At 51.2% G+C, this 71,288-nt stretch overlaps 2 protein-coding genes across 2 annotated transcripts; both read right to left on the bottom strand.

Moving 5' to 3' along the window:
• Positions 1–13,654: 13,654 nt before the first annotated feature.
• LOC311201686 (hydrocephalus-inducing protein homolog) lies at positions 13,655–34,465 on the bottom strand (the record flags this gene model as incomplete). The annotated part of the gene is made up of 20 exons (XM_084276115.1): positions 13,655–13,827; positions 13,916–13,977; positions 14,852–14,926; positions 15,360–15,587; positions 15,704–15,831; positions 16,644–16,780; positions 17,176–17,309; positions 17,984–18,114; positions 18,588–18,765; positions 20,041–20,178; positions 21,529–21,738; positions 21,981–22,173; positions 23,964–24,277; positions 25,003–25,140; positions 25,637–25,780; positions 28,015–28,267; positions 29,162–29,400; positions 30,545–30,697; positions 34,229–34,358; positions 34,443–34,465. 20 exons carry the CDS (start codon positions 34,463–34,465, stop codon positions 13,692–13,694), a joined length of 3,144 nt encoding a protein of 1,047 aa, XP_084132241.1. The 3' UTR covers positions 13,655–13,691.
• Positions 34,466–37,382: 2,917 nt separating this feature from the next.
• LOC311201685 (hydrocephalus-inducing protein homolog) lies at positions 37,383–53,750 on the bottom strand (the record flags this gene model as incomplete). The annotated part of the gene is made up of 12 exons (XM_084276114.1): positions 37,383–37,469; positions 38,392–38,545; positions 40,632–40,855; positions 41,142–41,260; positions 42,302–42,401; positions 43,263–43,338; positions 43,881–44,147; positions 45,542–45,743; positions 47,126–47,250; positions 50,141–50,219; positions 50,280–50,340; positions 53,661–53,750. The coding sequence occupies 12 exons, from the start codon at positions 53,748–53,750 to the stop codon at positions 37,383–37,385; spliced, it is 1,584 nt and encodes a 527-aa protein (XP_084132240.1).
• Positions 53,751–71,288: the final 17,538 nt, after the last annotated feature.

Genomic DNA, 71,288 nt, shown 5'->3' with positions numbered 1-71,288 from the left:
GCACTGACACTAGGAGTAGAGGCAACTTGCTGAAGTTTATAGATTCTGAAGATTGTTAGGCCACTGGTACTGCATAAGTCTGTATTTGTGTATATGAGCAACAAGGACAGTCCTAAATCCTGGGAATAATCTTCCTTTCCTAGGATCCTGAGTGCTCTTGGGTCCCCACATTCAAAAGGTCTCTATCATGTGAAAATGAGCTGAATTGTATATTGGTATTTATTTAGTATGAATAGGATTATAAAACATGCTGCTGTTATTTCCACTTCCCCCAGATGAGATCACTGCTGGCTGCTCAAACATCTCTGCTTCAACATAAAATCAGGCAGGTGAGCAGACGTGGAGCCCTCACATAACTGCACAGCAGGCTCGGCTAGTATGTGGCCACCAAAAGCACAGCCATGCAACTGAGACTGTGCCTCCCTGCCCAAAAATCTTCTCTGGAACAAAACAAAAACATCTTGGCTGGAGCCATTCTCACCTGGGAGGTAGGAGCTACCAGCTGAGAGGCAGATCCAGAGCCTGCTGCCTTACTCTGAGACATGTGCCTACGTGTATCCTAATCTGGAAACAACAGTAGTAGGTTGCTTGAGGTTACACATGCGGAGTGATCACAGAGATATATTGTGGTGCTATGGAAATAGTCCAAAGGAAAGAAAAGAGAACAGTAGATGAAACATACGCAAATTTTGGTTTCATATACAAAAAACAGCATAGAAAAGTTTTTCAGCCAGGGCCATTATCATGTGAATTACAAGCTGCATGAAAATTATGCATGTGACAATTAATTTATGTCATTTTTTTCAGATATGGAGAAATATCGTAGAATATTGGTGTGTTTTAGGTTCAGCCTTCTATCTAACCTCTACATTAATAATTTGGAAGAGACGGTAAATTCATTGAGAGGATTAATGACAAGGACAGAAGAGTAATAAAAGGCATCCCAGAGAGATTAGGGTAGAAAACAGCAAAATCAGTTACATGCTGAGCTGGTGTGAATTAACAAAAGCAGAATAATCTGAAATACCAACACCATACAGAGGACAGAAACCAAAAGGATGTTATGTGGGTCGAAGACGGGCATTAAATGTGATATCAAACCATGATACGATGCGATAGCCAAAAAATGCCATTCATTTTGGAAAGAACCACCTCACTACAGAGTATGAAGAGTGTACTCCTTTTGGCTAGGAGTCTGGTGTGATCCCAACCACAGTACTGCATTCCTTCCTGGGTATCTCATTACCAGAATTACAGTTTGGGAAAAGCCAAAGTAATTAGGAAACAAGAAATTGTTGACACAGGGTGGCGGGGGTGGCAATTAGTAAGCTAAATTTGGAGACTTAGGTAGCAATGTTTAAAGGAAGAACATAACACATTAAAAATGTCCTGGAACTGCCAGAGTTGGAAAAGAATTGGCTGATACAAATCCTGGCGCAACTGAGCTAAGGCTGAGAGAGGGGGAGAAAAAACAAAAGATAAATGCAGGCGAAACAACCGGTTATATTTCCTGCCAATTGTCTCTATTAGGCTATCTTCCAAGGGAAGCTTTTTTCTCTTGGGATGTTAAAATGTGGATTGGACAGAATTCTGTGAGATGTATTGTTTTATATAGCTTAATAAGTGGTTTCTGTCACTAATATGGGCCAAATATATCAAGACAGCATACAGTTCCTGCTGTTATTAGGAGCAGGTATTCAAGCACAGAATGTGTCTCTCTCATTCTTCTATGATGTTCTACAGTGAGGTGCCCTTGCATTTACCATTTCCTAGAGATCTTTGATCTTTTGAATGGCATGTAACTGGCTGTAGGGATCAGCAAACGCAACATTTCCAACTGACTTGTATTTAACGTGAGATTTCTAGCTGAGAGAGTGGGACCATGTTTGAGTATGTGCTGTTTCCAATTCACTGAACTTATTAGCAGTTTATACCCTGTGTTTGGTTAAGAATGTTCTCAGATACGATTCTAAAATGTTATTAATCCTTTTCATTATTGTTTTTAATCATTGTGGGTACATACTATGTGCCAAGAATAGGCTGTGAGGTTTAGTTTTCTTGCCTGATAGTTTAATAATTCTCTCTTGAATAGAACTTGCTTTCAGAAAGATTTATCAGGTTAAAAAAAGGTTTTGATTTAATATTTGAAGATGGAGTTAGTCTCCTGCTGTGCTTTAAGCATTTGAAAACCTGCTGCAAAGTGGCATTTCAAAGACAGCTTAATATTAAATTCAGTTTGCAATATTCATATCTAATTGTTGTAAGACCCGTTGTTCTGTTAATAAGTGGCAGAATAACAATGTTATTATGTTTGGCTTTCACATGCATTTTTAGACCTTTGTTAAAGGACATTGTTCTTGCAAAGGCTTTCCTCAAAGCAAAGAAAAACATTTACATATACAGTAGATAAACTCCTACAGCTTCAGAGCAGTCTGGGTGTTTATCATCTTCTGCAGGACTGATTTGAGTGTTATTCTGCTCAGCTATTCTCAGAGTACACATTGTATTCTCATTTAAGCATTGGCTAGTTGTGTTATCCAAATCACTGCATTATGAAAATAAAATATCCAAGAATATGAAATGATATGAATAGGAAAATATGCCATTTTTTACAAACAGCATGCAATCTAGTCCTCTGTGTTTTCTTCTACAGCAGAGGCAATATAATAAAGAATTTTATATGACTTCAGCACTGATGTTATTGAGTGATTTAAAGCCATTTTCCCATTGTAACTCAGCTGTTCTGCGTTTTTAGAGATTGTTTTTACCAATATTACTGAAAATATCAAGAGAGCAGTTGCAGAAGTGACACTGGCTACTCGCTTCTGTTGGACGGCTTTTATCTGGCATAAAACTATTAAGCATACAGTCATTATGAATCATTAATAGCCTGACAGCAAAGTTGACTGCAGTGGGAAAATCAAGTCAGTTTTAGTATTCATTAAGACATTCCTGAAGGAGCTAACTTTTCACAGAAAGAATAGACAATAGAATTATAATATTTCATACTTAGGAATGTGGTCATGTGTTAAACTACTTTGCTTTCTTATAATCAGATTTTTTCAGTTACTTATGCTAATCATTTTGGTAACATTTTTATTGCATGCATTCCACTTAATTCAAAACCTGTCTTCTAAGATATCGAAGTAATGTCTGAATTTCTTTGTAATAGTTACCTTGTACACACCTTCCTGTATTAAATTTTAGTTTCTCAAAGGATTTTTATAAGCTAAAATTAGGCCAACTATGAATTTAAACCTCGTCTGAAGACAGCGCCTCACATTCCTCTTCACACAGGTTTTGCTGTTTTCCAAACAGAAAAAAACCCCACAGGTTTTGAAAAGATGTGTAGAGTTGTGATGCAGAATGAGGTCAGGGAAAGGAACATACACTGGTGGCTTGATGCACACATTCCAGTAATAACAAGAGCACTGAGACATTTGACCTCTTGGGTTATTTCTTTCATTTTGTCCTCTTTTGATGTGGGATAACAGCTCTCAAGTTAGAGCCAGAGAATTAACCTTGGGGTAGGGTGCTGTAGAGAGATACTAGATTCCAGCTGTTCTTAGAATAAAATTTGCAAACGTTTCCCTGAGATTTGTGAACTCAGCCTAACTTTTAGAGATACATTGGGTATGGGTCCATGAACACTGTCTGTGGGGTTGGCTCAAAATGTATTTGCCTATATGAGAGAGTGAACCCCTCCCAGACTTGTGTCTACTTAAGACATGCACTTATTCGGCATGCCAATCTCTTAATTTTTCTGTCTTCAGAATGAGAATCCCAATACCTCACAAGAAATACTAGAAGTCTAATGTATAAAGTGTTTTGATATTTCTGGTCATAGATATAAAAGTGGATGTTCCATGCTCACAACATTGTAGATTCCCCCATATCCATGCACATGGAACAGTGTTTTACTCCCAGCTTTTCATTTGGTCCAGTATCTGAACTTGGCTGGGAAGATGATCTTATATGACTGTGTAGAAAAATTTATTTTAAAAGAATAAGCAAATTCAGAGGTGCTCTGTTTTAGGTACTGGGCAGCTTGGGGACATTCAGCGTTATCATCAAACTCCTTAGCTTGTTCAAGACTGGCATTTTAGGATGAGACTTCTATGAAAACAGCATGATTCAAAACATCATCTGGTATCAGATGCATTCAGATCCATCAGGACTAATGTATCTAGAGTCATAAGTGCAGAATATCTGCTTGCAAACCGCTGTAAAACTATTAATGAATCTAGGTAATCTGGTCCACATCATGCTTCCTTCAGAGGCATAAAGATAGTGCTATTTATAGGCCAAAAAGAAAGCACCAAAATTAGAGAAGTGTTACTAAAAGAGCACTATAGAAAAGCTAGCACATTCTGAGAACAATCTGTCTTCAAGTAGGTTCTGGCTTCTACCATATATTCTGCTACCTCAGCTCTTAAAATCTGATGTAGAAAACGAAATCTTGCAGATGACACCCTTTATTGCTAAAGGGTGTTTGGTATGTGGGGAACCTCTAAAGGCAACATCTTCTATTTATCCACCTTAAGCCAGGATGCCCACATACACAATTCGATTCCTTCCCTCATCTCAGATTTCTTTTAATCTCTATCTCCAGAGTGCCTCTGACCACTGACAGCTCCTCCTGCAGATTTTCCCCTTCCTGCTTTCGTTTTCCTGCTTTGGTGTTACGCCGGTGAGCTCAATGTTGTTATACCGTGGTACTGTATGATACTCTGTTTTACCATATGGATATTATAATTATAGTAACATGCTGATTAAGAACTTCAGACACAGATGGGCACTGCCAAGTACTAAACACTATGTATAAAAATGGAAGAAAAATCCTAGACCCATCAAATAATCTTTACAAGATACAGATGGATCAGACAGATACTAACGGATCGGGGAATGCAAAGAAACAGCAAACCTACCATATTTGTAAGTATGATAAGCTATTCTCTTGAAAACATAACACAATGCAAGCTAACACCTTTGGTCAATCTCTAAGAATTAAATGAAACAGAAGATTGCGCAGGTTTTTGGAGATTAAAAGAAATTAAAAGAAACTTTCATTGGAGATGGATGAGGGAACACTGAGGAAATCCAAGAGCCAGACAAAATGATAAACTGGGTAAATGCCGCACTTTTTGAAGGGGTACAAACAGGCCAAGGAAGCATTTGTCAAGATCAAAGTAAAGGACTTTATGAGATTTCAGACAATGAGCACCACCAAAAAATATCTGGCTACGTGAGAGAATGGAAAAGGTGTATGTTAAAGGTATTACCCAACAGGAAACTGCTAGACTTGTTGAAGACATTGCTAGAAGGTTAATCATACCTTAGTCATCAGTAGCATTGGGATTATGGGCCTGAATAAGAGGTAGGATGCTCGTAATCACAGTGATTAGAAAGCAGATAAAAAGGGAGAGATTGCACTGGAAGAGTATCAGTGCTACTTTAAGCACGGTCTGTCATTGGTCCCTACATTTAAGTGAAGGCGTCTCTCACTGTTTCACAATGTACCTCTGACAGCTCATCCAGGTCTTTCCATTTAATCGTTGGCTTTATTCTTTTCATCTGCATTTTTAAGCAGTGGCCTGTACCTATCACTCTTTCCCCACATCCCCCTCAGAAAGCTGTTTGGGTTCCTGACCTCTCAGTTTCTCCATCGGCACTTCAGGTCCATTTGCTCTTCTCTCACTGTCTCCTCTCATAAGATCGTAAAAAACATTTTTTCTCAGTTTAGACTCATGGTTGCACAGCTCTGGGCATGAGCAGAGCCCTTGGGAGACCCATTGTTCCTGTCCTCTTCCAGCTTGCAGGCTCCCTGTTTGACTCCCCATCGAGGTTTGAAAGTCTGTGGTGGTTTAGGCCTGGCTGGAGGCCAGATGCCCACCAAAGTTGGTCTATGACCCCCCTTTGTAGTTGGACAGGGGAGAAAATGTCTATTGAGAGGTTTAGGAATCAGTGTAAGGACAGAGAGATCATCCTGTCAACAACAACATGGGCAAATCACACTCAGCACAGAGTGAAGGACAGAAAACTCTCTAATTTATTACGCTACAGAAACAGCGAAACTGGAGTGGGGAGCGACCAGATCTTAAAGCAACGAGAGCAGATCTTAAAACACTTTCCCCCCCACCACTCCCTTCTTAGCAGACTTTAGTCAGGATTATGCTCCCTTCTTCCCTCCCGTTGTGGCACAGGGAGAGCAGGGACTGGGGAAGATGGGGTTCTCGGTAGCACCTTCCCCCTCCCCGCCATTCTAAGCAGACTTCCCTTTAGCCATGATTTTGCTCCCTTCTTCGCCCCAGTGGGGGTACAGGGGTGCAGGGACTGGGAAAATGGGGTTCTCGGTCACTTCTTCATGAGCTGTTTTCCTTTTCCAGATCTTATAACACCTCTACCTCCCCTCCCACCCTTCCCTTCTTAGCAGACTTCACCCTAGTCATGATTTCACTCCCTTCTTCCCCCCCACATCGTAGCAGGGGGAGGGGCAGGGACTGGGAGACGGGGGCTTTGGTCAGTTCCTTGCAAGTTGGTTTCCTTCTCGGCCGGGGGCGGGGGGGGGGGGGGTACGACATTCATTCCACACCCTCCCCCTGCTGCACTGTAGGGTCTCACCCACAGCAGACAGTCCTCCATGAACTACTCCAATGTGAGTCCTTCCCCACAGGGCTTTCTCTGTTCATCAGCTGCCCCGCCGTGGGTCACTGCTGTGGCGGGCAGTCATAAATCCCAATGTCTCTCCAGTCCTCTGTGGGGTCACCAGCCTCCCCCCCCCAAATCTCTCTCTCGCTCATCTCTGTGTTTCTGCTTCTCTTCATGGGCTGCAAGTGCTGGCAGGGGCTTGATCCAACACTGGTCATAGGATCTTCTCTATGTCTCCACCTGCTCCATCCAGCATGGAGCCTCTCCACTGGCCACGGTCATGGGCTTCCTTCTTCTCTCACAGGACCTGAAGACAATGATGAGATGCCACATAAATGGCTAAAGACTGAAACAGAGCAAGACTATGAAGAGTGGAAAAAGAAGATCCTGGAAAATGCTGCTAAGGCACAAGAGACAAGTAGGAGTCTCTGCAGTGCCACCTAGTAGTACAACTGCTGCTTGCTCATCATTTTAACTCTCCCTCTGCTCTAAGAAGAGTTCCTGTAGCATAGGAAGGACAGCTACCTGGTAGCCAGCTGGTTTTATTTATTAGCTGTTTAAGGATTTCAGAAGTTACTTGAAGTAAATTACACCGTAATTGAGGTGATTTTACAAAAGCTTGTCTGACCGTTCCCCAGGCCGGTACCTGAGCAGCTGGGGCATGACACAGAATAGCTTCATTCTCTTGCTGCAAGAAGAATGATGTGTTAAGAGTAGAGAAACTGTAATCTTTATGCTCTTGGGCCCCTGGCTAGGAGTAGTCTGTGAAAAAAAGAGGGGGGGGACTAACGGTCCCTCATTGAACTGCAAAACCAGCAGAGGAATTAAGACTGATTTTTTTAATATTTTTTTTTTTTTTTTTTAGCAGTACAACACTGCTGTACAGTTACACTGTAGTGTAACTACATGTCTCTTATGTCTTCTGCTCTGGATGTGCAAAAGAAGTTAACTTTTATGACCCCTCACTTCAAAACAACCCAGAAGGCCCCAAGTGTCCCTATGAACCAAAAGTAAGGTATCTGACATCTGAGCATTTCGATTGGAAACGCTGTCCCTGGCTGAGCTTCTCAGCAGTACATTAAGGGCTTGCCAAATGCCTCACTGCTGTGCATGCTCCCTGCTTACCAGGGTGACACCAATGGCACCAGGATCACAGTAGTCGACACCATTACCTGCTTTAGATGCCAGCGTGTGGCGCTGGGTCTTTCTGTCACACTTACTGACTTGCAGGTCACCCGAGGTTTGGCCTTTCAGCACTTTGCAGAGCTGAAAACAAACTTCACAGGACACAGTGAAACACCCTGTAAGGCTGCAGAGGTCAGCTTCACTGGACCCCAGAGCTGCGTGATGGCTGCCAAAGGGGAAGGGACTCTATTAGGAGCAAAAGAGCAATCCTGCTGGCCAGATGCACCTTCTCCTTGGAGAAGATGGAGAGGAAACATGTCCAAGACACCAGTGAGCATCCATGTGTCAGCCTCTTACAAAACCAGAAGAGGGAATAGCACCCGTTAGCTGGAAAATTAAACCTTCTGGCCATTTTCCTGTCACTTCTCCTCCCAAAACATAAAAAAGGAAATCATTTGAAGCCAACTTAATTAGCAGGAGCTAATCTCATTGCAGATGCAAGTTCTGAAACGGAGCTGTAACTGTTAGGGAGTGGACTTGAACACTAACGCTTGATGCGCAGAGAAAGTGCTGGATAATTAACCCATGCAGAGTAAGAGCTGCAACAAGTGCCTGCCCTTTAAAGCCCAGTCTAATACATAGCAGAGGGCTCTCAGGGTGGGAGAGGACCCAGCCTCGTACATTAGCATTATGTTGTTAAGACCTACTCAGAGATGCTTTGAGGTGGGTTGGTGCAGGGATTTAAACCAGAGCTGAGAAATAGGCTTATTGCATTTTAATGGACTCTATTAGTATTCATTCAGAAATAGGCAGACCCATTAATAAAATACCATTTAGCAGGCAGAACCACTGTGGAAGGAAAACATGAACAAAAGTGGGCCTTCACAGGAGGTGAGACGTTGTCAAGGTTATTACGTTTGATTTTAATTCTTCTTCTCCCTTTCGATCCTGGAAATGCTGTGGAAGTCCAGAATTCAGGACTATGGAAAGGGAGAAGCGTAACTGGAAAAGATGACTAGACTAGTGTAAGCCAGGCTTACAATCTCTTTATTAGCAGCCAACACTTTTGCTAAATCAAGGGATGTGAAAGTCCATAAAGTCAAAGACAGCTTCGCCGTGGTTTGATGCCTTTGCTGCCAGGCTAGTTAGAGTAGTGCTGGATTCTGTGTTTCCTAAGAGTCTATCCAGCTCATGCTGAGTTTTGCAGAATCTAGAAGAGGAAGAAAGGAAACCACAGCTTTAATAAATAATGTTCTGCTTTTAGCTGAGAGATTGTAAGTGGCTCCAAACTCTTTATACATCAGGGAAAAGTTTTAAATACAAAATAAGCTAGTAGCATGAAGAAAATGTAGAATGTTAAAGAGCAAAGTGAGGGGGCAAAAAGGGCTTCCACCTCCTAACTGGGTTAAAGGCAGTCTGGCAACACACCGTCTCCCTGCTACTGAACAGCATCAACACCTATTTTGCATGTCACACCATATCAACTTCTCAGCCTTCAGGAAAGTTGTCAGGAGGAATAAAAAAGCCCTCAACCTATAACTTACAAAATTAAGGGCTGCAGTCTCACAGACCGTGAGAAGAACTTCCAAGTTTTAAAAAAAGTAAGGAAACTTAGTGTTTCCTTTAGGAAAACAGTGTCATTTTACTGCAGTTCAGCTCCAGGTAGGAAGTAACAAGTACAAAGAATAGAAAGGTGGCTGAATAGGGATTGGAACACAGCTGCCAGGGGCAGGGGGAAGTGGAGGGAAGACTGCAGGCATTTCTCGCCAAAGAGGGGTTTGGGGGTGGGTTTCCCACTGCCGCCCAAAGGACACTGCTTAGTACCACAGAGGCTGAGAAGTTTCTGGTTTGAGAAGCAAAAGCCCAGAATCCTGTTCGCTGTTCTGAGCAAACGACCAAATAGACACTGAAAAAAGTGTAACGAATCTCTGGAGTTCCCCACTCATTGCGGCTGCCCAACTAAATAAGTCTATTTCCTTATGACCTAAGGCCATGTTAATGAGAAGTAACTCTTTTAATTAGAGACTCCATGGTGGTCCAAACCACCATCGCTAACCAGCAGAGAGTATGAGCTACTGACCTTCAGATCCAAGTGGAGAATGTAATGCTGGTTCAAGTAGTGGACCTCGTGGTGCCCAGTGAGTGGAGGAGACTTGGCCGGGGCTTGTGCAAGCTGTGGCTGGTGGTGGACTACTTGGTGTGCACCTGCCTCTGTCTTCAACATCGTTCTTATCAGCTTCAACCAGCTCATCTCTGTCACCAAAGCGGTAAGGGCTGGGCGAGTGAGGGGGCTGCAGGGGCTCCACAGCTGCCCTTTCAGGGAGGATGGGCTGCTTGTGGCACCTGGCTCTCGCACATCAATCAAACACCACAGGAGACAGGGGGACTGAGGCAGCTCCCCTGTGCCCTGGAAATATTGCAGGGGTGATTGGCTTTGGCAGACAAGACAATTGATTCTCACTTGAATATGGGAAGAGGTACTCTGGTTTAGAAACAGGTACAGTTAGCACATGCTCCTGTTGCAGCTAGAAGGGAACAAGGTGTGCTTATTTCCTCACCAGCTACACTTGGATAAGCTTAAGTAGTATTACCCAGCTGAAGCAGATCATGTCCCTCAGAACATAGCAGCACACCTGCTGGAAGCTGATAACCCAAGCCAGCCTAGCTGCATCCTAGCACAAAGGGATTTCCTTGCAATGGGTATCAACCCCTCAGGGAAAGTTAGATGTACACAGCGGTGATGGTTCCAGAGAGGCATTGCTGAAATCAAAAGAGCTTCATTTTCACCTGGACCATCCCACCTCCGAGTATTTTGGATGGAGAAGAAAAAAAAAATAAACCTGGTAATAGGTTTTACTCTTCTACACACATTTTTTGCTTGTTCTTCAGCCTCCTGTTCCACCCCCATTTCCTTAAAACATGAATTCACCTTCATGGCTCAATTCCACTTGGAGGAAATGATAACGTTTTTGGCAAAGCCATTTTAGTGGCACCGTCCCAAATCTGACCCCAACTTCATCCCAGATTTCTGCATGAGAAATATTGTGACTGTTTGTGGAAGGATCACTTTTAAAAGTCCAAAGAAAAATTTGCTGTAACTCTCCACTATCCCTTTTCTTCCCATGTTCCTTCACAATCCTGTTGATTACATTCATCCCCACAGTTCTCAGCCGCTCACCTTCCTCCTGCGAGAGGCACTGGGGCGCCGGTAGCGCTTCCTGTCAGCGTTCTGCCCTGAGTTCAGCTGAGCCGCGGCACCGGATCGCAGCGAGTCGTGTCAGTGCCCCGCACTGGGCGCCATTGGTGGCGTATTGAAAGGCCCGGACTGCGATCGCGGTGGATCGAAGACACCTTTAATAACAACTGAGCAAGCTTTTATCCCCTCTCATGGCTGAGGCAGCAGCCTCCAGTCAGGTTTCTGGACTTTTCATTAATACAAGAACCACAACATTCCTATACAAAAGGTTGTCCCAGGGGCGTCCTTCTGTCTGCACCTTCCTTACCGTGACGCACAAATCACATCTCTACACGACCCTCTTTTCTACTTTTTCTCTTGCTTTTGCAGCTTCTCTCCAACGATGGGCATGGGTGCTGCCCTGACTGTGGTCCAGCAGGACCCTCATGTCCATTACCATGGTCAGGGCCTGGCATGGAGCAGTCTGGCCCCAAGAGCATTGCAAGAGAGGATGCCACTCCCAATTAGGTGCTCGCCAATTAACGCCTGCCAGGGATTTATTGCACCCAGCGTGTGCCCGCGGGCAGGCTGGGCTCTGCAAGGGGCTCCCGGCACCATTGCTGGCCCAGGGCAGCCCCGGCTTCGGAGAGGCGCTCCGGTCACCGGTGGGACAGGGACATGGGTGGCACCCGGGGGCCCCTCATGCCCAGGCACTGTGCCCCTCCCCGGCCTGACAAGGTCACCCTGGGCAATGCCTGCACCAGGGCCGTGCCGGTGCCCTGACAATGGCCCCTTGTCATGCTGCGCCCGCACCACGCCAGGCGTCAGTGGCGCGGAGGTCGCTGCTGTCACCACCACACCCCAGCGCCTAATGAAAAGAACTTTAATGAACCCCGGGTCATTAGCGCGCCGCTCCCCCGGTGTCACAGTTTTGTGTAGCTGGGTGCTGGGAGAGACATGGGGCTGTAGAAAATGGTTGTTGTGAGGAGCTGCTGGAATTCTCTATGGCCCCAAAGTGTAAATATTGGGCCAAAGCGCCTCTGTGAATCACATATAGGAGAAAAAAACCCCTGCTGGCAGCTGCATTTTGCCACCAGAGAAGGGAGTGAGGAGATGTAACGAGCTGCGTAGACACGCAGGCTGGGGAGGGTTGGGGAGGAGGCACCCCGGGTGTTGGAGAAAGATGCCCCTGCACCCTGTGGAGAAACCCACTGTGGAGAGGGTGTTTCCCCTCCCCCCCTCCCCACAGAGTCCATGGAAAAGGCCAAGACCCCACCTGTGGCCAGTGGAGAGGCTCCACGCTGGATGGAACAGGTGGAGACGCATAGAAGAAGATGCTGTGACCCTACGTTGGAGCAAGCCTCTGCCAGTACTTGCAGCCCACAGAGATGAGCGAGAGAGAGATTTGCTGGGGGGGAGGCTGGTGACCCCATGGAGGACTGGAGAGACATTGGGATTTATTACTGCCCGCCATAGCTGTGATCCACGGCGGGGCAGCTGATGAACAGGTAAAGCCCTGTGGGAAAGGACTCACATTGGAGAACTTTGTGGAGGACTGTCTGCTGTGGTTGGGACCCCACGGCATTTATTCCACACCCTCCCACTGCTGCACTGTGGGGTCCCACCCACGGCTATTGATGTGCAGCAGGGGCTGGGGCCCTGGCATGCTGGCTCCCAGGAACCAGGATGGTTCCTGGCATCAGGTGGAACTGGGTATCCCATGGATTTAAATGGACTGACAGGGGTTTCAGCTCGCCCTGGGGGAGTGCAGGGCCCCATGGGTGGGCTCAGGGGCTGCTTCTCCTCCTCCTTCAGGGTTACACTGCCCAGACAGTCCTGGCACTGCCACCTCGGGCAAACATCCGCTCTGTATCGCTCCATCAGAGGGGTGAGGAGCTCCCGACCGCTCGCAATCAGGGGTGTCATCTCCACTCCGCCTTTGGCCAGCAACAGCAACACCCCGGGACTGGGAGCCAGAGCTCTCGTGTCCACAAGCCACCGGTTTCCAAGTCCCAGTGGCCACGTTCAAACCACCTTTGGGAACGCTCCACCATTGAAGCGGATTCCCAGTTTGCCCGGAACGTGCCGGCACCACAGGGACCACGGGCGGTGAACCACGATGGCCGACAGCCCCGCTGAGCCCGGGAAGGGGCCTGGGCTGGGGCTGCTTGCTGGTACCAGTGATTCAGTGACATGCAGTAATGCTGAGGGGATGGATATAGATAGAGTTTAACAGACAATTAATTAATAGAATGTCAACTGTTTGTCGTAAAACTTGCTGTCTGGCGTAAATCTTGGTGTTTGCTGTGGTGTGCATGAGTGAGTGATTGTGAAATCAAGTTACTGTAAACTAAGTAAAGGGCCCCAATTTGTAGTCCCGAATCCCTGTGAAGAGATTGGTTGGAACTTGTGGTAGATATTAGATGAAGGTTGAGATCAAAAACTTAATACAGATCTCGAAGAGCAATAAAACTAAGAGAAAGGAATATGTGGGAAATGAAATATTTCCACCGTGTCTAATCTAATTGATCCAAGATGTGGTGAATCGCATGCAAAGTTACTGTGAACCATATCCCTTCTTTGTCTACTGTAAAGTTATGAGTCACATGGTGTAGCAACTTTCTCCCCCTGATGTCCAATAGAGATATAGATAGAAACTCTTGATTAACTAAACAAAACTAATCTTTTTCAGTGCACAGAACTGTATAACTGAACAAAAACAAAACTTTATTACTATGCACAACTATAACAACAATAAAAAAGACACAATAAGAAAAATAATAAAAATAATAATAAGTGCTGACAATACAAAACATTCCATTTTAAAGCGTCGCTCCCACATATCCGCATCAGCTGGAGCAGAAGCCTGGGTCCTCTGCCTAGAATTAAAACAACAGAAAAGGAAAATTTAGATTTTTTCTAAATTATCTGAGCTTGAAGAGACCTTTTAGTCTCAGTAACACCCACCTGTCTGGTTGTTCCGGTGGGTAAAGCCGCACTCGTTTGGAAGGCGATGACAACCTGAAAGTCTAAGGGCAAGGGAACAATATACCACTACAGCCATAGCAAGGACATTGTCCCTACTGCCTGGCTGTAGTGCTGTAGAAAGGAACATTTACCACTCGTGGAGTTATAGGCGCATCCTGTGATTCAGGCAAGGGAATTGGGGTCTCACCCTCACCAGTGCCGGCCACTTTGTACTGCTCTGCTGCTTGACTGCGTGTTCACCTAACTGTGTTTTTGGAAACGCGCAGGCGCAGTTTTCCCCCTACGTCCCCACAGAAAGTACTAGAAAGGGAAGGTTCAAACTGTAACCGTCGCAGTCTAATCCTAAAATGATGGGTAACAATCAAAGTGGAGCCTCTAAGAAGAATCCCCTAGGGTGTGTGCTAGCCCATTGGAAGGAATTGGTGGGATCAGGAGGCACTGAAAATAAGAAAACACTTATGAAATATTGTAATCAGTAGTGGCCTTGGGATAAATTAGAAGATGGGGCTAAATGGCCACTAAACGGAACATTAGATTATAACACCTTATTACAATTGATGTTATTTCTAAGAAGAGAAGGAAAATGGGATGAAGTTACATATCTGGATATGTTTTATACCCTCCAACACCATCCAGAGTGGCAAAGGGAGTGTGGATTAGTCCCACCACAAGATCCTATGGTACTAGCACTCGAGAGGGAGAATAAAAAACACAAAGGTAAACTGAGGGGGTGTTGCTCGACGTGCAGTATAGGGCAGAGGTGTACCAGACCCGATAAAATTTACCAGGTACCAGAACAGGATCTGAACGATAGTTTTAAGCCTCCCCCTCGGCTGCAGGAACAGGATGAGGACTCGGATGCAGCTTATACTTCTCAGCAAGTTAGAGAGTCTATTTTCCGCACGTCAATCTCACCTCTTTCCTGGGTGTAAACCTGAACCGCACGTTGTAGCGCTGTCCCGGAGTCAGGGTCCCGGCCGAGGGCAGCACCTGGAAGACACAGCGCTTGTTCTTCCACTGCCGAAGCAGCTTTTGTTTAATGTACAGTGGCAAATACTTGTCCACCTGGGCACAGGAAGGAACCTTGTGAGGTCTCTTTGGTCTGTGAGGACAGACCCTCAAGTTCCCACAGTGCTCTGAGACACCGTCACGGCGCCAAGAGCACCCACATCCAGACCAGATGTGGCCACTACAGCCTAGAACTGGAGGGAAAACCTGTGGGCAGGGCAGGCACATGGGCAGGCACCGTCCCTGGAGGAGGACGAATGGGTGAAGGTGGCAGAGAAGTGAAGCATCAGCTGCTCAACAAGTCCAGGTGAACCAGCCGTGCTCCATACCCTCCAATCTCCCTCCCACGAGCCATCCCCACGCGGTGAGGCACCCACAGTGGCAGAAAAGGCACGAGAGGCACAGAAAACCCAACCGAGAAGTTACGTGTCCCGCGTCGTCTCTTCCTCCCCTTCACAACAGGCTCATTCATGGTGATGGACCCTTTACAGGGGACCTGGAGTTGTTTGTGGAGCTGGATGGTTGCTTCCTGACTCTGTCCACACTGGACAGCAGCAAACTCCAGTCTGTCCCTGGACACGCAGACGGATGGCTCAGCCACACTGGCACGCAGACGGATGGGAAATGTGGGGCCTTCTTCTGCCTAGTGAGGGGCAGAGCATCCAGCTGAAGGTCCAGGCAACATCTGCTGCTGCCCCCAACCTGACAGCTGCCTCAAAAGGCTGTGCTGGCACAGGGAGGTGAGGAAGGATACAGTACCTTGATGGGCAGGACAACATTCACTTCTCCCACCGGCAGGTTGGCACTCTGCGGGTCAAAGCGCACTTCAAAGGTCTCGGTCTCACAGAAGGGCAGGTTCTTCACGCAGCCCAGATCCACACTAAAACCTTGAATGGGTGAAAATAAAGCAGCTGAGATACACCAGCATCGTGAAATTGGTCACAAGTATCTTCAGACCGTATGGGTGTCCACAGGACTGTCAGGCAGAAGGACCCTTTGTGTCTCCAGAGAAGACTGCCACTCCTTCTCTCTTGTCACCGCTCAAAGAGAAAGGAATTTCACAGCCTGAATTCAAGACCCGCAGGGTAAAACGGAAACCCATCAGCTGAGGAGCACCAGCAATTCCTTCACCAGGCCCCCAGGAAGGATGCGCAGATCTCTCCAAAGAACTTCCAGGGAAGATTCCCCTGTGCTGTGGTGCTGCTTGGAAGACAATTTAGAGGAGACACCTGACCACCCTTCAGACGCAGCAAGTCACCATCTGATGGTCCTCAAGGACCTGTTTTGAAAGCCTGTTTTGACCTCACAGGCTGTTGTCTCAAGAGAGGCTAAAGCAGCACTGTGCCATTACGAACTCTAAACAAAGCACTTCCAAAGCACCAAGGGTCCCATCTGCTCCCAACACAAGCTCATGGAGCGCACAAAGACACTCAGGAGATGCTCCTGGTAGCCAAGAGCAGAAGATGCTGAGAGGTGACCAAGGTGATCAGCCCATGGAGCCCCCGCAATGAAGCGTCAGGGCAGCCCAGGTGGCTGGACACTGCAGGCCAGGAGAGTTCCGGCTGCAGAGCACCGAGCAGGGGGAGGAAGGAAGAGAAAACGATGCAAAAGAGCACTCAAAACCCTTCCCCGTGGCCCCAGCTCATCTGTCAGAGACAGGTCCTTCAAGCCCGCGGGAAGTCTCTCCAGCATGGGTTACCGGTGCCACACAGAGCCCGTCCGTCGGCGCAGAAGGACGCGGGGAGCTGCCCGGGGTTGGTGATCTTCACGACGTGCCTGTGGATGTCACCAAGAACGACGTGGCCAAAGTCCAGGATGTACTCGGGCAGCTCCACTCTGGAAGGAGAAGCAAGGAGAGTCCTTAAGGTGGAGGAGGATGCAAACAAAGCAGGTGCTTCTGTAGTCACTGCTGCAGAAACTCCAGCCCATGAAGCCCAAGGTCTGATCTTCTGCTAAGAAGACTTTGGTACGTCACAGGGCACCCAGGTCCAAGCTTTTATCAGCTACTAACAGGTTCTTAGAATAAAATGAGTTTAAACAGACACTGGGCACAACTCCTCTGCTGTGAAAAGCCACTGGAAAAAAGTCCTCAGGCTGCTCACTGGTAGCACGTCCAAACTGTCAGGACCAACCCCCTTCTCAAGTCCCCAGCTATTCCCAGAGACAAGGAGCTCCCAGGAGCAGGGGCACACCACTGTGCGCTACCATCAGAGCACAGGGGCCCTACTAACTTGAGAAGCCTCCGACGAGCACACTGGTCAAAGGCAGCGTCCTCTGGGGAACCGGAGGAGAGAGCTTTCTGCTGCTCCAGGGCGTGCTGCTCTATCAGCATGTTCTCCATCTCCATCTGCAGCCCAACGTCCAGCTGAGGAAAACAAAGACAGTGGCTGGTTAGCAAAGGCAAGTTAATCCCACCCTGCTCTTGGTAAGAAGCAGGAAGAAGTCCTTCACTCTGAAGGTGGTGAGACCCCTGCACAGCTTGCCCAAGGAGGTGGTGGAGGCTTCATGCCTGAAGACGTTCAAGGATGAAGCTTTGAGCAACCTGATTTACTTAAAGGTGTCCCTACTCCCTGCAGGGGGTAGATGGCCTCTGGATGTCCCTGCCAATACAGTCTATGATGGGGTCCTTCTGTCCAGCTGCTCCGAATCTGCCAGGACCATATCTGAAGGGAGATGAACTCCAGCACCTTCGCCTGCTCAGCCACCCTTATGCAAGCTGATCTGACCAAACAAGTCAAGGACCTGCCAGAGCTCCAAGTAGCTGCCTGTCCCCAGCTGCTGCCAGGGCAGCTCAGACAAAAGCTCTCTCCATGAGGGAACCACATCAGCGCTGACAGCTCTTGGAGACACATCTCAGTTGCTTGAGCACAGTCTTCAGGACCTCCCACTCGGGCACTCAGGAAGCTCAGGCACCCACGGGAAGGACTACTACCAGAGGAGCCCCATGTTTGTGGCCAGCCCAGGGGAGCCAGCTGCAAGGGGGACAAGTGACACAGGGAGAGGGTGGCCCCTGCCAAACAGGGCAGCAGCCAGTCTCACCACAGTGCCAGAGTCGTCCATGGGTGGCTCGCTGGCCGTGGCCTCCCCGACAACCACCGCGTCGTCTCTCTGGCTGCCTCCTCCAAGCTTTTCTTTTGCCTCTTTGAGGATGTGCTCATAGTTCTCATTTCCTGAAGGAAGAAAACAGCCACAAATAGAAGTGTGGGCGCAGCGGCGTCCCCGTTAAAGCTGGGAAGCTCCACACCCCCAGCGTTGGCCCTTCCCACAAACACATTCCTCCAGCAACGCATGGAAAGAGGATGCTGCTTTTCTTCTATGTTCTCTCCCACCCATCTTCCTCCACACAAGGGAGCATCTCATCCCCCCCACCCCTGCCCAAATCCCTGCCAGCCCACATTACAGCTTTCCCCAACACTGCTTTCTAGCTGTCCCCTTTATCCAGGCCACCAACAGATGACACTGGCCAGGATGGCTCTCTGGAGCAAAGCCCATGTGCTTCTAGAAAGCAACCAGAAGAACAACAGCCCTGAAACCTCCAGGCTTGGTGGAGGTGGGTGTGAGCTGCCCTATGAGCATGACGACACAGGGGGACAGAAAAAGACCCCCAGGGGACCTCCCCGAGGAGCAGTCAGACAGTGCTCACCTTTGATTCTCCTCGGAAGGTCCAAATAAATCCTGGGAAAATTCCCCTCTCCTTTCAGCCTGATCTCTTCTGGCTCCAGGTGACCCACTTGGATCTGGAAGGTCCGGCAGAAGACTCCAGGCACTCCCGGCAGGTGATAGACAGTGAGCACTTGCTCTCTGCCAGGTCCAATGTAACCCTGGAGGTGTGGAAGAAGAGGAGGGGAATTCAACCAGAGGGCTTGGCGGAGGGGTGGCTCAGACCACCGGTAAGCTGAGATGAGAAGGCACCTTGCAGGTTCTCACACAACACATTGCCTTCCAGCTTCCCTGCATCCAAAAGCTCAAGTCTCCTACACCAGGCTGTGGTTTGTCCTCCTGCCAACACTGCCCACCCTCTGCCAGAGCCAAGCAGCAAAGAAAAGCCCTTCTGCCAGCTGCTGTGGAGGAGGAGCGGCGTGCCCAAACTCTCAGCAGGGCCAGCAGCTCCTGTCACGGCACTGCAGTGGCTCCCAGGCTGGTGTCCAAGAGCCTGACTTCTTACTCATGAGCCCAACCAACAGCTCCTGCCTGGGTGGTTACACCGAGGGTACATGGCACAATCTAGACTCACAGTGACCTGCAAACTTACACCCCTGGAAAAGCAGAGGCAGAGGCTCGGACGAGCTCCAGGGATGAAGGGGTTCCCCACAAATCCCCTCCTCACTGGGCTCCTAGAGAAGAGCTGTCTGAGCCTGGAGTTGGGCTCATGCCAAGCAGGTTGAGAGCCAATACAAACAGGTGGCAACACTGCTCAGGGGACAGGGCACAGCCACAGCTCTTCTCAGCTCACTGGGCTGGACCTTCAGCTCCCTGCTCGCCCCCCCACGCCGCAGGGAGAAGCTGCTGAGCAGGACACATCCTGCCTCTTGGTCCCCGGAGCCCCGGACTCCAGCTCCCAACACGGCATCTGCAAAAGCAAGTCCTGCCAAGCTGCTTGCACAGCAGCAACTGCCCAGGGCCAAGCAGAGCCGTGTCCTCTGGAGCAGTGACACCCCTGGAGACTGGCACGAGGACATATGAAAGCCATTTGGCCTCCTCTTCCCATTGCCAGGAGGGACACGGATAGGAATGCTGCTTCAGCTGAGGGATCCAGGCAGAACCCAGGCACTGGGACAGGGGATGCTACGAGCTGGAGGAGCGAGGGGCCGGCGCGAGTTCCGACACAGGAGCTGCGTGCCCAAGAGAGGGACTATTTACGTCCTTAGTGCTGACAGGAGGCAGGCAGGGACCTGGAGGAAGTCCTGTCCCACCACCCAACCCTGAGGGGAAGGAGACGCTCAGGAGACCTTGCACCATCCTGCTCCAGTGCCGCTACCAGCACAACTTCACCTGGTACAACTAGGACTCTGCTTGCCCAACCTTTTGTTCCTCCCCTATAACCCCCTCCTGGGCAGCCTGATGTGGAGCCAGCGTCAACCCCTCGTGCTACTCACGGTGCTGGGCAGGACCAGGGGCACGCCAGGCTGAGGACTGTCCGCGGTGCCCGTGCTGGGGCTCAGCACCACGTAGGTGAATCCCATCTTCCCGCTGTTCCGCAGGGTGACCTCTGATTTGGTGACTTCGGTAAACAGCTGGAGAGAAGACAGAGGGGCGGGAAACTGAGGACACACATCTGGATGTTGGCAATCTCCTCCTGCTGACACTGGGATGAGAGCCGATGGACACAACACAAGAGAGAGGCAGAGGAAGAGGAGGGACGGGCACCTGACTCTCCCAGGCCAACCTGAGGAACCCACGCAGGTATTTATGGCAGCGCGCAGAGGTGCAGCAACCACCACAAAAAGCTCAGTAATAAACTGGGGGATGCCCCACTGCTGGAAACATCTGGTCAGGCTGGATGAGGCTCTGAGCAGCCTGACCTAGTGGAAGATGTCCCTGCTCAGTGAAGGTGGACAAGATGACCTCTAAGGTCCCTTCCAACCCAAACTGTTCTAGGATTTTAAGATACAAGTCCTCAGCACTTTAAGGCGTCATCTGACAGCCAGCTGAAACACAAAGGAGGACCATGGCTCCCACCAGGAAGCTTCTTCTGTTACCAGCCCCCTTGAGCTGGGGGTGCTCAGTGGTCTGGACAGCAAGCCTTAACTAGTGCCAAGGACCTTCTTGGCCGAGCCCCTATTCAGTCTCTGATCCATCTCCAGTGAGCTTAGTTCCCTCGGACTTCCCCCGCTTCTCGGATTGATGGAGCCCTGGATGGAGCCCTGGATGGAGCAGAGCCTCTGCAAAGGCTCCAAGGAAATTCAGGACAGATCAAGGCAACTGCCCCATCCAGCATGGCCAGCCCACCGTGCTCTCAGTCACCATCCCTTGACCCACTTGTAGGGCATCACTTGTCTTTACGAGGCAGCCACGTACTTGCTGGGATGCCTGGATTCTGCTGGCACTGACAGAGAGGCACTAAGGAGGCATTTCAGAAGGAAAGGGATTTGCAGAGCTTCCAGGGACAGCAAACCAAGGACACAGGGCAAGATGTACAGGGCCAACAGCTGGCAATGTTGGGGGGGCTGACTGAAAAGAGGTAAAATGGGGATTGTTCTGGGACATTCTCTCACACGGTGACTGAAGCCCACAGTAACATTGTTCCTGGTTCCTTTTGTTGGTCTATGGAGAGCACTGAAAGAGACCATCTCCTTGGACCCCAGGATCCGGGAGCGGATCTGCAGATGGATGTCTCAGGGCACAACTCCCTGGAGATCACCGCCTGCCCTGGGAGCCAGAGTTCATTGAAGAGGAGGGATTCCCAGCTTCAGGAAGGGCAATGGAGATGACCATTAAAACCAGCTTGGACACAGGACCTGTCACCCCAAAGCTGCACCTCCAAGCCAAACAACCAAAGAAGCCAGTGAGAGTCCTGGACCTCGGTGGGCAGCCACCTGCCAGGGATGGTCTCAAGGATTCCTGCCAAGAGAAGTGCCTGGTACCTGCAGCCCGCAGTCCATCTCCGTGCTGTCCAGGAGGTAGTGGATGAGCGAGGCCTCCCCACGCAGCGCAACCTCATAGGTCGGGCCTCCCTCCACGCGGCACAGCGCCGTGACGCGGGCAATGATGTCTGCATGGCCAGAGAAGGTGACCCTGACCCGCTCGCTCTCGCCCGGCTGCAGCACGCCGTACAGCGGCAGGATGTGGAAAACCTGGAGGAAGGGGAAGAGACACTGAGACATCAGGTGTGGAAATGGGTGCAGGAGAGGAGGGAGCCACTGCTTGCAGCAAAGGACAGACATGGCTGGAGGGCCTCTTCCTCAAACCCAGTCTCATCCTGCAGCCACCCTGCCTAAAAGTGGAAAGACCATGGGGAAAATCTTCTCCCATACTCAGTAATGAATGCGTAAGCTGGGGGAGGCAACGCTGGTGGGAGGTGTAGAAAATCACCTACCTCTGTTTCCAGGGTGTCATCTGCATCTGGTGGCTGTGGGACAGAATCCCCCACCCCTGCCAGGGCTTCAAGTGGCTCCTCCACACTCCCATTCCCGAGGATGCTCTCTGAAGGTGCTGGGCACTCCAGCTGAGCTCCCTCCTCCTTTGGTGGTTTGGCTTTTGTGAAAGAATTTGGTGTTGGAGGAGTTAACCTGGAAAACAACAAAGCTTTGATGGTGGAGCTGCAGTGGGAAGGAGGGAGGGCAGCAGGAGCAGCTCCTTGGCAGGATCCGGCACCAAGGTGGGAGCTCAGCAGCTCCATAAGTGGGTCAGAGCAGGTCAGTGCTTGGGAACGATGCCGGTATAGCGGCGGTGCCGGCAGCCGGGTGCAAGGAGCAGCAGATGGGGACAGGGGTGAACACCTCACCGGGGTGGGGAGCGTGGCAGCAAAGGGAGACACACACGAACCCTGCAACAAGCCCAGACTGGAGGGCAAAGGGACAGAGCCAGGCAGCCATGGGCTGGTACAGACCCAGCAGCACCCTCCCAAAAGCACCTGCCACCCCAGACCATGCCTTCCCCACCTGCAGAGCCACGGCAAGAAGTTCTGTGGCTCAGCCAGACATAGATGAAGAACATCTCCCCAAGAGTGACCCACAGCCGCGGGTCGGTACGAGCAAGCAGCGACGCTGGTGGCTTTTTGTACGTGTAACAAGGCAGGATGGAGCCAGAGCTGGAATGGAGCCGGGGCTGGGGTGGGTTGGAGCCTCCAGCCTGCTGTGCCTCAACTGGACAGAGCCCAGCACTGCATGGGACACCCAGGTACCTCAGCTGCCTTCGGGCAGCCTGACTTCTTCTGGGTGAGAAGGGAGGTGCCTGTGCCAATGGGACACACGCACCGGGAGCGCCTGGAGACTCTCCAGCCACACACCGGTCTGACCACCATTCTATCCATCTCACCGTCACCAGCCCTGACGGTTGATTCCTTCCATGTCAGACCCAGTTAGTTTCATCTGATAATTTACAATACCAACAGTGCTTAACGTGGACCAGAAAAATAGATCTGACATGCTGCCCTTCTGCCGGGCTCTTAATGAGCAATGTGAGGTGTTAATAGCTTGGAGACCGTCTTCATTTCCAGCTCTGCCACAAGGATCACATGGTGTCTCCTGAGGGACCCTGAGAGAGCACATTACCGCTTAATTAACATGCGGAGCAGAAGAGGGAGCTGTCCTAAATGGCCGCAGCGCTACGAGCCAGCAAAGGGGCAATGCCAAACCCTTTGGAGCAGAGGATCCTGCCAGAAGGACACTCACGACCCTTAAGGCAACAGAGCTGGGTGACTCGGCATCTGCTGGAAGAACCAGCACCTGCGGGCTTGCGTCCAGCAGAGCCAATTGTTCTAGGACTCGGAAGAGCTGCCCCTCAATGGGTAACTTCGCTCCGTTTCCCGGGGCGGTATGGAAAAACCATTGGCTGCTGCAATTAAACTGCCCAGAGTCAACTTCTGACCTATGCAAGAGAGGCCACAGCGGGAAGAACCGCTCGAAAACGCCTTTAGAGATGCGCTACAGCACAACTGAGAGATTGCTCTTGGGCTTGGAAAGCACAGGCCAGTACTGGGTGGCCCTGGTGCCCAGGGACGTTGGGACAAGTCCTCCTACTGACACCTACTGCTGCACCCAAAGCCGCAGCAGAACCCGCCGGAACACACAACACACAACGAGCGCCGGAACACACACAACAGCCGCTGTGTGAATGCCATGGGCAGCAGAACACGAGAACTCAGTTCAAGGTGACGCTTGCCTCGAGCCATGGAAATCCCCACCTCAAGCTGTGGAAAAGCCCCACTCCCTGGGCACCTTCCCTGCCTGAAGCTGGGAGGTGCTTTTTCCACAAGGGAAAGTGAAAGGGATTTGTCGGATGCTACACAAACCATCTCAGGCTTTGCAAAGGACAAACGGGACAGCGGACGAAGAGCTTCAAGGAGAGGTGCACGTACCTCAGGTGCCTTGTGGAGTCGTCCATCAGGAACAGCCAGTGGTACTGGACAGGCAGCGGGCTGCAGTTGGTCATCTGGATGTGGCGCTGGTGTTCAGTGTCATTCAAGACGCAGCCAAAGTCCAAGGTTGTGGTCTGGATATGGAGATTTGGGAAGAAGACTTCTCCCCGAATGGTGACTTGTTCCTCATGAGGGTGCTCAGGAAACTGTATCTTCAGAGTTTTCTCTGCTTCCCAACTATTCCAACCCTCTTCAAAAGCAGGGTTAAACCCGATGGAGAGATTAAGTTCCTTCCCGGTCCCCAGCTTTATGGGCTGCAAGAAGATGACGAGTATTAACCACTGGTGTGATGAAGTTCCGAGGTCTGGTGGCACAAAATGCCTCAGTGTTCAAAGTGCAACCCCAACATGGGCTTCTTGCTTCAGCCTTCATTTTCTTTATAACGTGCCCCTGACCATGCAGCACAACTTTCTTCTCTGAGACTCTCAGGCTCACCCCCTTGTGCTCTGCACCCATAATGCAAGAGGGAAATAAATCCTGGCGTGCCCTGACTCTAGAGGAACCCCTTTGTCTTCACACTCAACATGAGCCCTAGGGCACTGTGCCCTCAGCCTGGAGAGGGCTCATCACCTGCATGGCAACGGTGGCCGTGCTTCCAACATGTCTCTAGCAGAGCCCATGTCTCACACCTCCCACCGCCAGCAGCGCAGGTGACAAGCGCCTCAGCCTTCCCAAGGGCAGAGCTGCCCCCAAAGAGAGCAAGCAGCTCTTCAGGTCACCCAAGGAGGGCTTCCAAGAGACACCTTCACCTCACGGTTGGCCCACACCTAGGTTCCTGCTCCGAGTTGTCTTAGAGCCAGGAGGTATTTCCCCAACTGAGGTGGTCTTTTCTCTCCTTTTCAAACCTGATGCTGTTCATGCCAACTGACTGCCAATTCAAAGGAATAACCACCTCTCCTGGAGGGCTTCCCAAAGGAAACGCACCCCCATCCCCCTCCTTCTTCAAACCCCACCAGCGGGAAGGTCTGGGGCTGCTCACCTGGTCTGGCAGGGGCTGCTGGGACGCACTGCAGACCCAGAAGGGTTGCTCTACCATCAGGACGATGCTGAGCGGCAGGGAGGAGGTGTTTTTTAAAGAGAGAGGCTTGTACTGAAGGCTCAGGACATCGCTGGGTTGCTAAAGACAAGGGGAAAAAACAGGGAGGGGGGTGACTCACCGCCCTTCGGTGAAGTTAAGCAGTCCCACCTCTAAAAACATGGTTGCTTTGCTCACAGACCCCCTCATGGGGGGGTTGGGGGGTGAGGAGGGCGCTTGGCATCGCTCGGCCACAGCGACCTGCTCTCCCGCCCCAGTCCCTACACAGGAGGATGGCTGTGAGAGGCCCATGCTGTTCTTGTGGGTCCCACACACCTGGCCATGGGCTCAGCAGCTCGATTCTGCCTCCAGCTCAACACAGGCAAAATAGAGCTGGAGAGATGGACCCAACCCCACAGGGGAGAAATGATGATCTCAGTGTTGATGGCAATAGCTTGGTCCTGCTCAAACCAATGGCAAAGCCCTGAGGACTTGGAGAAGATGTTTAACTTCCTTCCCTGAAGGCCATCACACCCCTCCGTGGGCTTTCAGTCCTCAGCCATGCTACTAAACACCAGGACCCAACCCAGAGACCTACCTTCTCCACCCGGAAAGACATTGCTCTGGGCGACACTTGCAGGGTGGGAGCAATGAACTCGCACGTGACAGCCACTTGCATTATCTTTCTCTTCCCAAACTGGTTCCCCACGTTGGCATGACACACCAGCCGCTCCTTCACTACCTGTGGGCAAGAGTCACACGTCACCCACCAAGTGCCAGCAGGGAGCCCAGAAAACACCATGGAATTTGCAAGCCGTGGACACAGAAGCAATTTGATAGCCTGGATAAACCCATGCCATGGGATCTTGGCCATCAACCCTCCACAACTATTACACTGCCATAAAGCTACAGTCACTGGTCTCCTTGCTAGTCCTCTCTTCATGCTCCATCCTACTTATTCTGCTCTCCCAAAATCCTTAGTGCTACACCCCAACGTCCACAAAAGGCACCCACAAAGTCAGGTGGAACTGCAATAATCCCCCCCCTCCCACAAACTGTTATCGCCACGATGTGCCCTGCTGCTCAGCATGATCATCATGCTGAAAAACATCATCTAGGTCCAAGCCGCTGCCATGGGCAGGGACACCCTCCCTAGACCAGGCAGGCCAAAGCCCCATCCAACCTGGCCTTGAACCCTGCCAGGGATCCAGGGGCTTACACAGCCTTGCTGGGTAACCCATTCCCTTGATTTCTCATGGTTCTACTTCCCCAGGTTCCTCCCCCTCCACTCTTCACAAGAATCACAAGAATCTCAAGGTTGGAAGAGACCTTTGAAGATCATCGAGTCCAACCATTCCCATCCTATGCTAAACCATATCCCTAAGTACCTCATCTACCCTTTTTTTGAACACATCCAGGGATGGTGACTCAACCACCTCCCTGGGCAGCCTGTTGCAGGCCCTGACAACTCTTTCAGTAAAATATTTTTTTCTAATATCCAATCTAAACCTGCCCTGGCACAGCTTCATGTCATTTCCCCTTGTTCTATCTTCTGTCACCTGGCTGAAGAGACCATTGCACACCTCTCTACAACCTCCCTTCAGGTAGTTGTAGGTGGTGATAAGGTCTCCCCTCAGCCTCCTCTTCTCCAGGCTAAACATCCCCAGCTCCCTCAGCCATTCCTCGTATGATTTGCCCTCCAGCCCCTTCACTAGCCTGGTTGCCCTTCTCTGCACTCTTCCCCCTCTGGTACAGCTCCACAAGCCAGCTCCTCCCGGGAGCCTACAGCCTTCACAACTCTTGGGTTGTACGTGCACCGCAGGGAGTTGGGCTTCTGACCAACCTCAAGAGTACCAACTTCTCAAGACCCAAAGCTACATCTGCTCCCCATGCTCTTGCCTCACAGGTGCCCTTCACAGGGCTTCCCAGTGCCCTTCTCAAGATTTCCAAGCAAGACACCCTCTCCAATGCCCTAAGCATTTTAGTTTCTTTCTTGGACCTTTTTCTCCACCTCAGCAAAACCTCGGGACTCACAACTGCACGGGGACAGTCCCACCACAACCAACTCAGCCGGGAATCACATCTTGGAGCCTCCGCCGAGGCAACCCTTTCAAAACACCTTTCAAAACACAGCAGGAGCTTCATGCAGATTTATTCCACCTTCGCCTAAACATCTGTGCCCAGTGAGCCTGGAGCAAGGGAATGCGCCCCAGGCTTAGCTGGCAGCTCCTCTGCAGAGCTTCCCCTGGAAAGAAGGGGCCAGGAAGAAGACGACACAGCGATCCCGCTGAGCTACCCCCGCTCTGAGCTGCCATCCAAGGGCGCTGCCGGACCTGACCGCCCTTGGGACACGGGGCCGGCCGAGAGCCTGGGGTGAGCTGTTCTGGGAATACTGATACAAGTGGAACTGTCACTTCTAATGATCCCTGGGAGCAGCTTCCCCCATGGAGAACATCACTCCCACCATTCTGGCTGCTGCGCTGGGCTCGTTTTTCTCCTCCAGGACTGGGCTCTAAGCAAGCCCTCTGCCCATGTTTGTCTGCAGAGAGAAAAAAACGCTGCTCCCAGACGCTCCCCTCCCTTCCCAGGGCCTTTGTTTTACTCCCTGCTTCCCCCAGAGAAATTACCTCGCGGTTTCTCAATCCACTCCCTGCCTCTGCTCCTAGGCTAAGCCTAACTTATTTTCTCTGCCCTTCCTTCCCTGTAACCCACCGTTTGCCCCTGTTCCTTCAGCCCCTATTTTGGTATGGGCAAGTTGCCTTGATGGTAGCTATAGAAACACCCCAAAAAAACCCCTTGGGAACTGATGGTGGCCAGCAAGGAGTGCAACTGGTGCTGACATGGTCACTCGGGGCGTTGAGATATTTTCTTGAAAGCACTTGTTCATCTTCCCAGGGAGAAGTCAAGGGGCTGCAGGAGAAGCCCCAGTGGAGGTGATGCGATGGGGAAAGCTCAGCACCCGGGGGGGAACCTCACCTGAGGAGTGCTGGAGGAGCCTTCCAGAGTCATCTCCACAGTCTGGCCTGGCATCAGCTCCACTGTCAGGGGTTGAAGCTTAAACACGGGACTGGCAGGTCTGGAGGTCTTGGAGGAACCTTTGCCCTTGGTTTGGATGGCAGGGAGACAATCACGACGGGGAGATGGGGGGGAACCTTCCATTCTCCAATAGAGATGATGGATGCGTCGTCCTGCGTTCGTTATCTTGAAGCGGTAACAACAGGGACGTAGGCTAGAAGAGAAGCAGAGATGGAAAATGGCTCAGGAACTGCCTCTTCCCAGCACCCACCTGGCTTCAGTGCCCCGCTGGCCTTATCTGACCACTCACCCAGCAACAAATCCACCTCCAAAAACACTGACCCAGCTCAAAGTTACACCAAGAGCCAGACCCTGGTTGCCCCTAAGTTTATCAGCATCCAGCAGCCGGTCTGTTTGCGCAGACCAACCCACCCAACCTCAGGAGACTTCTCCTCCATTCAGGGCCGGTCCTGCAGCCACCATGGCTGCTCCGTGCTGTGGCAGCTGGCAGAAGAGACAGCAAGGAAAACAGGCAGGAGAAGGGAGGAAAGAGTATCTACATCTGATAGAGAGCAGCCTGGCAGGGGACAGGAGAGAGACAGCAAGCTCAGAGATGATACAGGGCAAAGACAAATTCTGCTGCTCCTCCCGGACTCCCTGGGGCAGAAGGGAAACCAAACAGCGCTGGTAACTTAGCCAAGGAGTTGCTAACAAGCTACTGCCAAGGTTCTCTGCCGCTGCCAGACGATACTCCACAGCCAGTGAAGAAGCCAGCAAGGCTACTGCAAAAAGTACTGTGTTTCTACTTGTAATGTCACGTTTCCCTGCTGAGGCTTTTCTGGCTTTTACTCCATCAAGCCAGAAAATACATGGATTCTGACCCAGGGCAAGTCGGGAACCATTTCCCAACTGGTGTCTGGCTCAGTGGCTTTCTGAGGGAATCTAACAACTTGAAAACCGCCCAGAAAACATTTCTAAAGGAGTTCCTGGGGCTTCAGTGGCACCGAGCCAGAACTTGGAGTGCTGGAGGAGAACCGGCCCCAAGGATTTCAGCAGAACTCCTCCTTGCTGGGCCCACAGTAGAGCCCGGAGCAGAGAGATAACTTACCTGAAGTGGGGGCCCAAGTTGAGCTCCGGAGCAAGTGGTTTGTCCGTGACGATGGTGGTGCCAATGCCGAAAGCCCGGATCAGGACGTTGTAGCTGTGGCTGTTCTCTATGGACACGATCACCTTGTCCTTGAATTGTTCAATGTCATCCAAATTTGCTATGACAGTCACAGCCACCTTGGTCTCAGGGGGGATCACTCCTTTACTGGGCTCAATCCTGCAGCGCGAGCGTTTGCCAGCCTGTAAGACACGGCAGACGCTAAGTGAGCACGGACACCACGGACCCTGCTCTCTTCTGGGGTGCAGGAGAAAGGACTAAAGACATGAGGGTAAATCCATAAAGGCTTCGTTTCCCTAAATCCAAGCGTCTGGAAACAGCAACTATGCTGGAGCTTGTATTGCACCCTCCTTTAACAGACCCACTTCTTTAACCCTGTTTTGCCCAGCCCAAGGGATGCTCATCCTCGGGAGAAGCTTTATTCCCCTCCAGCCTCCCCTAGGGAGAGCACACCAAGGCAAGCTGCATCTCTCCTGGCTTCCCCACAGACGGGTTTGCACAAAGGCTCAAGGCCAGGACTGCTCAAACCCCACTGCAGCAGCCACGCAGCCGGGGGATATGGCCGAGAGCCTGAAGGATAAACTCTGCCAAACGGGTTGAGCAAAATCCTGATGCCCAAAGTCTTCTTTCCCCAAGAGTTGGGCAGTGCTTCCCAACAGCCCCCCCAGGACTGAAGCACTCCGTTCCCACTGATCATCAGCCGCAGTGAGGTGCCCTGGCACTCTCTGCTTCGGGAAATCCAGCTCTGAATGTTTACAGAGGGGCAGTGAAGAAACAAGCAGGAAGAAACCTGCCAGCTGTGCCCTGTGGGCACGGCCCCAGCTTCCTCTCTCTTCCTCTTGTTTATTCCAGATTGCCCTTTACAGATGGGGCGATCAGGGCACTGGACCCCCCAGTCCTTCTAAAGTCACATTCACAGGGAGCAAGGTGGCAGCAGAGCAATGGTCTCCATCACCAGGAGGAGCTTGAAACAGACGCAGAGAGAGCAGGGAGATGATCAGGAAAACCGTGCTCCTTTCAGGAGAAAAAGGCTACGGGCTTCTCTTCATCTCAGAGCTCCAAATACACAGCTCAGAGCAAAACACCTCCCACAATGTAAAGCCAGAACTTGTGGAAAGGACCTGGCATCAATTTCTGCTCAACCATCCAGGAAAACTCCCTGCCTCCCTGAGGGGTCCCCCAGTGCTGGGCTTCTCTTGCTGCGCTGCGGTGGAATACCTTGCTGCTCTCTCAGATAGCGACATGGAAACATCACGTGCAAAAATCAAGTCCCAGGCTGCTATGGAGCCATCATTTCTGTTGGGAAATATCCCCACACATACTTACCACCTCTGCCCGGAAGGACGCAGGGATAACACTCTGGTTGGAGAGGTAGAGAGTGCGAGAAGCGTCTGCCAGGACTTGGATATCGCCAAAATCGATCTTGCTGGGATACACGTGGACAACTGGTCCCTCTCCAACAGCCTTCAAGCTGATGTCCTGTCCAGGTAGGGAAGATTAAAAAAACAAAGGCAAGGGAAAGTTTAAAGAAGAGATGGCTCTCAGGGCACCCCTAGACTGGAGGGTGATTACGGCTGTCGGTCGTTTGAGGTGTTGTAACACTGATGCAGAAGGCCTGGAGCAAGTGTGGGATCTACAGTGATCCCATCAGGAAGCCACAGGCCCCTGTTACTGGGGGATAAAGAAAACCAGCTCCCCACACTTGTATTTTCCCCCTTGTTCAGCTCTCCTTCCTCTACCCCATGCCTGCTCCTGCCCCTTTTCTTGCTCCCGCTCCTTTTCCCGCTGGATCTTGCCCCAAACTGTCCTCTAGGACTTCCAGACAGCCACACTTGGCCGGTAACTTCTTCCACATCCCCCACAAAGCTGCCCCCTGAAAACCAGCGCAAGCCCCCAGCAAAGCAGGCTCTTGGCAGCAGAGATCACGTCCGTTGGCTGCCTCTCGGTGCTGCCTCTGGGCACTCCCAGTACTACAGGAACAAGAGATTCATTATTCATTCTGTCCCTCAAGCAGGATTGCTTTTCTCTCCAGAGCCTGAGACCCTCCAAGTTTTCTTCTTGTAAAGGCCATGGTAGGAGGAGGAAGACGGGTTCCTGTGCTGAGCCACCTTCTCACAGCGCTAAAAACCAGGGAACTTCATCTGCTCTGGTTGGACTTCACCAGTTCCGAATCATAGAACGGTCTGGCTTGGAAGGGACCTCAAGGACCAGAGAGCTCCAACACCCTGCCACAGGCAGGGCCAACAACCTCCATGCCTGGAGCTACACAAGGTTGCCCAGGGCCCCATCCAACACTCCCTTGAACACTCCCAAGGATGGGGCACCCACCCCTTCTCTGGGCAGCTCCTTCCAGGCCCTCACCACTCTCTCTGGAAAGAACTTCCCCCGATATCTCATCTAACCCTTCCCTCCTTCAGTTTCACTCCATCCCCCTTGTCCTGCCAGTGTCTGCCCTTTGGAACAGCTGATTCCCTCCTGTTCCTCTGCTCCCTTCAGGGACAGGAAGGCTGCAATGAGGTCCCCTCAAAGCCTTCTCTTCTCCAGGCTGAACAAGCCCAGCTCCTAAGAACACTTCAACCTTTCAACAGAACCCGAACACACAGAACTCCCAGCACTGACAATCTCTGTGCGATTCACCGGAGGACACGGAGTGGGATTTAACCTCAGGACAAACCAGCCTCTGTGATGGAAAACCTTTAACGATGGCCCACTCGAGGAAAAGGCACTGACAGCTGTCAGAATCACTAGTCCAGTTCAGGCAGAAGGAGCAGCGTCTGTAAACACTCATCTCTTGACAGCGCACTGTGCAAGAGCCAAAAAACCCCCAACAAGCCACGTACCAAGGCTGGTACCTCAAAAATAGGAAGCTAAAGCTGTGTGATGATAGATGTTTCATCGCTCTGGGAGGAGGGAGGTAGGGAGAGCTGAGGTCTTACTGATGCTTGCCCAGAGCTGCCAGGAAGAAGGAGCTGGAGGGAAGAGCTGTGTCTCACCAGCTGCCTTGGCTTCCCGGTAGCAGTGGGGTGGAAGCAGCAAAGGCAGGGCAGAGCCCTCTGGAGGTGGACACAATAACATCTGGAAGATGCTCAGGCTAGCTGGTTTTAACAAGGGAACGTGCACTAACACAATGAATCCTCACCAAGGAGAAGGCTTATTAACAAGCCAACGAAACTCTTCATCTGCTGTCTTCTTAAAGGGGGAAAGAAAAACCCTGTTCAACAGCGTGACGGGCAATGTGACACCCGTGAAAGGCGACAGGAGTTTTGCTCTGGGTAATACTGCTGCACGTACAAACCCCAGCACCACTCTGGCTTTGCTTCTGGGTACCATAACGTCACGGTAGATCCTTTAGGAAAGAAGAGCATCTGTCCCTGGCAGACAGCCGTGGTCCAAGTGACCACCAGTAACCCCAGGTCTGGGTTTTACCAGCTCCTTCCCACAGAGCATGACAGAATACACCACACCAAAGCTGGCACGCAGCCACTGCAAGCCCAACACCAAGCAACAGACACCCAGAGGGACTCAACACAATGCAAGGTGCGGCCACAGACTCGGTATCCGCGCTGACGGGGTGACTTCAGAGCCAGCTCGCGCTCTGCTCCATCGTGACGCACTGCAGCCATTCCCCCGGGGTCAGGCTGAGGTCACAGGATCCCTATGGGGAGGATTTGCCACCAGTGCAGCATGTGCAAGTTGATGCTCTGCTAGCCCAGAAAACTTCAGATGAATCCACTACTCTGCTTAGACTATAGGAAACAGGGAGAATGCCGCCCCACGGCCAGAAACTCCCATCCCTGCGCTCAGTACACCCAGGGAAGCCTCTACCGGCACTCGCGGCAAGGGAGCGTAAATGCTGCATGTTAAAGACCGACTTCACGGGCTTGTGGAGCCACTCAACCCCCTGCCAGGGAGAGCTGGGATCCTCCAGCTGAAGCACAAGGAAAATGAAGATGACGTTCACTTCCAAAGGCAAATACTTTAGGCAAGGTGAAGCTTTGAACCCAGAAGCTGTTAGCTCAAGGAGAAAAGCTTTGCAAGGAACCTGCAGTTAAACAGCAGGCTGGTTCTAGAGGGCAGAAATCCCCCTTTTCCAGGGAAACACCACATCTACGCCCAAGCAACTGGTTTGTCCCACTTCAGGCTTGCCTGTCTCTCCTACCAGCACAGCCACAAAGGCCAGGCTTGAGATGTTCCCTGGCATCCAGGGATTGAGCAGCATTGTTTCCATCTCTTTTAATGACAGTTTCAATCCCCAGCCTGCTTTCAAAAGGCCAGCCTCCCTTTCGGGTACAGAAAGCTTAAGGTTCCTGTAGCATCCTACTTCATGCTCAGAGAGATGGCAAGACATCTTGAAACAGCCGCTTCCAAAGTTAATATCATTCTAAACTTAAATTTAATTAACTACATTTGTTCTAGATTTCAGCTAGATGAAGCCAGGACACTACACAAGGCATTCTCCTGCCTACATCTTGCTGTCACTGCTGCTGCTGTGCATGCCTGAACGCTAACAGCATCTTTCAGGAGGCTCCAGAAACATCGTCAGGAATGCTTCACCATTTCCAAGCCTGTGCTGGAAAAAGGAAGAGTCCCTGCCTTGCAGATGCCAGGGGTGTGGAGATGCACAGGGCTTTACGCAGAGATAAGACAGATACTTCTCGACGTGATGGGCCAAGCTCTCAGCGTGGTTTCTCACACAGGCTGTCCCAGTGCCCTCCTGAACAAAAGTTCCTGCTCTGAAGCAGCAGCTCCTGCTCACCTAATCACGCAGCAGAGTCTCAGCTCCAGGGACCATGCTGGGTTGCAGACTGCGCTCGTTATCCTGTCTCCCCTATCTATAATGATGTGCCACATCGGACTCTCAGACTGTCACCTGCCCAAGAAGTCCCACCAGCCTTCCTCTCCTCTAGACCTTGGCTGTTGCTTGTACCACGAACCCCTTTCCTTGTCCACCCTGGCTGCGTACTGCAGCCCCGGGAAGGATCCCTGGAATTAGGAACCTCGAGGACTCACCAATGGGGATTTCTTGTTCCCAAGCACAGCGAGCACAGCAGAAGCAGACTGATGTCCCAACTTCTGGGCTTCCAGCACCAATGGGACCCTGACAGTGCTGTAAGGCTTGATGATCCCAGAGAACACGGGGCTGGAGTACAGCACAGCATCACCCTGCTTGTGCTTCTGTAAGAGACAGAATCAAACCCAAATTCAGAGCGACCTCCGAAGAAACCTGCACTCCTTAACATCTACCATTGGAACCCAGCTAGGAGAGCGGGATGGGCTTTGAATCCCAAGGGGGTCCAAAAGCTGCTGCACCCACAGGCATACACACCCATGCCAGCAGCCTCCTCACAGCAGCTTTTCACCACCCTGCATAAAATCAACCTAAAGACTAGAATACAAACCTCTTCCCAAAGTATATAGTCGGGGGGGGGGGGGGGGGGGGGGAGGGGCGCGGTTCTTCTACACCCAAAGCTTTGCTGAAAACAAGAACCCATCTGAATATAAACCAGCAAGGTCTTACCCCACCCCTTTGTTATTATTTTTCATCCCCTTAATAAACCCCTGGATAACTCTTGAGGGCAGATGCGATGCCAAACCTGAGGAAGGAGCCTGTAGCAGGCTGGAACGCGGCTCTTGTTCACCAGGGTCAGTGGCCGCTCGTACTGGAAGTTTAGGAAGCACCGGCCAAATGTCACAGTGGGGTCCCGCACTTCCAGCTCAGGAGCGATGCATCTAGGCAAAGAGATGTCCCAAAGGGAATTAGAGATACTGAGAGAACGTAGAATTTGTTTCCTCCTTGAATAGGGAACAGAGGAGCGGAACACATTTGTCACTGTCAGACAGACATGTATTACCCCGACAGCAATAAATCGCCTTCAGCTTCCTGTATTCCCTTTGATTCCCACAGCAAGCCCTGAGCTCTGGAGGAACCTTCCCACCAAGGATTGGTGCAGTATGGCCCAGTATCTCAGCAGAAACTACTCCCTCCTCTCCAGAAAAGGGGCCTGAAGAGCCTCAACTGCTTGCTGTGGCGATGGAAGGTCCGAGCCAGCCCCTGCCTTACGCAGTGGGTGGTTGTTAAAAAGAAAATCACAGCCCAGATACTGACCAGACGGTGGAAAAGCACCAGTGAGCTGCATCCTACTGGTAATGACACCGACACCCACAGCACAGCGGGATCCAGCCTGGCTGCAGCAGGGATGACTTCCAGCTTAAGTGTGAGAACATTCATGCTCAAAAGGACCAGAGGGAAGCAGCAAAACCTGAGCTCTCCTCAGCATCAAGGACTCTGTTTCTCCTTCGGAAGATCTTGCTGTTATTTTTCCTGCACCAGTCCTGCCCTAAGCCCCTTCCCCATTAGCATGTGCCTTTGTTAAGCCAGACAGACACCAGGCTGCTCCCCACATCCTAAAGGAAAACTGTGCTTTGGTGGCAACACAGACACAGTTCCCCCACTGACTGCTTGCAGGAAGGAGGAGAGAGACAGCCCTTTGGAAGTCTGTTACACCTCACCCACCAAAGAAATAGGTCTATAATTAATCTAATTAATATAATTAGGAAAAGGCTGGGGGCTGTGCCTGTCTGGTGAGCACAGATGCTCCTCAACACTGGCTGCTTTCAAAGCCCTGCTTAACGAGCTCATTAAGTAATACTTCTCGTTTGGAGCTGGCCTTTGTGTGAGGGGAGGAGAGACGATGCACCAGGAGAGAGGACACGCCGCAAAGGAAAGTGCCGATACCTGGCTGTGAGGAGCAGCCCCAGCACCTCCTTGCCGACACCGTCCACATCCACCACCAGCGCCAGCTTGTACTTCTTCACGGTGTTGGAGCACAGGGTGACCTGGTGACAGAGAAGAGCGTCAAAGACCTTCACCACCCCCAAAAACTATCGTTCCGTGTGTGGCATCCCCTGATTCTCCTTCCATGGTAAGGAGAAGGATTTTCCCCTAATCCTTCTGCTGTGTAGAGCAGAGTCTGAGAGCAATAAAGGTCTCCTGACAGCATCTGCTTGGTTCAACACCCTGTGTGGTTAACAGGGTGTGTGTAAGCTGAATTAAAGCCTAATCAGACAACTGCCCTGCTCACCACTGTATTAAAATTAATCTCGGTTCTAATCTCAGCTACAACAGCGTAAATCCCGGGGCAATGCATTACCTCAAACCCAGCGAGTTCAGCTTTACAGCCAGGGCCAAATGCCAAGGGCCCCAGAAGTTGGGTGCAGGTCACATCTGGCAGAGCTGCTTCAGCCCCCCCTAGGGATGGCTGCAGTGGATGCAGCTCCTCTGCTCACTGGGAGAGGGAAAACAAGTCCGGGAAGAAAAGCAAACTGCTTTACACAAGGGCATCTCTCTAATGGCCACCCGCTGTCCTCATCCTTCCTCTGCCCACGGTTAAGCCAAAGCCACAGCTCCACGCAGCGCTCAAGCACACACGTGGCTTCCGCACCTGACCATAGGGCACAGGATGCTCAGCGGATGGTTCTGGAAACAAACCGATGCCCCTTCACAAACATCCCGGACCAACCCAGACAACACAAGTGCATCTATCTGCCTCCCATCACTAAAGCCCCCCCGGACCCTCCCCACCAGTGAAGCTTCAGCTCCATCTGCTGAAGCACGGCCGGACGGATTCTCCCCACACCTTGATATTCCTGGATCCCAGGGCGCGGATGGTCCCGCTGCAAGGCTTGATGGTAAATTCGGACGGCCTGATGGAACCTTCAACTCCCCATCTCCAGGGCTCAGGATCGTTGTTCGACAGCCAAGCAGCACTGGTAACGCTGGGCCCTCCCGAGCCGTCCCCGGGGATGCGAAGGTGGAAAGTCATGGGCACCAAGGAGGTGTTTTTGAGGCGACAGGACAAGGTGTGAGGGAAGCCTGGGGAAGAGACACACAGAGGGATTTATGCCCCCGTTATCCCACCATTCCTGGGCTGAACAGCCTCTCACGGTAAAACTGCGCCTGGACTTTGGCTCTCTTCAATCTCAACTGCAGCTAATTGAGAAGCCCAGCAAGGAATTAATTGCCATGGAAGCTCTGTGCCAGGCTGGTGATGGAGATCCCTCCTTGGCAGCTCTGATGCCCAAAGCCATCAGTTTTTCTCTCTCAGCTGCCCCGACACCAGCACCGGTTACGTCTCACGTAAGAGTGAGCAGCCAGACAGAGCATTTACTCCCAGAATCGGATCCGTAAAACTCCCCATGAACACCCCCCGTGGTTTGCAATACGGAAGAGCAGGTTGGCACCAAGGAGAAGCTGCAGTAAAAGCAGGGATGGATGAAATGGGGAGCTACAGCCCGATGCAAAGCCCTCTGATGCAGTTTTGTTAGCTGGAGCCTTACGGCATCTCCTGTTTCAGGGTGACCAGATGGAGCACGTGAAGGTTTGCAGCCCACTTGGCAGGAGCTGAGCCTGACACTGGCTGAGAAATCAGCAGAAGCCGTGTCTCACCTTCCCTAACGAACGGCGACGTCTCATTACTGCTCAAAAAGCTCTGACACCAGCTTTCCCTGCCGCACCAGTGGCATAACCCCACTCAGTGGGGATGTTCTGCAGAGGCAGGAGACCAGCCCAGGAGAAGACATCTGGTTTGGCTGGCCCATCTCGATAATGGCCCTTCCATCAATCCACAACTGATTTCCCATTAAAAACTTCACCTCATCTCAGTAAAAAGCCTTTTGTGAGGCAGAGATGGAGAACCAGAACCTGCATTTCAATGGAGCTCTGGATGCTCAGCCACCAGCGCTGCTGGCTCAGCAGAACTGGGCTTTTGGGGTGGTGGGACACAGGGAAGGAGCTCTGCGCAGAGCTATGGCTTGGGCATATTATGGGGTAGGTGATAACAAGGTGCCCTCCCAGCACTAATTAACATTTCACACTAAGGCTCAGGGGACTGAATGGCTCCTGTCCTCCCAACATTTATCCAGAGCAGCTTCAGGCTGGTTCACAGCTCCATCACCCTTCTCCCCCTCCAACGTCTCCCTTTTCCCCCAACCCCAGCGTCGCCCTTCTCCCCCTCCCAGGCACCGCCCTTCTTTCCCCCGCCAGCATCACCCTTTTTTCCCCATCTCCCATTCCCGGGGCATTTCAGGGACTGATACCCTCGCGGCCATTCTGCTGCCAAGGGTATCAGTCCTGCTTTGAACACCCTGAAGGCTGCTGCTGCAGAGGAACACACATTCTGGGTGCTCTGAGGTTCCAAGCGCCCTGTTTCGGTAACGCATGGACCTCTCGGCCCGCGGTCCAAGCCCAGGGCGCACTCACCGAAGGAGACGTCACCGAAGCAGAGGGCAGGCACATCGAAGTGGAGCGTTGGTCCAATGACGCAGCCACTGTGAGGACAGACAGACAAGGCACTGGCTGAGTTAGAGAACTGCAGAGCTTTCAGCTCTCCCTGCTGCTCGGGCGGGTAAGAGCCGGTGTCAGAACCACGGCGGGTTTCAAACCAGCCCCTCACACCCTTGCCCTCATTCAAGGGGACAGGAGGTGGCCAGCAGCTATCAGATGGGGCTTAGGGCACAGTGTCAGGCAGGATAGGGCAAAGCTATGCCCCCAAGTTGGCTCAATGAGGGGCCCCAAACAAGCGATGGCTCCGTGACTCAGTTTCCCCATCTCTAACGCATGGGTAGAGATGCCCACACAAAAGCGGACTCAATGGAGTAACCCTCCTCAGGTTCCCTTCGTCTCAGCTGGAGCCAGCGTTTCCATTGAGTGGCTGAGCGTCTTCTCAGGAGATCTGGATCCACACAATTATCAGAATCCTAGGGAGCGCACAGACACCCACCAACCACAACAAGATCACCAACAATTCTACACAGGAATGTATCAGCTTCTCACTGCTGACACAGCCAAGAACAACACATCTTAAACCAAACACGGGGCCCTGAACCCACCACACCTCCTCTCCGGTCCCTAAAATCAGCTCCAAACTCTGAAACTCGCCATCACTGCCTGAAATCGGCCCTTGGAGCCACACACCATTCATGAATTCACCTCATGGCTGATGCCACCCGAGCCCAGCTCCACCTGGGGGGGAAACGCGGATGTTTTGGGAACGATCACATCTATGGCAGCATTAGTGGACTCGGGGGTTCTTGCTGAGTGGGAAGGATAACAAAGAACTGCTCAAACACTCATCCTCATTCCCTTCTTCATAGCCCAGTATCCCACCAGCCAGCTCACATCCAAATGGGAGTTGTTCTCCGCATGGGACTCAATCCAGCATTCAAAGCCTCCCGAGGAGGCTCAGCTCGAGCGGGTGGGTGGGTGTCTTGAAGCTCCAGTTGGTCACACCGACTCCCCGCTCTCTCTTCAAGCAATAAACTTCTTGTTCTGTTTTTACCGGTTTCTCTTGCCTCACCAGCAAAACCCACTGCAGATTCCTTTCATTTCTTGGCTACCTTGATCTAGCAGGAGGCTGCTGGCCAAGGAGGCACAGCCAGCCCCACATCTTGCCTGCCTACACCACACTATCCCAACAGCCCATGGTTATGACCCACTGGGACAAGTTTATCCGCTGCTGAGAGCCTGAGAAAGGAGCTTTGACTCTCTTAGCAGCCTTTTCTCTTTCCCCTCCTCGGCTTGGTGCACATTGTCTTCTGCACCAGCACCGGCCCACAGGATGATGCCCAAGTTCTTGCTGCAGAGAGCTCCCAGGCTCCTGCATCGGCGCTTTTCCAGCTGCAGAAAGGAGGCAGCACAGCACTCGCTGCACAGGAGCTGGGAGGACACCTTGTCCCAACACAGGAGTGCGAGGGATGACACTGAGCCTGCTGCTACCCAGGTTGGGTGGATTCTTAACAGAGGATTATAAAACACAAAATCACCCAGGCTGGCCTGTTGCTCAAGGGTCTCCAAAGTGCTTTTGGCCTCGCTGTGCCTTCACGTGGGACATCACAGACCCATCCCAGACCCATCTACAGCCCATCACACGCCTGCCGCAACCCAAAGGGGGAAGGAGCTACCAGCTCCTGGTACCCACCCTGGGCAGCAGGCATCTCCACACCTTTCCAGTTAAACTTTTCCCAGCATGGGTAGTCACTTCCAGACCCAGGATCATCACACTGGGGTGTCAAAGGGTCACGATAGGAACCTGTCGCTGCCAAACTCCGTGCCAAGAGTGTCCTGGAAAGCTCCACCAAGAAGGCCAAGGTACTTCCCACAGGCACCCAAGTCTTTCAGAGTTAAACAGGGTATATTGAGGGCATAGGAAGGAAGGAAGGTCATCACCCCTGGGTTGCAAGGTTCAAACTGGAGCCAAGGTTAAAGGCTCTCAGCTCTTAACCTAGCATCCCCATGCCAAGACCTCCCACAACACCTTTTTCTCTCTGCTTCACCAGAAAGTGAGGCAGGTGGGAGATCACTACCCAGAGATAACTCCAGAGGTGCCCACCAAGCTCCTGTAACCTCCCCACTCACCTGATAGACAAGGTCACGGGCTCAGGGGATCCATTCACATTGAACTTGAATTCTTCTGTGAACTTCCCCAGGATGGTGGAACTGAAGGAGATCTGGATGACCTGGAGATCGTCTGGCAAAATCTCCCCCTCGCTGGGGAGAAAGGTGAAGCAGGAGCCCAGAGCTGTAGCTGGAGGAACCAAGCTGAAGGCAGCTTGGATGAGTCCTTTGTTAAACAGCACCACCTGCAGCAGGAAGGCAAAATGGAAACACAGAAGGACATTTCCTTTAGAGAAGACCCATTTGCTTTCTAATTCAACAATGAACACCTGCAAGGCAGAAGGCAAAGGAAATACAACGGGACAAGTTCTGCCTTTGGGTTTTTTCCAGGCAAAGCAGTGATAACTCCATAGAACCTCTGCCTTTGTCCAGCTGGCACAGAACTGCCCTGCTCACAACTCCTGAGCTGCCAGAAATCCCACAAGGAGCCAGCAGGCTCCAGCCCAAGCCCTGCTAGCTCTCACAGCTCACCTCGTACTTGTGTGCTGCTCCCATGAAGACATCCCCGATGTCCAGACGCTCAAAGCTGGAGCGCAGCTGAGGCCCTATGCCTTCCCCTTGGATGCACAGGGGCAGCCTGGTCTCACGGCCTGGGGAGAGAATTCAATGTCAGAACAGCAATTCCCTCTGATCCCGCATTTTCCAGGCTCTAGCCTCCGACTTGGGGCTGGCAGAGATCAGCCCAGGAAGATCCAGGGAAAGGTACAGGACCCTTCCCTTGGCAGATATGCCTTTGGGCTGCTTTCTCCTTTCTGACCAAACCCTTGGGCTGCTTTCTAATTGAGCCATCACTTTGCACCCTGAAACAATCACACAATCATTAAGGCTGGAAAGGACCTCCAAGATCATCCAGCCCAACCATCCCCCCACCACCTCTATTACTCACTAAACCATGTCCCTAAGTACCTCATCCAACCTTTCCTGAGGGACGGTGACTCCACCACCTCCCTGGGCAGCCCCTTCCAATGCCCAACCGCTCTTTCGGAGAAGAAATTTCTCCTCCTTTCTAACCCGAACCTCCCCTGGCACAACTTGCAGCCATTCCCTCTCGTCCTCTCGCTACTTAGCTGTGAGAAGAGGCTGAGCCCCAGCTCCCCACAGCCTCCTTTCAGGGAGCTAGAGAGAGCAATAACGTCTCCCCTCCGCCTCCTCTTCTCCAGGCTGAACGCCCCCAGCTCCCTCAGCCGCTCCTCAGAGGATTTGCCCTCCAGCCCCTTCCCCAGCCCCACTGCCCTTCTCTAGACACGCTCCAGGACCTCCATGTCCTTCTTGGAGTCAGGTGCCCAAACTGAACACAGGATTTGGGGTGATGCTGAGTTTCCAACGCCACCTCTGAATCTCTTCCCATGTGCTAAGATGAGCTTTGAAATCCACTCAAGGAAGGTGTAAAGCTCAGGAAAACACAACCCAAGACAAAAATCTGCTGTTTATACTCATGCAGCTCAGCACCACCTGCACCCAACATACAGCTCCACACCTGGGTGCTCCAGGGCTCGCCACCTGCAGCAGCATCTAACCACCACAGGGCTTTAGGATGTCTAGGGAGAAGCAACTCCCCAAATTCCCACCATAATACCTCAGCCAGGCTCCTCCCCACCACGGGCAAGAGCAGGAGGGGACAGGAGCCGTACCTGAGATGTCGCAGTAGAACTTTTGTTGATACACTCTGGCTTCTTCAGGCTTAAAGGTCACACTAATTTCAGCTGAACAATTTGGCCAAATCTCTCCCTCCTAAAACAGAAGCAGACAGCAAACCATTTATCTTCAAACGTCACATCCTTTCGTTCCAACCGTGGCCCCATGAGCCGATATTTAGAGCACCAGGGAAGAGGAAAGAGCCAGTAACACTGATCAACAATATTTATAAGGGAGTTTGGAAGCAGCTACGAAAAACTTTCCCAGTCCCTGACCTTTACTGGCACCTGGGAGAGGCATTTTCTTAAATTAGGGCTATAGCGGAGCAACCAGCCCAGCTCACACTCCAGCGAGTCCAGCAGGATCGCTTCAGAGGTGCCGGCCAGTCACGGACTCACAGACCGTTAGGAGCTGAAAGGGACCTCCAAAGCTCATCCAGTCCCACCCCCTGCCAGAGCAGGGTCACACATGGTAAATCCTACAGGAATGCATCCAGGGGGGCTTCAATGTCTCCAGAGAAGGAGACTCCCCAGCCTCTCTGGGCAGCCTGTTCCAGGGCTCCATCACCCTCACAGTGACAAAGTTCCGGGGGCTGAATTTGCCCTCCTTCCCACAGAGGAGCGCTTCGCTCTTCGGGTCAGCATCTCAACTGACATGGTCCCACACCCTGCGTTAGCCCTGTGGAAGGTGTGCCTTTACATGTAAGGCTCCATCCCTCTGAACGTGGTCAGGACACTTGGGCAGCTCTTCATTTATAGCCCTGGGAGCAAAGCCCAGCTTTAGGCTCCCGGTGCCCATCACGAGTTGGGAAACGCTTTTTGCCACCAGCTCTCCCGGCCCCACCAGAAACCCAATGTTTCCTCCCAGCACATCAAGCAGGGATCTGCTGAGTGACCTCATTCAGGGAGCAAGAGGAGGAGGAAGAAGAGAAAGGGAGCTTTCAAAGCTCTCACTTACCGCTGGCTCAATGCTGAAGATCCCGTCGGAGGAAAGCAGGGATTCTCCTTGCACCTTGGCACTCTGGTCGGGGATGCTGCAGAAGAGGAGGCGGGAAAGGTGATCTTGCGTCCTGGGGTCTTACACAAGTGAGCAGCCCTCAGGAGAGCGACCTAGCTCAAAGCTGCTGCCACAACCAATGGGGAATCCATCTCCATCCTCAAACTGGCTTCTCCTACCCCCAGGATGCTCAGGGGAGGCAGAGGAGGATGAGGAGCACCAGGGCAGCGTATCACCAGGCAGGGCATCAGACCCCTGCTCTGGGCTGCAGGTTCCCAGCATCACTGTCTTCTCTTCCCTTTCAGACCCGCAGGTGTAAGGAACAACCACAGCCCCTCTGCTCCCCACCCCGCCTCCACCAGAGGATCCCAGGGCTCCGGCATTCAGGCACCACAGCATCCCAGTGAAATCAGTGGGTAGGTGCAGAAATACAGAGGCTGTGAGAAAGGAAGCCTAACATCACCTGATGAAGACGTCAGGACTGGCACCTCTGAGCCCAAACCCTTCAGCCTGGCCCTGAACCACCTGCTTTTTTCCTTTTCCCCTTCTCCTCAGAGCTCTGACACAGTTAATCCTCACTTGGGAGTAGTTGCCAAAATCATCCCGGACTTGAAGGATGACAAGCCAGAGATGGGAAGGGAGCAGAACTTCCGAGCGGGTGCACTGCTGTCCCCCTTCACGCTCCAGTCCCACAGCCACGAGGAACCAGCAGCTGACAACTCAGGGAGGGGGGAAGCAGACGGCTCCGTATGCAGCACATCGAGGCCGCGGGGTAGAAACCACACGGCGATCGTCACCCGGCTCAATTCAAACACAACTGGAAAGGAAACACAGTCCTGGCCGTTCCTGGCTGCACACAGACAGAGCCTGGGGCGAGTGCCCTCACCAGCACCAAAACTCCTTGCGTTGGCCAGCTCCCCGTAGAGCGCAAGGGCAGACGTTCCTCCACGGCTGACCTGCAACGCTGCACGTTTAGCGGGGGCTGCCAGCCCGAGATGAGCGACCCTCAACTCAACCTCCATCAGCAGACAGGAATTCCACCCTTACATCCCAGAGAGTCCTGCAGGACAAACCCCTGGACAGAGCTTCCAATGACCCAGCTCTTCTTGGGGCACAAACTGGGGTCCTGTGTTGCTTTCTCCCATGAAAACATCCTCCCTGATCCAAGACCTCAACAGCTCCTCTGACAGCAGGTCAGCGGCCCTGGAGCTACGACCATCCCCAAACATCCTGGGAAGTGTCTAGGGGACAAGCTGGCAGGAGATCAAATCTAATTGGGGAAAAAGATGGCTTCTGAGGGGCAGAGCATCACTCAGGGCCCAGTCTGAGACAGGCAGGTGGGGAGAGGGGGCACTTCCCTGGACTATTCCTTTACCAAGAGGAGGTCATGAGGTTTTCTTTTAACACACTGAGCTCACACACAAGTCACACACTGTGCAATTAAAAAGAGTTAACAGTGGAAAACTACTTTTGGCCTTCAAGGCATTTCTCACCTAATTCCCTTCACCTTTATTTGCTCAGAAGCCCTCACAAAGCCTCCAGTTTGTGGCAGTTTCCTCATCAGCTCCTGCATCCACCCCACTCTGAGAAAGGATTCCCAAATCACCCAAGCTTTGAAGTGCAATCTCCCACCCATCATTCCACCTCCCAGGCTCGGAGTGTGTCTCTGCCACCTGAGAGAGGCCTTTCAAAGCTTCCCCAAAGACGTCCTTTGAAGATCCAGCCCCATCTCTCACCACCATGAAGACAGGGGGTTCTGAAGCCCAAATGCACTTCCAAGTCCCATGCTGCCCTACCTTCCTTCCCTGCAGACCCTTCCACCTACAAACTCTCCCCAGGCTCGAAGGAAAGGCAGAAACACCCCATGCTGGAAACCTGGACAGCCCAAACCTATTCAGGAGATGGCCTCATCCTCCTGGGCCAATGAAGCTTCACAGACTCTCTGCAGCCCGGGAGCCACTGGCTCTCAGCAGTCTGCAGCTGCCACAAACACCAGAGCTCGCTCTCAGAGGAAATCCACTCACTGCAATCAAGCTTTCCTCCCCAAAACATCACCCTCAGCCAGAGGGTGGATGGAACTGGGATGGGAAGCACCCAGCTCCATTACCCTAAAGCCCAGGGACACCCACCCTGATGCTGTGGATGGCTGACTTGTCCTAAAAGCACCAACCCCCCTCGAGGCCAGACGGTAGCGTTCCCCTTGGGCAGGGTACCTAACCAAAGGCATCTTTGAAACGGACCTTCTCTCCCGCTGATCCTCCTCCTCCTGCGTGCCACAAGCCTTCCACTGGAAGCGGGCGATGATGTCACTGCGGTTGTGGATGGCCACGCATCTGCGCTTCGACAGCGTGAGGTAGGTCTTCTCAATGGTCACAGGCTCCTCATCCAGACAGATGTTGACGTCTACAGCCACTCCATGAAGGTGTGTGTTCATGTCTTCACCTGGAAGAAAGCAAAGGGGACTCTTTACTCCTCTCACTTGCCGATGGAAGTACGAGGAACGCAGCGAGCCTCAGCTCACAGAAGAAAGGGCTACAGCTTTTATTACCCCTCATTCCCAGGGGAGTCCCACCTCAGCCACAGCTCACACAGCATCTCCTCCAGGCCCACCACAAGTGTCAAGTCTCTCCCAGTCTCTCACTGATCCCCCCCAAAAGATGCCTGCAGTGTGTGGGCCAGAAAAGAAGGTGGCAGAGCAAGGAGCAAAGCGACAGCCCATGGCAGGATGGGATGCAGACAAGAGCTTCCCTGTGTTGTAGAAGCAGTGCCCGTACTCCTGGATCAGGACAGTCTGAAGAGCTGCCACTTCAATCCACCCAATATCGGGCAGAGGGAGAACTGTGACTTCCTCTACATTTGCTCAAGCAGGGACAGGGACAGGCTTGTCCCAGTTGCAGCAAACATTAAGCATCACTGCAGAAACCCAACCCCATGTAAGCTGGGGAGGAACCAGCTGCTTCAGTGAGAACAAGACTCAGGTTTTTCAAGAAAGCCACGAAGATCCTGACAGAAGCTGTTTCACATCTCACCTTCTCCTTGAGTTTTCCCCCCCTCAACTTGTTCTTAAAGCCACTTATGAAGCTGATGGCACTTCGGTGGCACCTCGGACCCTCGTAAAGATTTCCTACCTGTCTCTTCCTGACAAATCCCAGGAGCCCCCATGTCCTGGCTGCTTTAGTCCTGATGTTGTCAAGAGTGGGATTTAGAGGGCGGCGTAGAAAAAGGGGCTGGAGCAAGACCACGGGGAAGCGGCATATGGGACAGAGGTGTGTAAGGGACAGTGGGCATGTGACAGCATCCCATAGAGACACACACCCCCCCACACACGTTACGCTTACAGGACCAAATCCAGCACTGGTTCGGAATGGAACATCACACGCGCGTACGCACGCGGTCACCCAGATTCAAGGTTCATCCTTCCTCCACCCAGCAGCTCCCAGGAAAACAGATTCCCAAAGCATTCTCCTTCCTGTTGAGGGGGATGCACTCTAACAGCCCCCAAACACCAGCTGGTTTTCACTTTTCTTGGAGGTAAAGCTGGGGGATAGCACCCAGCAAGGGAATTTGGGTGCTTGGGACAATAGGCAATGATGGCAGATGACTGTCACAGGGGTGTGGGGTGCTGGCTACTGTGCTGACAGCAGGGAACACCCGGGGATGGGCCAGGACACCAGACAGACAGAATAAGGACAGACTCAGCCTTTGCCCTTCTAAGCACCAAAATACACAGAGGTTTTGAAACAAAAGGGTTTACAAGTAGATTGCAAAGGAAGTTCAGCCTTGTTCTGCTTTGAAGGACGCAGACCTGCAGATAGGACACTCACCTGTGTCGTAGTGAACTATCAGGGAACCGCAATAATCCCCAGACTTCAGCGGGTGGAAGTCCACTCTTACTTGCATGGCCTCACCGATGCCGAGCGTACCGCTGGAGCGATCGACAGAGAAAGGGCTGCAACAGAGACACACACACTCATCAGGACTGTGGTGGGAGCTCTGGGGGCTCTTTTGCAGTCTAGTTCCCGGCAGCTCGCTTGTGTGAGGAGCAAACAAGCAGCTGGCAGCAGCAACCCAGAACACAGGGGGTCAGAAACACGGCTGGCTACCCTCGCTCTCCGAAGTCCAGAGAGTATGAAATGACTTCATCCCCCCCAGATTCTGCAGCCAGGCTCCAGTCTGGACCATACCATCAGAGAATGGGTTTTGAAGAGCCCAGAGCAGGTAAGAGGTGTTTGCATGCACAGCTTGACCCTGATGTCCCTGGGACATCCGGTTTTTTTCTGCCACCTATAAACCTGCTACTCCTGAAAGACAGGAGAGAAGGTTTGGAGGGGGGTTAATAGCTCCTTTTCTTCTGGCATGCTTTTACTACATCCAGCTGTCCGTTTGCTTTGTTGCACAATGTCTGAAGTTTCGCAGGGCCTGATCTCCCAGCAGCACCTTGCAGTCCCCAACTCCTATAACCTCATCTAGGCACACCAACCCAGGAGACTCCTTCACACCAGGACCTGCTGAAATCTTGCCCATTATGGCCCTTCAGCAAGAGAGCAACACTAGACCTGTAAGCACTCTGATAATTATCTACCTTGGTATTTAGGGCTTGCTTACTCTCACCAGGGGTCAAGCTTCCCCATCTTGACAGAAGTGGGCTCAAGTTATGTCCCACGAGGATACCAAGGGCCATCATACTCCTGACATAATGCAGAAAGGCAGCTGACAAGTGAAAGAAGCTGGCAAGTCTGTGACACAGGCCCTCAAAGCACCACGTTGGCTTCTCTGCTGCAGCCACATGCTCAGTAAACACAGCGGGCAAGGAGGCTGCACTATACTGCGAGTCCCGGGCTACCTTCATCTTCTAACAGCCAAGCTTTCTTTGGTCTACTGCTGCCTTAATTGGCATCCTAAAACCAGTTGAGTTGGGGAGAACCTAGTTCATTAAAAGCTACCTCCAGCCCCAAGGCAGACAGCAAAGTTACTGGGGACTGAAATGCCCCACCCTGTCCACCCAGACCTACAGCAGGGAAAACCCCACCAAACCCAAAGGCTTAACCTTTGCACATGCTACTTTGTGGCAGCAGTAGAACAGCCAAAGTCAAGCAGCGTAACCATCCCAGCAAACCCAGTCCCTCAGGACAAAGCATCCCAGACTGCACTGAAAAATCCCAGGTACACTCAGCACCTCCCTTCCCCCCTTTTCCTACACCTCCGCCCTAATTTCAGAACCTCGGGTGGTCTTTGTGCATCCCCACACCTCCCTGTAGTGTATGGGTACCACAGGGGATCGCTGAGCGCTCTGCCTTGGAGGATCATCTCCCGAGCTTTCTGAGCTGGGTGGGGACACTCCTAGAGGGATCTAATCCCAGACCGACCCTCTCTGTCCCTGGAGCACAGCAGAGCACAACGTCCATCGCCGCAGGAAAAGGCAGCGCTGCGCCTTGTCTGCTCCCAGACACCATTTTCATCTTAAACCTATTGGAATGACATTTCTCTCTGCCAATGTCACGGAGAAGGAACTCATTCTCCTGCCTGAACCACAAGAGCAATGGGAAGAGACTTACTGGATTTAGCCTCCTGGGATTTTTATTCCCAAGCGCTGCGGTTAGGGGCTGGGCACGGCCCTGCTGCGCAGGGAGGGCAGGCACACAGCACACTGAAGAATGGGCAGTGCTGGGGGGCTGGCTGGGTTTTTTTCAGGAAAAAGCAGTCAAATCATGGCCAAAATGCGACCACGTTTTCTGGAAGCTATCGAAGATGCTGAATTGGCCCCACACATTCACTGACGAGCTCCTCTCTGGAGCAAAAAGCAGAACAGAAAACAGCCAAGTCCTCGGACAAACGATGACCGGGCAGGGAACATCACCAGGATGTGACCAGATGCACGAGCTGAGCTCTCAGTACTGTGAGGAACAGTTAAGGATGGGAGATGGGCTGCAAAAGCACCCTAATGGGGAGAGCAGAAAGTTCTACGCTTGGTGCCAGGGAAGGGAACCCACAGAGGGGAGGCAAAGACAAGTGGCACAAGCAGGACAGCAGACTGGGCAACGGTGGCACCTGAGCTGGTTTGTGAATGGGCAAGAGCCTGACTTTGCTCAGGCCAGAAAAGAGAAGTTGCATCAACTAAACCACAAGTTCAACCTGCACAGATAAAACATAGAGGATACAGGCCCATCAGCTGGCCTCTACATGCTCAGATGAATCTCTCATTCCCTTCTACCCCACTGCTGTCCTCCTCCTCTCTCACATGTGCCTGTACCTGTGTTGTGGCTTTGCATGGCTGGGTTCTGCTGGAGAAGGGGGAGATCTGCAGGGGTGGCTTCTGCAAGAAGCAACCAGAAGCTCTCTGAAGCCCCACGGAGCAAACCCCAGCCAACTCAAGGCTGGAGTCGCTGCTGACCAAGGCCGAGCCCATCAGGGATGGTCACAGTGCCTCAGAATCACAGTTAGAGGGAAAAAAACCACCAAGAAGCTGCTTTTTGCCCCCAGAGACAGGAGTGAGATGATGTGAGGAACTGTGCAGACACCAAGGCCAGGGAAGAAGGAGCAGGGAGGGATGATGAGGTGTTTCAGGCACCACAGAGAAAGATTCCCCTGCAGTCTGTGGGGAAGACCATGGTGAAGCAGGCTGTCCCCCTGCAGCTCATGGATGGCAGGGAGCAGAGATCCCATCTATAGCTGTGGAGGATCCCACGCTGCAGTGCCTGGAGGCACCTGAAGGACACTGTGACTCTGGGGGAAGCCCGTGTCGGAGCAAGCTCCTGGCAGTGAAACTTGCTGCTCTAGAGCTCTAGAAGAAAAACACCCACACACACCTTTTGTTGGGCAAATGAAGTGAGGTCCCTTACCTCTGAGTGCTGATGGAGTAGCGGGCCTCCCGGTTACCAATGTTGCGAACCAGCAGAGTCTTCTGGCTGCTGTATTTGACTGGACAGGTGGAGAAGTCCAGGTGGAGGGGGAAGCCCAGGACCGCCCGGGCACCAATACCTCGGATCCGCACAATGAAGTGTCCCCTGTCTGTGACACAGGTGATCGGCTGGGAGTAATCCTGAGGGGAAGGAACAAATCACGGTACGTTCAGTCCCCGGAGGAAGGAAAACCGCTGCTTCCCACCACTAACAGGAGCCTTTGGGAATGGAACAGCACTTCTTTCTGTAACGACCTTTCCCTCCAGCAGCACCACTGGGACAGGGCTGGTACCCTGCAGAGAGGAAACCCCCCTGCTGATCCAGCTGCCTCCTCAGTGAGCTGGCAGAACCAGACCAAGTCACCTGATAGCTTGATGCCGAAGCACCAGAACAGAGTAATCCCACGGAAGGGATTGCAGCAGATCAAGGACCTGCTTCCAGCACCGCTCCGCATCTGGTTATGCCACGGCACCAACTCCATCCCAGTGACCCCACTTGAAGCTTGGTGGGGGATGCTCAGGTACACTGTTGGATGGACTTTGCCACCAGCCGTTGGTGAAATCACAGAATCACAAGGTTGGAGAAGACCTTTAAGATCATCGAGTCCAACTGTTCCTGTCCTGTGCTAAACCATATCCCATAGTACCTGATCTGCCCTTTTTTCAAACACACCCAGGGACGGTGACTCAACCCCCTCCCTGGCAGCCTGTCCCAGGCCCTCACAACTCCTTACCGAGATGACTGTTTTAACATCAAGGGAGGCAGAGATCTCCCACCCCTTTCCACAGCATCGCAAGGACAAGGCTGGGGACACCCATCCTCCCAAAGCTGATCCACCTCCCCAGCCCCGAGCCAGCTCTGCTCCATACCCAAGCTATTCCTGAGAGATTCCTGACAGGTACTGAAGGGCACCAACAATTCCAGCCCTGCCCTCGGCGCAGCCTCTTCCAGCTCCTCCCAGGCCCTGAGAGCTCTCGCTGCACATCTAACCTCTGACTTCCCTTTCACCTCAGCCCAGCCCTGGGGGAGGCAGGGGACAGCTCTGCTCTCTCTGCTGCACACTGTGGCACAGCCGATGCCTTGCTAACGCCTCTGAAGTTTCCAGAAGGGACTGGGTGCCTTCCTGAAGCTGGTGCTCTCAGGCCCACAGGCGGGAGGCACGGGGACAGCCCTACTAGAGCCAAGCATGCTATTCTCAGCCCTGGGCTGGTTCAGCAAGGAGCCAGACAGCCATTGCCCTGTCCCCCAGGCAGAGGCATTCCTCAGAGATAAGTCCTCCCAAGCCTCGTCTCCCCTCTTCCAGCTGCACTGTGCCCACCCGAAAGACAGAGGCAGGTCTCCCACTTGTCCCCAGACACCATGGTGACACTGCAGCCAGTAGCTGCAGCTCGCTGCCAGTTCTGCCTGCACTCATCTGACACGTTCCCAACCTCCCGTGCTGGCCCAGGCAATCCCTCACCCGTTCCTTACGGGTCTCTCACTGTCCCCCCCAGTAACCCCCTGTCTGGGTGGTGTCATACCCACTGGTCCTGTGGAAGCAGCAGCTTTAAGCACCCATCCAAGCAAGTGTTACTCCAGATAAAACACATCCCCCCCACTCTGCCCACGGGGACTTCCCTGGCAAGACCCTGAAGCCTGCAACCCTCACACCCTTCTGAAGGCTCACGCTCCTCCTTCCAAGCCAAAGCATTAACAAATCGGCTTCATTAAGCCCTGAGCAGGTACCGCAGGGTCTACGGCCTTCCAAGGTCCACTCTGCCACTGCTGAGGGTGTCACGGCCCTGAGGGTTTGCTGTGACTACACCAAAGCAAGGAAGGAGGAGGTTAGTTCAGAGGGAGGATGGAAAACGGCAAGCTCCTGCCCTTGTGTCCCACCCCAGCCTTCCCCCAGTACCATCCCTTTGGTGATAGCAACTCAACTCCAGCAGAACTCGGTCGGGGGTTATTGATCCTGGCTTAGCACCAGATGTTGCTTCAACATCATCCCGGGGGGAAATATGTTTTCCCTTTTCCCCAACAGAAGGAACTCGACCAGCAGCAGCGGTTTCAAAGGACAGCAGGACCTTGTCACCGAGGTATTTAGAGAAGCTGGGGGCAAGCCTGCCACCAGCACACACCTCCTTCAAACATCACATCAAACGGCAAGGAAAAGGGCAGGAAAAGGTCTACCTCATGACAGGAGCTTTCACTCGTATCTAGAGGCGGGAGAATCCGGGACCGCCTCAGCTCCTGGGTGCTGGCCATCCTCTGCGCCTTGGTGACAGACTTCTCCAGGAAGGCAGAGGGTGTCCACTGAAACACAAAACACCAACAAGAGCTGCAGAAACACCTCTCTTCAGAAAGGCTTTTCTTGTTCAAGCACCACTGATAAACCATTTGTCACCACAGCCACTAGGATAGTCCTGGAAATCCCCAAAGTTCCCCGCTGACATATTTAACATCAGTCAATGAATGATGGAGAGCGGAACACGCGCTCTACCCAAGCGGCTCTGTCCCCTGCGCTTCTCCTTCGTCCTCTCATGTGACACGTTTGAGGATTTCTGCTCTTCGGGCATTTGTTTCCCCTTTAGCTTTGCAGGATTCAGGCAGTGACCTTTGAAAGGAGTGGGGAGGAGTCATCAGAAACCCCCTAACTCCATCCTCGCACAATGCTCACAACCAGCCGGCGTGTGGAGATGTCACTGCCGGCTGAATCACAGGAGAGCAGAAAAGCAGCGCTGTGCCAAGACCGAGGTGGAGCTGGCTGGGTCCAAGCTTTCGTTATCTTTTTAATTAGCCCTTGTTTTCTCTCTGTTCTGGCCTCACAGCCCCCTCCACAGAAGCATACAGAGATACCACCTCCATGAGGTTACCTCCAGGAAAGGGAGCCTTGGCCAGCAAAAGGCACATTCATGGATGGGGAGGAGGAACTGCCCCACGTTCATGGATGGGGAGGAGGAACTGCCCCAACTCCACAGCTGTTTCAAGGGCTGGATCTGCACTCAACCCAGGATGACACACATGACAAAACTGGTTTGGACCCCATTCTAGCTGGGACTGGACACATCTCTCAAGTCTTCAGGCAGAGTCTGAGCAGCCCCACCACATCCCCAGCTGCTGGGAGGGCAGGGATGGTCAGAGCAGTGCCTGCAAGGACGCTTCCATGACAGAAGATACTGCTGCCCTCACCAAGAGGATGGGTAGAAGCACCCCAATGCTTCAGCTACTCCAGTGCACTGCCCAGGACATCCCGTTAACTGGGTTCCAGCAGCACATTCAGACAAGACTCGGGACTTTCAGCCCACACTCCATCTCCCACCGCACCTTGATGGCCACCTCCAACACAAGTATGGCACCAAAGAGATGGGGTGGTGGTGTGTACCTTCACAGTGTGGCTAAACAGGAGGGGCAGGCAGAGGAGGGACGCAGGGCAGGTTTCCAGCCTCACCACAGCTCCTATCTGGCCACAGCAGGTACTTACAGTGACATACTTCTTCTTTGGAGACATTACTACTCTGCGCTGGAATATTCCAGAGAGCTCACTGGATCGATGAACGTTCTTAGTAGCCATGTCTCAGCTAATCTGGAAGGAGCAACAATGGTACTTTGAAAATCCAGGAAGAGCAGCTGACCCCAGGTGACTTTGTGCCCGACCTTATCACCTGCTCAGGGTTATTACACCAACCTCCAGCCCGGGGACCGCGGCTGCCCCGAGCGTGAACAAGATCAGACCAGACCCCTTCCCACTTCGCCAGCCCAACGCCCACCCTCCGTGCCAGGAGCTTTGCCATGTTTCTAACTAACGCAGCACAGAGTTCAATGCTCTGATGAAGAACTAGAGTCTCCAGGCTCAGTCGGTTGGTTTGAGCTACAGAAATTATCCAGCAAATATGACTCCTTCCAGGCATGAAATTCCCACAGCGCCCAAGAGCATTTCTCCCGGGAGAACAAGGGCCCTAATTTTCACTTATTAACACTCACACTCGAGGCTCTCTACAGGCATTCGAGGCTGTAACAGCAGAAAGAAAACCATGAAGACATTAAAGGAACAACAGCAATGAGCTCAAACATAAACACCACGTCTGTGCAAGCAGGGCTGCTAAAGACTTGATCCTAACAGCAGTTCTTCTCCAGCACCCCCACCCCACAAGGACTGCGGGTTGACCGCTCCATGGCCGGCTTTTAGGTCCAACACTGAGGCTTAAGGTCCAAACACCCAAAAGCCCGTGAACAAGAAGAGGAGGGCAGCACCAGCAGCCTCCATCCCCTCCACTCCTGCCCCAGGGCCTGGATGCGGCCACAGCTGCATCCCATGGCGGGGCAGACCTTGGCCTGGGAAAGCTGCTCTCATGGGGAGCACAGCGGGGCAGCTGGAGGGGGGGGTGCAGATGGAGGGGACAGGCCCCGACACAAAATGCTGCTGCCTCCTCTAGCCCGGCACGAGAGCACCCCCTTCGCTCCTTAGGCAGCCCCTCCCCCCTGAAATCCCGCCCTCCCTCCCAAACACAGCGCCTCCTTGCAGGGAAGCCTACCCGGCAGCAGGGTGACCACCAGGGCCTGACACAGTTCGGGCGGGACCCAGCTCACACCCCACACTCCCACCCCGGGCACGCTGTGCCACTCACCCCAACCGCTCCAGCCCCCAGCCCCGGCGCTCCGCCCGCCCCCGCCCCTCCCGAGCCCGCACCTCCGGAACGCGGCCACCGCCCCAAAAACACGGCCTTGGGCACCGCAATCTCCCCCCTCCCGCTCCCGGGGGGGCCTGGGGACACTCACACGCCGGAGCGCGGCCACCAGCCGGGCTGCTGCCGTTGGCAATGAAGCAACGGACACACACGTTCCCGTGGCAACGGCGGGACGCCAGCAAGGCCCCTGCGGCAGCGCCCGGACAGCCCCGCCTGCGGGCCCGGCCAGCCCCGGGCAGAGCTGACCAAGCGCCGCACCTCGCCGGGGAGTTACTACCCGCTCACTCCTCACCCGGCACCGGGGAAACCGGCGGCACGGCCGCGGGGGAGATGCCGCTTGGTGATAGCTCAGAGCCCAGTTCAACCAGCTCACTGCCTTGCCGGCATCTCCTGACCCCCAGCCCGGCTCTCCGCACAGCCTGGCACCCACATGCAAACCACAAGCCACAGGCTCTGACACTCAGCACTTCCCACTTTCTGCTTCCCACCAGCTCCAGCACCCTCCAAGCGATGTCAGAGCCTCAAGTGCCTCCTGCCTGCCCCACCCGTACACTGCAAGCAGCTCCTCTTGCAGGAGTGCAGACGGGTGGCTGAATCCTGCTTTACTATACACAATAAATCCTCCTCCTTCAGCAGCAATAAGGCACCTCTCTCCAGAGTAACTGGTTCATTTGCCTTTCTATTGCACTTTGCTGGGAGAGCCAGAGAGGAGATCTGCTAAAAGGGAGAATCAGGATGCTCCTGAACACTTTTCTTCACCTAAATCATCTTGCCCTGTTCAGGCTTAAGTAGCACGATCATGTTTCTTGCTTAGAAATCACCTGCTTAGCTGCAAGTACCATATAAACAGCATCTCACGGGAGCCAGGAAAGGAGAAGAATTTCCAGGACTAATCTCTTGCCCCTCCAGCCCACCACTAAGTGGCTGAGAGCTTTCTAAATCAAGCCTTGCTCCCCCGGAAGCCTCACCTGGCACCTTTATACTCCAGCCCCTCTTGTCTTTTTATCACTTCGGTACTGCCATCCCACAATTTATTGTAAAAGCTCCACCACAGCAGAGATAATTAACAGGAGCCTCGTGTTACACCTTCCCCTTCCTTCTTTTCATAAACTCAAGCTCTCAGCTGATGGCGAGGCGGGCAAGGAGGAGCAGGCTCCCTTCCAAGGGCCTGCCAGAGCTCCACGTGCTGTGAATTTAGAGCCACAGCTCCCGACGTCAGCACTTAGAGCACTACTTTCCCTCTCCCAGCACCTCATCTCTGCTATCTTGGGCTTCCCAACTTGCATCAACCCTTCCCCCCCACTATGTACTCTTTTTCCTGCATCGGGACCACGTTTCATTGTGGTTGGCAACACATCAGAGCTTCCACACAGAGAGAGACCTTGGAGTGGAAAAGCAGGAGCCGAAAGGACTATTACCGGGTCCCCAGGTCGGGAGCAAGTGGCCTCAGCGGGGTCAGAGCTGGCCCTGCTGGGCCGAGGAGCACGTTAGCGAAGCGCTGCCATTCTGTAGTGGATCCTGTCAGGATCTGAGCCAAAGCTCATGGAACTCATAGGCAGGCACAGGCTATCAGGCTGTTTCCACGGGCAGTATCTCACCCTACCCAAAGCAAACGCTTGGACCCACAGCAGCCTGCAGCTAAAAGCACGAGGTGACAAGTCCGCGCTGCCCAGGGGCTCTCTGCATGTGCACAGCAGCCACGGCTCTGCTGCCACACAAGGATTTGGTCATCTACCCGTGAACCACACACCCAAGCTGGAACATGGGGCACTGCCAGCATCCCTGAAAGCCATCCTCTCTCCCTTTCTGAACCACATCCCAACTTCTGTGGCATCAATTCATGGTGCACAGCTGTGCTGTGTCCACATCCTGACCACTGCTGTCACCCACAGACCTCTGCTATCAGCCAGCTCACCCAAGATGCTCCCGCAAACCCCAATCCAAGTCAAACTCTTTTAATCTCAACCTGCAAAAACCTTCTCAGCAAGAGTTCCGCGCATCCCTGCCCAGTTCTCACGCGGCCACCGCCCCAAAAACACGGCCTTGGGCACCGCAATCTCCCCCCTCCCGCTCCCGGGGGGGCCTGGGGACACTCACACGCCGGAGCGCGGCCACCAGCCGGGCTGCTGCCGTTGGCAATGAAGCAACGGACACACACGTTCCCGTGGCAACGGTGGGACGCCAGCAAGGCCCCTGCGGCAGCGCCCGGACAGCCCCGCCTGCGGGCCCGGCCAGCCCCGGGCAGAGCTGACCAAGCGCCGCACCTCGCCGGGGAGTTACTACCCGCTCACTCCTCACCCGGCACCGGGGAAACCGGCGGCACGGGCGCGGGGGAGATGCTTTGGGCCAGGGGCTCGGCTGGCACAGCAAGCGTGTGCTGAAGCGGCCCCTGCCCACCCTCCCAGATTACCTGGGTGCAGCGGGGGAACGGGGCACCCACGGCAGACAGTCCTCCACCAACTCTGGAACCTGAGTCCTTTCCCACAGCGCTTCAGCTCTGCCCCAGCTGTACAGTGAACTCTTTCTGCAAAGCTGGTTAGGAATGATATCCTTAAAAACATGCCAGTGCTGTCAGCAAGTTCAGCCCAGCCCCTGTGCCTTCAAACCAATGGTGTCCTCACACCAGGACACGATACAGCTGTTTCTCAAGGCTTTAGTATTTCCTTCCTCAGCTTCCCTTTTGCTTGTGCTTCCTGCAGGTTTTACAGAGGGGGATTTTTAAGGATGGGTGAACTGATTCTGTATGAATTGGGCTCACTCTCTGTAACATTTTTAGCAGAATCCATCCCTCAATCCAATTCTTTGCCCTGTACACACTGAGGAAAATGAGATGCCTTTAAGGTATCATATATCTGTAAAGAACATTAGTAATGCAGGGAGGTAGATCCGCTTCATTTGAAGATTAGGGCCTAAATTTAGATTTGTTCCCCAATGAAAAGGGTTTTGTGGCCTTGATTTCAATAGCTGTTTCAATCCAAAACTAACACAGGAGTTCATGGTTTGATTTGGAACCTAACGATAGCTAGAAGCTAAACCTCCAGCCTTTAGTAGAAATGCATGGCAGAAATTCCTTGCATGCCTGACTTTGGTCTCTGTCCACCCCTTCTGTGAGCTCTTCATTTCACTAATTTCCCCCTGATTCATGGCATGTCACTCCTAAGGCCAAGCTGTCCCCGGGTAATGTAAAAACATAGGATTTGTGTTACACTTGCATAGCTTATGAGCAGATCTTCTGAAGCATGCAAAGCCCAAGGGCTCAGTTCTTTAAGGCATTCTGGTTTAATTATATATTGAGTGGAATGATCTGTCCCTTATATATGTGTGTAGCCTCATAAAGGAAAATGATAGTGAGTTTGCGTCCAATGCAGCCCCGACCAACTTCCCTTATCCAGCTAAAACAACCCCACAAGCCTGCACTGGTATCAAGTAAAACCCAGAAAATTGTTAGCCCACTCTCCTCTGTTGAAATCGTTACCAGCTTTGGGCTAGATGCCTCCTATGTTTGGTCACCTTTGTCTTCAGTCAACATTGCCAAGTCTCTTTGCTGTTCTTCTCGATCCCCTGGAAGAATACTGGGGACTGTCTGGAGAAGTGACTCAATCTGCTCTTCTGTTAGACTTTCCTCACTTTCTTCTCCCATCTGCAGGTCAAAAACCAATAGATTGTTATTCAATCCATACTTCCTTCCTCAGCTCCAAACAGAAAGACTCAGCTGCAGTAAATACTGCTTTCAATGGATGCAAGACTGTAGCCTGAACTCATCACAAAAGCATTTTACAAAGTGGAACTCTTCTAATATTTATAACAATACAAAACAAAAAAGCTCTTTGTTAGCCACGACAACTGGCATGCCAGAATGAGACCCTGCTTTTGTTACAAGGAGAACACCACCCTCAGAACAGGCTTTCCTCCTAAAGCCTCTCAGCCTACACATTACCTTGGGCCAGGAATTTCATTTAGCTCATTCTAAACCTATTTTTCTAAGTTCCTGTGCTTCCATGGGAGAACAAAACTGGCATGACCTGATGGTGGTTACCTGAACCTTGGGATCTTATCCAGCACCTAGGCTGTAAGTAACGAGACCAGAAAAGAAGCCATCTAACCCTACAGTAGCCACACTTTATTGGAACGTACTTAGATTGTGAGATTCCTGAATACAGTAAAAGCATATAAAAACTCTGGGCAACAACAAAACATGCTGTCACAAATCAACAGCAAACTACAAAAACAGGTTGTACCAAGGTAAAATTATACCAACAGTCCAATCTTTCAGTTGCACAAAGTTTTGTATTCTTTAGCAATTCATTTGATGTGACATTGTACACACTGATTTGAGATGCCTTCTCATAGGTGGATCCATTGATCATCCGGCATCCTACCTTTATTTCCTCGCCTGTCATCCCGTTGAGTCTGAGTAGTTGATCAATACCCTTAGGATCCCTGTTCCATTCATTCTTTGAATATATCATGGTCCCGTGCATTACTACAGTTAAGAGGGCCAAGTCTTTATTGTCAGAGTTTCGCATTATATTGCTGGTATGTTTAACATGGGCTTCAGACCATGGCCACTCTAGTGTTGCTTGAGCACAGGTTAAGAGGAAGGAGCATTGTCAGGATTTGGAATAGCAACATGAACACAGCATTTCTATTTGTCATCCTGTGGAGTGCTGAAAGAGAAAACAGATTCGTTTCGGTGGGGAAAGTCCGAACGGGTTACCCCTTTTAAAAAGAAGGAAAAATCCATCGTGCACTAATCCTGTGTTTCCCACCACTGCTATCTGTAGCCTCCCAAACATGTGGGCCACGAGGTTTAGTTAAAGTCATAGGCACAGTACCAATGGATGGTAGATCTACCATCACAGGTTGTCCTGGCTGTAGTGTTTCTGAGCGTCCTCCTTTCCCAGTAGATGCAGTATTAAACTCAGTTCTTACAAAGAACGCTCGGCTTACAGGGCTTCCAGTAGGCCCGTACCGATTATTTAACTGATGGAGTATTTTAGAAAGTCGAGTATCCCATTGAGCCTCACGTGGCTTGAGGTTCCTTTTCAATAAGCCATTAGCTCTTTCTACCATCCCGTTTGATTGAGGGTAGTATGGGGTGTGGAATACCCATTTAAATGAGAAATGCGAGCCATTGTCCCTTTGGATAACATCAGGAACAGGCAGATGCCAGAACCAAAGTGATAGTCCCAGCACTGTATTTCGTCCGCTGGCTTTCCCACACTTAGTTGCCATAAGTAAGCCAGAGACTACTTCTACTCCTGTAAGGATGTACTGATATCCTGCAGAGGATTTGAGTGGTCCAATATAATCAATTTGCCATGTAGACCATAAAGTTTTCCCTTCATTGATATGTAGAGGTGGTGCTTTAGCAGGGTGATCTGCTTACAATGTCAATCTACACTGAGGACATTCTGTAAGAAGAGTTTCACAAGTTTTCCTGTTTATAGGCCAGCCTTTACTCTGCCCAGCAAAGCAAAGTGCTTCTTTACCTGTGTGGCCTAAGTTTTGATGTAACCATTCTCCTAATTGATACCACTCAGGATTTAAGCTGATTGTCCGAATTTTAGTTAGCTCATCTACCTTTTGATTCCATTTTGTGGCTGGTTGATTATTTTTAGCATGAGCTTTCACCCATCCCGTCTCTAAAGGGTTTCTTCCTGGCTAGATCTATTAATATTTGCCAGTCTTTGTTTCTCCATACTGGAGATCTGTTTACTTCCCAATTCAAGGTTTCCCATTGACAGAGCCACTGTGTGGCACCAGCCCAGACAGCATAAGAGTCTACATATATGATTTTTGCTCCATTTTGTGCTGCCAAAACAGCTGCTCTTATTTCTCCTACTTGTGCACTGCCTTCACCTTCCTCTAGCACTTGTTTGCCAGTGGTAATATCCAATGCAACAGCCTTATATTGCCATTTACTGTTTACTCTTTTTGCTGAAGCATCTGTAAACCAAGTATTTTCTGTTGGTGCATCCTCAGTGAGGGGAGGTGCATCCAGAATGGGTGGAGGTTTAAAAGGCTGTTGTAATGCTAAAGGGTCTGTATTTATGGGCATTTGAAATTTGGAAACCTCAGTGTGTCCTTCAGTTAATTGCATATTTTCTGCAACTCCTGTCAGGTAAGCAGACCACTTTCTGATGGTGGGTTTTTGAGCAATTCCCTCTGGAGGAGCAGTTCCCTTTAAAACTGCTTCCAGCAAATTAAAAGGTCCTCTAGTTTTCACGGGTTGTCCCTGATGTATTTTCTCAACTTGTTTAACTGCTCGGACTAAAGATAAGAGTCCTTTTTCCCATTCAGAGTATCTCTGCTCTGTTTCTTTAAATGCGGTTGAGCTCAACAATAAAGGTCTTTGCAGCGCCTCGGGGCCAGATTGGAACAGACCACAGTAAGTAGCATGTTCAGCAAAACCCCATTCGACTGTGATTAAAACCATATCCCAGTGACTGATATGGTTTTAATTCTTTAGTTAAAGCCTTTACTGCTTCTTCATGTTCTAATTTCCACTCCCAGGGTTTACCTTTCCGTAAGAGAGTGTATAACGGACGGGAAATTATAGAGAATCCAGGGATATGGTTTCTCCAATATCCCAAAGTTCCAAGTAAATTTTGTAATTCCTTCTTTGATTGAGGCATTTGTTGCTCATCAATTTTTCTTAAGGTATCCGGAGGAATTACTGCACTTCCTGCCACCCACCAAGTACCCAAGAATTTTACTTCTTTACTAGGTCCTCGACATTTTGCGGGTGGAACCTCGAGTTCTGCTTTATTCAATGTTTGCCACACTGCTGCTGCGGCTTTCCCTACTTTTTCAGGGCAAGGTCCTCCAACTAGGATATCATCTATGTATTGATACAGTTTCACATCTTGGGGAAGTGAGACTGTCTGCAAAAGTTCAGCAAGTGCTGCATGAGCAACTGTGGGTGAATGTTTAGACCCTTGTGGGAGTCTATTGAAGGTATGTTGCATTCCTTCCCAACAAAAGGCAAATTTACATTGTCCTCTTCCTTCAAGGGAGCCATAAAGAACATGTCCTTTACATCTAAGGCTGCCATCCAGGGATGTGCAGCTGCCTGTAGGGTAGCTGATAAGTTTGCAGTGTTTGGTACAGCAGCTGTTAATGGGGCAGTATTAGCATTCAAGCGCTGTAATCAACTGTTAATCGCCACCTCCCGTCTGGCTTCCAAACTGGCCAGACAGGGGAGTTCTATGGGGAGTGAGCCCTGGAGATAATTTGCCGTTTCTCCAAATCAGCTATAACTTCAGAAATTCCATTTCGTGCTGTCACAGAAATCGGATATTGAGGCACGTTTGTAATGTTTGAATCAGGGAGTGCAGGGGCTGTGCGAAGCACACGTACTTCAGCCTCCCTATTTCTGGTGGGATTGGAATTGATACTTGAGCCAAAAGACCAAACACTACCATTTGGTAGGTGCCAGGTTCGTCCGTTTAAAACATCAAAACCTAAAATATTTTCATGATGATCTTTAATTGCAGAGTAAGTAGTTGACATGCGCTTCTCGCCTGGAAGCCACAAACTGGCTTTAGCAGTTGGGCACACACTACTCCCTCCGTTCACACCAGTAATTTGAACCTTTCGCCGTCCGGGTTGCACACCCAGCTTCTCAGCAGCTTGTTGTGTTAGTATTGAAATTTGTGCTCCAGTATCTATCACAAATTTTACCAATTGTCATCGAGGACCAACTGGAATTAAAATATATGGGCCATCATCACTTTTACATTGACATGCCTCCACTTCCCGCACAGGCAGACCCAATTTCCTGCCGGATGTTACTAGTTTTTTAGATTCAGTTCCTGTCATTTCTTTCTAAGAGGGACCAAAGGATTTTCTTCCTTTCTAGGGGGTGGCATAGGAGGAGTTGAAATTTGCTCCTTCCTTTCATTGTTATCTCCCCTTTGGAATGCTTCAATTAGACTCAAGATATTGCTAGTAGGCTGACCTTGAATCGCAGCTCTGGAAATGCCTAGAGCTAATGCATTCCTCCATAACTCATTCCTCTGTTTTGCGGATGCTGTTTGTGAGTTTTTAAATTTGTTTCCTTTTAGGTCAGTTTCTGTTTCCCTTTTCACAGGCCTTACTTTGTTATCTCCCCGGGATTTTTGTTTTTCAGATGGCATGTCATCATTCCAGCCCATTTCCTGGCTGTAGTTAACAATGTCATGCATCAATTCTGACCAAGTAGGAAGTGGCTTAGGAGCACTATTGCCATCCCTGTTGAATTCAGTATCTCTTTTAATCTCATCTCGTTTTGCAACTAGAGAAGATTTAAGAAGTGCTGGGGCTCCACGAATTAGTGGCTTTAACATTGCAAAATTTACTGTAGCAGATAGTGGGATCTCATGTAGTCCTCTCTCAGGCATAGCTTGTAAGCAAGCAGCTTTTGTGACAGCTGTAGAGAGTTCACGTAAAGTTTTAATAGGAATTATGGAGGGTTGACCTCGCTCCATGATGTCTATTCCACCAGCCCAATAAGCTACTCGGCTAGTGATAGAACGGGGTATATTCCTTGGGTTGGGTCCCAAATTTAAAAAGACTCCTGGACCCCAAAATCCATTTGCTTCATCCTCACTTCACATTATTCTGTCACCACCACTTAGACAAACTCGCCACAGGTATTCACATTCAGTTTCACCTGGGTTTCTGCTATATTTCTCTTGCAAATTTGTCAGTTGCAATGGATCCCAGGGGGTGGTTCGCGCAGTATACCGCGGATGACCACCCCGAGGTCCCATAGTTTCTTCTTTTTTAACAACGGGTCTGATTTCATATTCAGGAGGATTCGTAGGGAACAAGACGTCCTCCTTATCTGAGTCACTATTATTATTATTATCACCCCAGATATCTCCATCCCAATATTCAGGAGATACTATTAGCTTCCTGATCTGTACAATATCAGGGGGGCAGGGAGACTGTATAAGCATCATTTCAACCTTTCCTCCCAACTTTTCCCTTTTCACTTTTTCTTCTTGCAACTGTTTCTGTAGCTGTTCAATTTTTAAGGACAGTAACATTTCAGTTGCCTTTCTGCTTTTTTTCCTTTTCCAGGTTCTTTTGCTTTTCGTCTCTTATTTCCCTTTCTTGATAGGCAGCTTGTAAACAGGTACCCAGCATTTTACAGATGATACCTTTATTTTTTCCGTCCTTTGTACAGCCTCTAGTAACTTTTAGGTGTTCTTCAACGGCTTCCCAGTTATGCCAATTGTCACAAGCCCATTCATTTGAGAAGTTGGGGCTTGGATTTACTCCATGCCTCCCTAAAGGATCAGAGATACTGTTTACCATCCTGCCGACTACGCCAATTTGTGGCAGATGGGATAGATCAGAGGGATGCACTTCACTCTTAAGAGAGAGGCAATAATATGTCTATTGATATAAACCAAAAGGGTGTAACAGTGTTTGGTAATAAACGCGACAATAGTTAAGATTCGATGATAAGGTACTCTTGATTAGTTAGTGCACAGAGAGCAGGGTCAGATGAATCTATCAGGGAGACCCTCCCGCTGAGTCACGAGGTTCAGAAAGAATCCCCTTGCTTTCTAAACTCCTGCTCAGAGAGGAGCCCAGGTGCGGCTGGATTCAGTCCTAGTCCCAGACTTGGTCAACGGTTTATGTCTAAAGGATTTGATGTACAATCAATCCTTTCTATTTCTTAGCTAAGATCACAAATGTTAGTGCACTTATTCCCAACTCACTTACCGAGGATCTGTTGCGGCAAGGATTCTCTCGACCTCGAGAAGTCACCTTGAGAGGCGTCCCTTTCAAGGGGAGATCCTGACGTGCAGCCCGCTGTCGTCTCAGGAGAGCTCAAAGGGCTCTTGGAGTAAGGAACTGGCTCACAGTCATATTTACATACTCCCGTATATGCCAGTGGACACTGACCAGTGTTTGGTGGGCATATTAACGTAGATAACCCTTGGCTATTGTGTTGTTATCTGTCTTCCTGAACAGAGAGACAGATGCAGAAATCACTATCAACACCAATGGTTAGCAATCAATCCATGTAAACAGCATAAACAGGAAAACATGGGGGCAACGGGGGAAGCAAACCGTCACAGCATCCACCACATCCCTGGGCAGCCTGTGCCAGTGCCTCACCACCCTCAGAGGGAAGAATTTTTTCCCTAATAGCCAGTCTAAATCTACCTCCTTCCATTTTAAAACCTATCACTACCGGCCCTTCTCAAAAGTCCCTCCCCAGCTTTCTTGTAGCCCCCCTTTGGGTACTGGTTGATGTTGTTTGTACTGGCTGAACACAGAAGCCTGCAGGACGGACAAGCTGCAGATACAACTCAAGACGCTGACAGATGAGCTCTGGAGATTGCTCTGGCAGTTTAAGAAATTACACTTGACCAGAAAGTTGAGGAAAGAAAACAGTTTCATGTCTCAGATGCTTTGGTGCTGTATGTGATGTCTCATTAAACTATTGAGAAAAGCATGTTTACAGAAAGATGCTGGATACTGCACTGAGGAAAGGGTTGAAGCAGCTCCAAATTCCCTTCTGTTGACAGAGCTGTAGGCTCTACCAGAGGGAAGCAGTAATTCCTTAACCTGTGTATCAAATTCATCAACAGCTCACCTCTCGGTGCCTCTGAGCCATGCATCCTCCCTCCAGCTCTCACATCAGGAATTATTGATAGAGAAACACTGAGGCGGGAAACTCTCTCAACGGGGATTCAGTGGGGCCCTACAACGGCTTCAGAAGGCGCTTGCGCATGGCCTTCTCCAGGACGGCATCTGCAAGGGCAAAGCACAAGTCCAGACCAGCTCCTCCTCCCCAGCAGAGCCCAGACCAGCGTAACCATTCCCAACAGAGACACCCAAGTGCAAGACCTACTTGCCAGGGCCCGTCTCTTACAGTAGCTGAGGTTGCACATGTTTGCTGACAAGGAAACAAAAGGCAGAGCAGAACCTGTGCTCCATTTTCATTTACGGGAAAAACTTTTCAAAACCCTGCGAGCCACAGAACCTCCAAAAACCCAATTAAAACCAGGAAAAAAATCCCAGACCATAAAACCAACAAAAGACCAAAGCAAAATAACCACCAAGCCAAAGAAACCAACAAACCCGGAAACCCCAGACACCACAACAACCCCCAATAACCACTCAACGCCACAGCAACCACAACAGGAGCCCTAAGCCCTCCTCTGCCAAACCAACCCCACGAGACAGAAAACCCACAAGCCGCAACCAGAGAGAGACACAGACCCACACAAACCCCACAGACACCCCAAAATCCCCCCAAACCTGCCAGCCCCGACCAACTTCCCCTATCCAGCTAAAACAACCCCACAAGCCCGCACCGACCCCGCTAACCCCAGCCCCAACGCAAAGCCCCACAGAACCCCCGTACCCCCAAAACCCAGCGAAAACCACAAGCCCGAAAAACAAACCCCGCACCGCCTCCTTCCCCCCCCCGACCCCGACCGCGCCGGCCCCTTCGATGCCTCGTGTCTCCCGTGCCGGCTGCTGGGGGAAGGGGAGCTCTGGCCCGGCCGCACCCCGAGCCCCCGCCGCGACCCGCTCCGCGCACCTCCCGGCCCAGACCCCCCGCCGGAAGCCGCGAAGACAAGTCCCGGCACGGACCGGCGCCGGGGAACGCCGGCCGCGGATGGGGGGGGGGGGGTGGAAGGCGCGGCGCCTCGCCGCCCGCGCGCCCCGCACCGACCCCCGCCCCGCCGCGACCACTCGCGCCGCGACCCGCCGACCGCCCGGTCCCGGCCGACCCCGCGACGGGCGGCGGAACCGGCGCCTCCCCGGGAGGGAGCGCCCGGCACGCAGCGCGGCGTCACGCAGCCGGGACCGGCGGCGAGAACCGAGGCGAATTCCGCGCGCTCCGCGGCGGATGCCGGGACCTGGGCGAGCCTCACTGCGCGGGCGCACGGCGCACTTGCCGGGGTCCCGACGGGGCACGTCATCGCCCCAGAAAGCGCGGGCGGGCTCCTCGAGGCAGCTTCAGCGCAGGAACGCGGCGAGTGCGCGCGGAGGCAGAACGCAGCGGCTTCCGGGCGCAGCACCGAGCGGAGTACGCGCGATCTACTGCGCATGCGCCGGTTCCTGCCCGCAGCTGCGGTCAACCCCTCGTCACTGGACCACGGTGCTCCAAGGCGCATGCGCAGGCTCCTCCGGGCAGCTTCACTGCGCTTTTCTGCGCATGCTCCTCGGTCCTCCGGCGACTCCGCGTCATGGTCGCTTGGCAACGGCCGGCCGCGCTCCAGGCACAGCGAGTCCCGCGCGGCACTGGAAGCGGCGCGGGCCCGGCCAGGAAGTTTCCCGCCTCAGCTGCGCTGGCCCTTAAGGCGAGAGCAGCGCTGCTCACGCACCCCTGCTTTGACCTGTTGCCCAGCAGCCACACACTTGCCCGCTTCTCCTCCTGCCCGGCTCGCAACTGGGGCGCTGGGCAGAGAAGCTGCCAGCACTGACTCAGGTGCTGCCAGCCCCAGTGATGGGAAGATGCCAACACAACAGTGTCCTTGGCCGAGCTTTCCTGGAAACAATCGGTTCCCTCATCACCTCTGAAGAATAAAAATTCTAATGCATTTTACAACAATGTCCAATGCAACATTAAACTGGTATCAAGTAAAACCCAGAAAATTGTTAGCCTGATATGGGGGGGGGGGGGGGGGCTATAGAAATAGAAAGAATATTTCACAAGATTTAAGTCAGGTAATTTTGTAGCTTAAAGAAACAGATAAGGAGGCCCACAGGAACTGGCTTGCAGGGAGGTAGATTTTGTAGGGAACAGCTGTAGGAATTTAGGATTCAGGAGACAGAATGGGAACAGGATAACATCCATCACAGAGATGTCAATTATCTCTTCGTTAATGAAGGAACAGATGGCTGGAATACATCCATAGGTCTCCCTATACGGACATAAATTAGTCCAAACGGATAAGAATACTGCAAGTTGGCAAGATTCTTGCGTTCCAGGCAAGGAAGTTGAAAAGTCCATCGTGAGGAAGACTCGGGGCCTTCATCCCATGGACCACCGGAGACCCAGGCAGGCCCAACATTTTTTTGAAGGATCTGCGCAAGCGCGAAAGATGATAAAGTAATTAGCATACGAGGCGAGGGTAGGCGGGCACAGGTAATTAATATGTATATGTGTAAATGAATATTCATTATTAGATTGTATAAATACACGAACGGCTTGCTGTGTGGGGTGTGCACGTTTGTGGTGGAGAGATGCCCCGTGCAGCCAGTGCTGAATAAACATACCTGCTTTATAACTTTGGAGTTATAGAGTCTATTTTCCACACGTCATTTGGGCGGAATGATAGTGAGTGTGCGTCCAAAGCAAACAGTAAATCCAGATTCTCCTTCAGGAATGTATCATGTCAGCAGAAGCCTTTGATGAACACAGCAGCTTCTGAAGTTGATGCTTGTGCAGGAGATTTATTAATCCGTTTATCTCCCATTCTAATTGTACCATGAATTGCTTGCTGGTTTATGCCTCAGTTTACAGGCGTAATTATCTTCCTAAAACCTTTTAGAAATCATACCCATAAATGAAGGTATCCTTGGAAAATTGCATTCTATCCTTACTTGGGTACTTCCATCCCTGTGTGTGTGTGAAGCCTCCCTCCCTGAGCCAGGTCTATCCAGCACCATAACAACTCAGCAATTGCAGCTCTGTGGCATTCCCATGGCAGTGACATCTGCCCTTTTAAAAGCAGAGATTTTGGCATCAGTGAAGGGAACCAGCTGATAATCAGATGTTGGTTTAACCCAGCTGGCAGCTAAATAAGCAGCATCGATTTGCTCACACTTCTCCACCCCAGTGGGATGGGGGAGAGAATCAGAAAGGAAAAAGAGGTGAACTTGTGGGTTGAGAGAAAGACAGCGGTTTTTGAAGGAAAAGAGCTGAAATCCCTTGGGACACGGCTGTGGACACCGGGGGCTTTTTTTTTTTTTTTGTTTGGTGGGAAAAGAGCTGAAATCATTTGGGATAAGGCTGCTGACACAGGGGCTTTTTTTCTTTTGTCTGGTGGGAGAAGAGCTGAAATCTCTTGGGATAAGGCTGCGGACCCCGGGGGCTTTTGTTTTTTTCTGGTGGGAAAAGAGCTGAAATCCCTTGGGAGAAGGCTGCGTGTTATAAATGGCAGTGACACATTTGTAAATTTCCAAACATAATTTATTTAAGCAAGATGTGAGCAGGCAAAACAGCGCTGGGCCTCTGGAGGAGACCCTTGCTCCTGCAAACGGCACGCGCCTCACCCCTCTGGAGTCCCCTTTTTATAGTCCCATAGTTCCGGGTACACGTGGCATATCCTGGTGTTTTTCTGTGGCCATGTAAGCTGGTAGTGGGGGTCGTCCTGGTCTCTCGTAGTCCTCCTCTACCTTGTGTTCAGTGTCTTATTTGGTTAACTCATTTAATCCTATCAGGATGTTGCTAGTGATAAAACAATGGTTCCCCTTTGCCTTGGTTGCCTATTCACAGCCATAGTCTGCCACAGGCACCAACTCAGCAAGCGCTGAAGTTCTTTCAGGTTGTTCCTAGTGATGAAACAATGGTTCCCCTTTGCCCTAGTTACTTATTTACAGTCATAGAAGGTTTGAGAACAATCCCTAGTTAGTCTACTTATTACACACTGAAGCCACATTAAAAATAGACAACATACAGAAATGGTCCACAGTGCTCTTTGGGTCTTTACATCTAACCTTTCTTTCAAAGGCATCTGAAGTTACCTGATCAGGGATCAGGACAGAGATGCTGCAATGAGCAAAATTCATTTATTCTAATGAATTATCATCATTCTAATATTCTTGGCCTTTGTAACATTTCCTTTTGTGTACATCAAACAGTCTTGATACAAAAAAGAAAATGTTCCAAAGATTACACAAATTTCGGGGCTGTTATCAGTATATCAAAATATTGCAGAACAACCTAGGAACTCAAGCATTACATCATTAAAATGCAATGGAATAAATTAAAAAGACATTCCCAAGAGACTGACAGTTAGAAAGGTGACAGTGTCCAATGTAAGCCAGGACAGTTTTAATTTTTGTGTTGGACTTTGATGCTACCTTCAGCACAGCTTCTCAGCTATTGATCTTCACCTAGCAGGTGAAGGTCCACACATCTATATGAAGAACTAAGATATGAACAGTTCCAAACTATGGTGAAGAGCCAAAAGGTTCCATTCCAGCCTATATTAAAAATTTTTGGTGTAATACTTTCTGTTTCAAAGGAAACAGTTATGTGGGGTGTGACTGATGAAGTAAGCATTGTAATTAAAAGTATCATATGAAATAATGACATCATTAGTAATTGTATTTCGTTAGCAACTGTTGCACAAACAAAACCTGCGATCAGCTCACAAAAGAGGTTAAGACTTACAGTATAATTCTTCTTGTACAGAATTTAAAAAATACATATGCTTTATTACTTTTTTAATCATACAGGAAACAACCTATACTGAACGCTTAATGAACTTATGTTGACAAAGGGAATATAGATTTGAAAATATCCGTTGATTGATCTTAATGTATATTACAATATGTACAGAAGCCTTTGAAAGCCGTATCTATTTATTGTGTTAAGTGTTACTATGAGAAATATCTAATCAGATATTTATGTGGCAAAATAAAAGTTCCACTACTAATTTGGTATGAAACTCAAGAAGAGAACTCATACATCAGGGCCCACTAAAAAGTCCCTAGAGATCATCTCTCAATAAAGAAGAAATGCAGTAGCAAAGATGACAAATTACAGTGTTTGTGAACATCAAGAAAAATAATTCTATTCATACAATCTTTTCTATTTTTGTTTCACTTTTTATTGGCGCTATAGTCTTCCAGGTATGCTTTAATGTTTATTAAAGGCAACTTCTAGAATAAATTTAATTTATTTTTCATTACAACGTGAAAAAATATATTGTTCTTCTTGTTCTGATGTTTTTGAGTTTCCTCTAATTCACACTGACATACAATGAACTTGTGGTACCACTGAGACTTTCAGGATACTGCATTACCAACTGCTTTTTCTTCCCAGAGGAATGCCTCTAAGTATACTGACTGTATTTTGTCATTATGGAATCTTCTTTTTCAGAAAATGTCAGCATCAGCTTCCTAACTTTGAGTAAACAAATGTGAATAGAAAACACATATGATATTTCAAGTTTTAACAGTGCAGGTCATGAAAAACATTAGTGATTCCTGATCCATAGTTCATAAAGGCATGATAAATTGTTTATATTCAGTATGTATAGCCGATGCTGCCATAACATTTACAAATTGTCAAGACTGGTGGCAGAAAGAAGTTTCAAGGGATTAGGAGGTAGGCAATCATGATTTTAGAAAAGGGACTTTTTGCTCTGTCAGTCACCCTTTACAATGAATTATTGGATGAAATTGGAAATGAGATTACCAGTGCAACAAAAATAGTCAGGCTAGGTTATCAC

This window comes from Gallinula chloropus, assembly GCF_964237585.1.
Source record: "Gallinula chloropus genome assembly, chromosome: 28".
Lineage (NCBI taxonomy): Eukaryota > Metazoa > Chordata > Aves > Gruiformes > Rallidae > Gallinula > Gallinula chloropus.
The sequence above is the reverse complement of the archived record's forward strand: the minus strand, read 5'-3'. Positions and strand labels throughout refer to the sequence as shown.